The sequence below is a fragment of the Dama dama genome, chromosome Y (assembly GCF_033118175.1).
Source record: "Dama dama isolate Ldn47 chromosome Y, ASM3311817v1, whole genome shotgun sequence".
NCBI lineage: Eukaryota > Metazoa > Chordata > Mammalia > Artiodactyla > Cervidae > Dama > Dama dama.
The window spans coordinates 198,389-270,477 of NC_083715.1; the positions used below are offsets into that span (position 1 = coordinate 198,389).

The following is a 72,089-nucleotide window of genomic DNA, read 5'->3' on the forward strand; positions in this document are numbered from 1 at the left end:
GCTCTTTGTGACCCCCACAGGCTTCAGCTTGTCACGCTTACCTGCTTTCCATCACCAACTCCTGGAGCTTGCTCAGACGCATGTGCATTGAATTTGTGATGCCATGCAGCCATCTCATCCTCTGTCGTTAGTATTCATTTTCATTTGTGTGCATGCATTTGGGCTCAGTCATGTGTGACTCATTGTAACTCCATTAGGCTCTTCTGTCTAAGGGATTCTCCAGGCAAGACTTAAGCAGTACTGGGGCAGGGAGCCATGTCTTTCTCCAGCAGGTCTTTCCGACCCAGATATCAAATCTGCATCTCTTGAGTCTCTGGCATTAGCAGGTCGATTCATAACCATCTGAGCCACCTTAGGGACTTGTTTCTTGACTTGATTGCCCTCTTCTTCTTAAACCTGCTTTATCTTTTCTTTCTTCCCATTTTCTTTCCTTTTCATTATCATGTTGTTCTTTATTTTATTCCTTTAACATTTATTTTCATAACCTATTTTTTGCATTTCTAAGATATCTTATTTTTAAATAAATTCATATTCTTTTCCCTATTTTTACAGAAATATTTAGTTATACTGCATTTCCCCCATGTTTTTGATTTTGTATTTTTGCTAGTCTAATTTTTGGTGTTCATTTCCACTTAGGAGTTGCTTTATTAACTTGATTGCTTTCTTTTAATTTTTTAACTCCTTTTTTAATCGATGATTTTCTTCTTCTTCTTCTTTTTCTTCTTTTTTTGTAAGTATGTCAGCCTTGGGTATTCTTGGCTATTGATTATTGCTTTTGCCACTCATCGTGGAGTTTTGTCCTCTACATTAGGTGGTCTGTGAAATTTTGGTGCTGCAGTAAGGAGTTGGGCATGAACCCCTGAGGTGGGAGATCTGAGTCCAGAACTTTGGGCCACTAGAGAATTTCCAACCCCAACAAACATTAATTAATGAGAGCTCTGCCCAAGGCCTCCATGTCAAAATGAAGGCGAAGCCTCACTCAAAAGCCAGAATGCTTCATTGATGGGTGACTCACACCAAACCTTCAGAAAACCGGGAGCACAGCCTTGCTGACTAGAAAAAGTGCTGCCCAAAGTTATACCAAGCTCACAGACACCCCAAAACACAATACTGGACATGGCACTGCCATTCAGAGAGGCAAATTTAGCTCTTTACACTAGAATACAGGCAGCAATCCGCCAACCAGGACACTTTTACAAGGCAGTGGTCCAACCCCACATTTGGTGGGGGAGACTTCCCAATTAAGAGTAACTATGACATTTCATAGGAGGCCCCGAACACAATAAATTAAACTAGAGAAATTCCGAGGAGGAATTCCCATGTCCATGTCCATGAAGGAACATGGTTAAAGCCCACAATGTGAAACAAAAATATGAGGAAATTAAAAGTCTACCTGAAAAAATATTTCAGAGTAATGTTAGTAAAGATGACCCAAAGTCATGGAAATAAAACAAGGGCACATATCAACAGACTGGAGACATGGATTTAGAAAATACAAGAAGTATTTAACAAGAACCTATTAGAATTAAAGAACAGACAATGATCAATGAAAAACACAATAACTGATATTAAAAAACCTTAGAAGGACCAAGAGCAGACTGTCTGAGGCAGAAGAACCAATAAGTGAACTGGAAGATAGAATGGTGGAAATACCTGAAGCAAAGCAGAATAAAGACAAAATAAATGAGGACAATCTTAAAGACCTTTGGGACAACATTAAATATACCAACACTAAAATTATAGAGATCCCAGAAGAACAAAAGGGGAAGAGTATGTGAAAATATTTGAGTAGATTACAGTAGTAAGGTTAACAGATGAACATTGAACAGAAACTCTGAAGCCCAGAAGGGAATGTCAGGATATACTGAAATTGATGAAATGAGAATTAAAAGAAAAATACAACTAAGATTACTCTATTCAGCAAGGATCTCATTGAGATTCAAAGCAGATATCAAAAACTTTACAGGTAAGCAAAAGTTAAGTGAATCTAAAGGAACTTCTCTAGATAGGACACACAACAGAAAGAGAAAGCCTGGAAACAAGCAAGACAAAAACAAAACAATAAGGTAAATGATAGGATTATACATGCCATTAATTGCATTAAATGCAAATGGACTGACTGCTCCAACCAAAACACATGGATTGGTTGAATGGATACTGGAAAGCAAGACTACTGTATATGCTGTCTACAAGAGACTTGCCTCAGACCTAGGGACACAGGCAGACAGAAAATCAGGGGCTAGAGAAAGGTATTTCATTCAAATCAAAATCCAAAGAAGGCAAGAGCAACAATACTTAAATCAGGTACTTTAGAGTTTAAAGTAAAGACTGCCACAGGGATGTGGAGGGACACAACATAGTGGCCAAGGGATCAATCTGAGAAGCAGATTTAACAGTGGTAAATATATATGCGCCCAAAATATGAACACCTCAATACAGAAGGCAAATGCTAACAATAATTAAATGGAAAATTGACAGTGACACAATAATAGTGGGAATTACATTACCTCCTCTCACATCAATGGACATGTCCAGACAGAAAGTTAATAAGGAAATACAAGCTTTAAATGATTCACTGCACCAGGTGAGCTTAACTGATATCTACAAGGCATTCCATCCACAAATAGTAGATCTCACTTTGTTCTCAAGTGCACATGGGACATTCTACAGAATAGATTATAGCTTGATTTACATATCAAACCTTGGTAAGTTTTTGAAATCATGTCAAGCATCTTTTCTCACCACCATGCTATAAGACTACGTACCAACTACTGGAGGAAAATTATAAAACTTTTCCAGCAAACAAAATCCCAGGTCCAGATGGCTTGACAAGTGAATTCTACCAAAAACTTAGAGAACAGCTACCACCTATCCTACACAAACTCTTCCAGAAAATTGCCGAGGAAGGAAAATTCCAAAACTCATTTTATGAGGCCACAATCACCCTGATATTAAAACCAAAGGTGCCATGAAAAAGAAATCTAAAGGCCAGTATCACTGATTAACTTAGATGCAAAAATCCTCAACACAGTTCTAGCAAACAGAATCCAACAGCACAGGAAATGGATCTTTTATAATGATCAAGTGGGCTTTAAACTGGGGGTGAAAGAATTCTTAAATGCAAATCAGTCTATGTGATACATCATGCTAACAAATTGAAAGACAAAAACCATATGATTATCTCAATAGATGCCGAGAAAGTTTTGACAAAACCATTTATGTTACTTTGTCCAGAACGTAGCCAGAGACGGAACATACCTCAACATAATGAAGGCCACACAGCAAGCATTATTCTCAATGGTGAGAAACTGAAAGCATTTCCTCTAATATCAGGAACAAGACATAGAGGCCCACTCTTGCTGCTGTTATTCAACACAGTTTTGCAAATCCTAGCCTCAGCAATCAGAAAAGAAAGGTAAACAAGATGATTCCAGATTGGAAAAGAAGTAAAATTTTTACTCTTTGCAAATGACTTGATAGCATACACAGAAAATCCTGTAGTTACTGCCAGAAAATTACCATCAATAACCAATGAATATAATCAATGAGTAAAGTTGAGGATAAGAAATTAATGTACAGAGTGTTCCTTCATTCCTATGCACAAATAATGAAAAGCTAGATAAAGAAATTAAGGAAATGATCCCATTCACCATTGCAACGAAAGGTATAAATAACCTAGAAAAGACCCTAGCCAAAGTTCAATATTGGGAAAAGAGTATGTAAAGGCTGTATGTAGGCACCCTGTTTATTCAGTACATCTGCAGAGCACATCATGTGAAATGTCAGACCTGATGAAACACAAGTTGGAATCACAATTGTAGGGAGAAATACCATTAACCTCAGATACTCAGATGACACCAATGTTATGTCAGAAAGTGAAGAGAAACTAAAAAACCTCTTGATGAAAGTGAAAGAGGAGAGTGAAAAAGCTGGCTTAAAACTCAGCATTCAAAAAACTAAGACCATGGCATCCAATCCCATTATTTCATACCAAATAGACAGGGAAAAAGAGGAAACAGTGGCAGATTTTATTTTCATGGGATCCAAAATCACTGTGCCTGTTGACACAGGCATGAAATTAATAGACACTTGCTCCTTGGAAGTAAAGCTATGAGAAACCTAGATAGTATATTAAACAACAGAGGCATTACTTTGTCAACTAAGGTCTGTATGGTCAAAGCTAAGTTTTTCGTTTTTGTTTTTGTTTGTTTGTTTGTTTTCCATTAGTAATGTTTGGATGTGAGAGTTGGGCCAGAAAGAAGGCTGAGTGCCAAAGAATCGATACTTTTGAACTATGGTGTTGGAGAAGACTCTTGATGGCCAATGTACTGCAAGGAGATCAAATCAGTCAATCCTAAAGGAAATCAGTCCTGAATATTCATGGGAAGGACTGACACTAAAGCTGAATTCCAAATACGTTGGTATGTGATGGGAAGAGCTGACTCATGGGAGAACACCCTGGCACTGGGAAAGATTGAGGGCAGGAGGAGAAGAGGGTGATAGAGGATGAGATGGTTCAATGGTATCACTGACTCACTGGGCATAAGTTTGAGCAAAGTGTGTGAGATGGGAAAGAACAGGGAAGCCTGGCATGCTGCAGTCCATGGCATTGCAATGAGTCTGACAAAACTTAGTGACTGAACATCAATAGCAAAAGACAGAACACTGTATGCAGAAAGCTGTAAGACAGCAATAAAAGAAATTAAGGACAACACAAACAGAAAGAAAGGTATACTGTATTCCTGGATTGGAGGAATCAGTATTGTGAAAATGACTATAGGCTCCAAAAAATCTAGAGGTTAAGTGCAAACCCTATCAAGCTGCCAGTGGTGTTTCTGGTAGAACTAGAACCAAAACAAAAATCAAAATTTGGAAAGAGACAAGACCCAGAAGAGCCAAAGCAATCTTTTACATCTATATCCTTAGAGGATAATCTCTTCACAATATTTTGTTAGTTTCTGCCATACATCAACATGAATTAGCTTTGCTGTACAAATGTCCCCTCCCTCTTGAAACTCCAATCCACCTCTCACCTCATCTCCCCCTTCTAAGGTTGTCAGAGAGCCCCAGGTTGACCTGCCTGCATCAAACAGCAATCCCTTACTGATTATCTATTTTAAATGTTTTACTGTATATGTACATATTTCAACTTATCACTTATATAATATTATATAAGTGTCTCACATACAAGAATATGACACAGTTTTTCAAATATTTGAAATATTCCCTCTTCTCTAGGTAGCATGTGGAAATCTGGGCACTGATTTTCACATATATGAAATATCAAATTCTCCCTAAATCAAATATGAGTATCAGTGTGCAAATTATCCTATATAAAAATATGGAATTTCTTCTGTGTCATATATAATAATCTACATGCAGCCATTAAGGTATATGAAATATGGAATTTTACCACTTTACCAACTGAGAATCTGGATGTAAATTTTAATATATATTATAGATTTTCCTCCTGTCAATATGAGAAACTAGGGGCATATTTTCATATATACGAAATTGGGAATTTTCCCTATGTCATCTATGAGAGGCACCTAGTGTATCTTTTCATATATGAAATAGGAAAGCTCCTCTAAGTTATATATGGTAATATGATGGCAGATTTTCATTTGCGTGAAATATATACTTGCCTGCATTTCAAATATGAGTATTTCTGCATACATTATATTTATATGAAATTTGAAACATTCTATGCCACATATGGGATCTGGATGAAGATTATTATTTATATATAAAAGAGATGGAATATGAAAGTCAGGGTGCATATTTCACATATATAACAGAAGGAATATTATCTATGTCCCATATGAGAATCTGACCTAAATTTTTCTGTGTAGGTTATATGAGATATTCTCTATGCCATATATGAAATTTGCATGCAGATATATATATAGCTGAGTGCCGAAGAATTGATGGTTTTGAACTGTGGTGTTGGAGAAGACCCTTGAGAGTCCCTTGGACTGCAAGGAGATCCAACCAGTCCATCCTAAAGGAAATCAGTCCTGAGTGTTCACTGGAGGGGACTGATTGTTGAGGCCGAAACTCCAATAACTCTGGCCACCTGATGAGGAGAGCTGACTCATTTGAAAAGACCCTGATGCTGGGAAAGATTGACGGTAGGAGGAGAAATGGATGACAGGGGATGAGATGGTTGGATGGCATCACCAACACAATAGAAGTGGGTTTGGGCAGACTCCAGGAGTTGGTGATGGACAGAGAGGCCTGGCGTGCTGCGGTTCATGGGGTCGCAAAGAGTCGAACAGGACGCAGCAACTGAACTGAACTGAACGTTAAGAAATATGGAATCTTATATATGCCAAATATGAAAATCTAAGTGCTGATTATAGGTATGAAATGTGGAATTTCCTATATGTCACATAATAGAATCTTGCTTACATATGCAAATCTGGCTGCAGACTCTCAAATAGAGGATATATAGAATTTCCTTGTGTCACTTGTGAAAAACTCAGCACAGAATCTGGGTGAAGATTATAATACCTATAATGTAAAGAATTTTCTCAATAGTATGTGTGAATCTGGGTATAAGTTTTCATATACTTGCAATAATGAATTGTCTATCCCATACATGAGAATCTGGCTATAACATTTTAGTTATTTTTATATGGAATATACTTGAGTTCACATATGAAAACCTGAGCAGAGAATTTTACATATGTGAAATATGGATTTTCGCTATCTTACACACATTATCTGAGTGAGAATTTTCATATACATGAAATTTGAAATACTGTCTGTCACATACAAAGATCTGGGCACAGATTTTCCTATATGTGAAACAGAGATTTTTCTCTAAGTCATATGAAAGAATGTGATGAAAGTTTCACGTATACGTAATGTGGAATTTTATGTCACCTATCAGAACCTGGGTTCGGATGACAGTATATATTGAATTTAGAATTTCCTCTGTCACACATGAGAAATGCGACTCAGACTTTTAAATATAGACAGTATGGACATACTTACATCATACATGGGAATCTGGGCACAGGTGTTCATATATGTAAAATGTGATATTTTATCTCTGTCATATATGAGATTCTGGGTGCAGGTAATCATATATATGAAATACTGAATTTTCCTTGAGACATGTATCAGAATTTGGGTGCAAATTTTCACACATACGATACATGGAATTTTCCTTCTGACACATAAGAGAATCTGCGTACAGATTTTTTTAATATATTAAATATGGAATTTTCTCAATGTCACCCACGGTAATCTGAATGCAGATTTATATTCAAATATATGAAATATGGAATTTTCTCTGTCAGATATGTAAGCCTGGGTAAGACTTTCACATAAGTGAACTATTAAAGTATCTCTGTCACATAGGAATATCTAGACTCTGGATATTCCTATGTATATATGAAAAATGGAAACTTGTCTGTCATATATGAAAGTAAGAGAAAATATTACATACTACTAATATTAATATTATATATTATAGAATATATTATACACAAAATATAGAAATGCCTTTATAATATGTGAAAATCTGGACGCATATTTTCATACATGTAAAAACCTGCACCCAAATTCTCATACGTGACATTTGGAAAATTCAATACGGCACATATATGAAATATAAGTGTACAGATATTCATTCATATGAAACATGGAATTTTCTAAATGTACCGTGAGAGAATCTGGGTGCATATTTTTTCAGTGTTAAATATGAATTTTATCGATGTTATATATGAAACCCTGGCTTCAAATTTTTATAATATATTTATCTGAAATGAGATTTTCTCTATCATCCAGAGAAATTTAGGTGAAGACTTTTGTGTCTAGGAAATACAGAATTTTCTACTTATGATATATGAGGGTATGGATTTTTACACATTTCACATATATAGATTTTCTCTGTTCTGTATATTAAGGGCAGAATGCAGATTTTCATATATATTAATTATGGAAGTGTATCTATATCCCATAGGAGAAGCAGTGTGCAGCTTTTCGTGATTAATAAACATGGAGTCTTCTGTATATAAGAATCTGGGTGCACTGTCTCATGTATGTGAAACATGGAATATTCTTTATATCACATATGAGAATCTGCATCCATATTTTAAGATTTATGGTACAGAGAGTTTTCTTTGTGTAATATTATGATATGCAATCTCCTCTATGTCACATCCGAAAATCTGGGGACAGATATTTAAATACACAATTCACACTGTTTATTCCCTCCTGTATACAAGAATCAGGGTGCAGACTATTATATAGATGAAATATAGGAATTTCTCTATCTTACATATGAAAATCTATTTTCATACATTAGAAACAGGCAATTTTCTCTGGGTTGGATATGAGACTGTGAGTGCAGATTCCCAATATATACTATAACAATTTTTCTATGTCACAAACAAACTTGAACAAAGATTTTTCAGATGTGTACAAAATATGAACCTTTCTCGTCATTCAGGTGAATCTTGGCGTGTGTGTGTGTGTAATTTTCTGTATGTCACACATGCAAATTTGAATGCAGATTTGGAAATATCTGAAAGACGTCACTCTTATTACACTATATATGAGAATCTGGATGGAGATTATCATATATCCAGAGAAAATAAAAGAAAATACACAATTTTCTTTCTCTAAGTCATATATAATAATCTGACTACAGGTCTTCATATATGTAAAATATGGACTTTTCTCTATGTCATATATGAAAAACTAGACAGATTATAATACATATATATGTATTATAATTATACATATATGTATATATAATAAACATATTTGTATATATGTATATATATATATATCTCTGTTCTGGGGGAAGCCACCCAAGGGCTCTGAGCCAGTGATGGTGGACGGCCTTCCTTGACCCCTGAAGGTTACTCTGTAAATGCAGGGCTAAAATAGCGGGCCCCTCTGGTTCCAGTTTACAACCACCTTCAAAGCTGAGACAGCCACTCCACTAGGGCAGAGCGTGCACGGGGTCCCAACCTGAGCCTCAGCACCCACCAAGTGACCACCCGCCCGCTCCCTCAAGGGGGTGATGCTTACGTGGTAAAGCGGTGCACGCTGCACCTTGCCAGAACTACGCGGCCCAGGAAAGCCTGCTTTGGGGCGACGGAAACCACCCGGGCGGGGATCCGAGGGCGCCGGGCTTCGGGGCTTTGTGGCGTCAGCAGGAGCCCGAGGTCGAGGGTCGGGGCCGGAATCAGGTTGGGGACGGGGAGGTTTCGTGGGCGAGCGTTTCGTCAGCAGCCCAGGGATGGGGGCAGGATTCTCCTGCCAGGTAAGGAGCCCCTACAGAGCTGGCCGGAGCTGAGGAGGCGGGGGAAGGAGCGGCAACAGGGCAGGGTGTGGGGTTAGGTAGGCAGGCGGGAACGGGAGGGGTAGACGGTGGTGGGTGCCTTGTTGTCTGCGGAGGGGAAGACGTGTGGGGCGGCAGGGAGCGGATCCCATATTGGGATCGGCGTGAGGACGGAAGGGGCGGCGGGGGTCCGGCACACCTTTGGCGGAGATGGAGGGGGTCTCTGGTCGACCGGAGGCTCCAGGTCTCCCGGGGCTCCGCCCCCCACCCCCACGCCGCCTGGCTGGCCGAACTGAATGTGTTTCTGCTAAGATCTCCAGGACAGGGTCCGGAGGTGCAAGGCTCAGGGCAGTGAGTGGGGTGGGGGCCAGAAAGCTAGTTGAATGAGGCAACGTGTGTGTTAGTCGCTATCTTGTCCGACTCTTCGCGACCACGGGGACTGTAGCCCCGCAGGCTCTCGGATGCTAATTAGAACCCCCCGGAAGTCCCTGAGGCTGCTCTGCAGGTAAGGTGAGTCTGCGCTGACAGTTTCTTTCAATTCAGAAAATAGAATCACAGGATTGTAAAAATATTTCTTTCTCTGACCTTTTCAACTGTGTTGTAACTCTTCTTTCCTGGCTAAATAAGCCTGTGGCCCATCTCATATATCAAGAACAATTCAGACCTAGGAGCGTTTCTGAAATGTAATCATTTCCCAGAGTCCTGGGAGGATATGGGCCTACCTTGTCATCTAACTTCAAATCACCTTAGATCATAATCGTAGGAGAAAATTAGCAACATTATCATGAAGACGTGAAAGTAATAGGTTGTAGTCACTTAGCCATAGGAAGAGAAGAGATTCCCTTCCATCTCTGCAATCCTTGTGGCTATTGCTTGGAATCAGCATCATGTTCTTGTTCTAATTCAATAACAAAATTTTTTCTTTTTTCCTTTCTCTTCTCTGTGAGTGGTTTTCTGGGTTGGGAGCAGATTTTGTTGTACATTTTCCCATTAATGTGCAGCAAACGTTGAGAACTAACAGTGATCAGATTCAGGCTCACATGTCTTTACCAAGAATATTGTGTACAGGTGTAGGTGTGGTTGCAGGTGCTACAGAACCAAAGTTTAAAAGAACTAGCAAGACTGTTAAGCTGCAAAAGAGCTGGAGACCCTTGGGTCACTGTTGAGAATTTGAGACAGGGAGAGTGAGACCCATGACCCAGCATCATCTGTACAGCTTGTGGGAAGCCTGGGGGCAGGTTGTTGGTCCTTTATGAGCTTCTACTACTGGCTGTGGCACCATGCCACCTGCTCAGAAGGACACGTGGACTCAAATGATCCAGGTAACAGCACAGAACATGCATCCTTCAAGAAGCAGCTTCTGCCCCACAAGACTCCTTATTCTCTTTCCAGTGAGGAAGTAAATGGAAACAGCCCAAATGAGAACAAGCAGAGGGAATTTATGCATAGCTCTCTGCAACAAGGGAGATGACCACCTTCCCTTGGCAGCAATTCAGGGTCAGTCCGTGGTATGTAAGAGCTTCGTCTTGGAAAAAGAGAAGGTTTTAGGTGTGCCCTGATAGAGGCTGTGGGTCCGGGAAACTGGAGCAACTGACTAGAAGCGAAGTGTCCTGGCAAGTCTGACTGACAGCAGGTTGGCTTTCTGGGCTGATTAATGTAGAGGGTTTGTTGGCCTCCTGGGCAGTTTTACTATAGACTGAATGTGTGCCCCTAAAATCCATGTGTTGAAATGTAGCCCCTGAGAGGTGGGGCCTTTGGGAGGTTGATTAGGTCAGGAGGGTGGAAGCCTTGTGAATGGGATTAGTGCACCTAGAAAAGAGACTCCCTTCTCCCAGAGACCTCCCTTATCCTTTCTATCAGGTAAGGAGTAGCAAGAAGATGGATGTCGGTAACCCAGGAAGCAGGCCCTCACCAGACACCAGGTCAGTTGATACCTTGCCCTTGGACTTCCATCCTCCAGAACTGTGAGAAATAAAAGTTTGTGGTTCGTGAGTGGCCCTGTCACGATATTTTGTTATAGCAGTCAGAGCAGATTAAGGCAAGACTGCTGCACATTGTGGGTCAGAGGTCTCTTTTTATATGGTCTGGCTACTGTTTGGATGTTCAGTGTCCCACTGGAATGAAGCTGCAGTTAGATCAGGGCTTGTCTGACCCTGGGAGAGCCATTCTTCTCACCTAATGGTTTCTAGAGGACTACTTCGGGACTACATGTGGTGTAGTGGTTTCCTGCCCATCCTGAAGCTGTGCTGGGTGGTTGCCTCACCCTGCCTGTTTGGAGAGCTCAACCTAGCTGCAGACAATCAGCTCAGGCTGCATGCAGTACCTGGATACAGTAGAGGAAGGCTGTGGATCCAAGAGAAAGCAGGATGGGAAGCATAAAAACACAATCTAAAACTAAGGAGTACGTGTGTTAGGGAACCATGGAGTGGAACCACCTGCTGTGACCAGGCAGCACAATGACTGCTTGCATGAGTTATCACACAGCAGGAGGCACAAATAAGGAACACAGAACTAATAAGCTACTGCCAAAAGGAGGGGGTACATACCAGCCTATAACATGTCCTGCCAACCCTCCAGAAACCTTCGTGCTGAGAGACGCTTACACTCCCAAGGACTCTGAGTCAGACCAGATAGGGGCACAAGCAAGAAGAATGGCCAGAGAAAACCCAGAAAGCTAACCCCATCACCATAAAACCTGAGGCTGGGAGCCTCTTGGCAGAGCAGTTCTCCTGGGTTCTCTTACCTCACCATTCTCTCCCTGGGTGCTCCTTTCCAATGAAGTCTTTTGTTTCGTCCGCACATGTGTCTCCTTGGACAACTTGTTTCTGACTGTCAGACAAGAGACCATTTTAGGCCTTGGAAGGATTCCCTCTTCCTGCAACATTTGTGTGCCTGCTCTGTGGCCTTCACAGCCTCACTTCATTTCATGCCCAATGACACAGACTGACAACTTCATTTCTGGCTCTTTTTTCTACTTAGTTTTGTAAAGTTTGAATCATTTCGCTTAGACTTTTTGTTTCCATTTATATTTGCCACTTTTAGTCAGAGGGACAGAAGCAAAAAATTAGAAGTTAGACTTTTTCTTTGAAATCTACAAGGCTAAGTACAAAGAAAATATAAGCTTCCAAATGATGATTTTGATGTGTTTGTAGCATTTATTCTTCTGAAGTATAGGGAAGGAAAATCATTTCCTCTACTAATTTTAGAAAATCATTTCCTCTACTAAACCAATAAAAGACAGAATAACAAGAAAAGCATAAACATTTTATTTAATTTTATTTTTAAAAAATGTATGTGCTTGAGGGCTTCACAGACAAGAACTGTAACCCCCCCCCCCCACCTCCCCCCAAAAAGACTCAAGGGCCTATTTTGTTAACTGAAAAAAATATACAGTGTGACTTTTGTGAATTAAGTTTTATTGGGACAAAATGACTATAGCCTGGGAAACAAGTGTTTCAGACACTTCTGAGGAACTGCTTGGAAGAGGTGGGGGGTGGTCAGTGTATATATGATTTTGGTGAAAGGATGTACATGGAATCAAGCACACATTTTTGCGTTAGGTTGCTGCTAGTCATGAGGAGCAGACGTCTCTGTTAATGACTGTAATGCTTTTCTAGATATAAGATGAAAGAATTGGGCTCATAATCTTCTGCTGAAAATACTGAACTGTCCAAAGGCCTGTTCTGCCCATTTTTCCCAGAGCTCAGAGTGCGTCATTCCTGATCTCCGCACTGAACTCCTTTGGGGGTGTGTGTGTATCAGTGACTATATTGGCAGGTGAATTAATCTTTGTAGAGGCAGATGGCAAATGCTATTTTTTAGTTGGCAAGATTGAGTTTAACAAAGGTGATAAATTGTGGAGAAGTACAAAAGAAAAAGAAAAAAAAAAAGAGTGGGGGGGGGAGCTTCTGAGGTGGCTCAGGTGGTGAAGAATCCACCTGCAATGTGGGAGACCTCGGTCCAGCCCCTAGGTTGGGAAGATCCCCTGGAGAAGGGAACAGCTTCCCACTCCAGTATTCTGGCCTGGAGAATTCCATGGACAGAGGAACCTGGTAGGCTACAGTCCATGGGGTCACAAAGAGTCAGACACAACTGAGTGACTTTCAAAAAAAAAAAAAAAAAGAGCTTGGGCTTCTTATAGTGGTGAATTGTAGGCAGGTAAATAAGTGGGGAAATTAATGATAGGTATAGGGGTTTCCCTGGTGGCTCAGATGATAAAGAATCCGCCTGCAATGCAGGAGACCCTGCTTCCATCCCTGGGTCAGGAAGATCCCCCGGAGAAGGGCATAGCAATCTACTCCAGTATTCTTGCCTAGAGATTCCATGGACAGACCGTGGGGTTGCAAAGTGTCAGACATGTCAGAGCAACTAACACACAAACACATGGGTTATATAGCAAGTTTTGCTTATGCAGACTCATCTCAGTGTTGACTGTCTTTGGTGATCCCCTTTATCTGGTACAGAGGTCGGGGGACACCTGCACAAGAGGGTCTTAGGTCTGCTTTTAGGCAGATAGAGGAAGGGCAGAGAGAGCTCATCCTGTGTCTGCTTTATCTCAACTGACTTCAGCTCAAAATAAGCTTATGGTAATTGGGGCGTCCCTGATAGCTCAGTTGGTAAAGAATCTCCTGCAGGATTGTTTATGCAGGAGACCCCAGTTCTATTCCTGGGTTGGGAAGATCCACTGGAGAAGGGATAGGCTACCCACTCCAGTATTCTAGGGCTTCTCTTGTGGCTCAGCTGGTGAAGAATCCGCCTGCAATGCGGGAGACTTGGGTTCGATCCCTGAGTTGGGATGATCCCCTGGAGAAGGGAAGGGTTACCCACTCCAGTATTCTGGCCTGGAGAATTCCATGGACTATATAGTCCATGGGGTCACAAAGAGTCGGGCGCAACTGAGCGACGTTGACTTTCTTTCAAAATAGCATTGTGTGTAAGCTCTAACAGTTTCTTTTTATAAGGTAAGTGCCTGACTTACACTTGGGTTGCTAAGGTGTCCACTTCAAAGGGGCACTCTGAAGGCTATCTCAAATAAATACACTGCCAGCTACATGACTAGATAAACCAGGACTTGAGTGTGCACTACCTAACTCACCACTGACATGCCTTCTGTGTCCCAAGAAATGTAAGTAAACAACTTTTTTTCTTCAAATTTCCTAATAGTTATTGCTGAAGAACATCTTGCAGAATCATAATAAAACCCACAAGGGTCGGTCCATTTGTAACACTAATTTGCACAGGGTTCTGTGGGAAGCTCGCCAGGCTCAGAGGAGTGCTCCCTAACCCCCAGGCATTTCTAGGCAATAGCATTACTATTGTCAGGCTGAGACTGGCACAAAACAGGCACACATTTTGGGTTTCCCTGGTGGCTCAGCTGGTAAAGAATCCGCCTGCAATGTGGGAGACCTGGGTTTAATCCCTTGGTTGGGAAGATGCCCTGGAGAAGGACATGGCAACCCACTCCAGTATTCTTGGCTGGAGAATCCCCATGGACAGAGGAGCCTGGTGGGCTGCAGTCCATGGGGTCACAAAGAGTTGGACACAACTGAGCAACTAAACCCAAAGGTTGTTGTCAAAGATAAAGCCAGATACTAGTTAAAGGTGGTGAAGACAGATTTCATCCCATACTATTACAGGACAGGAAAGAGACCTTGGTATTGAACTGATCTCAACTCTGAATACAACAAAGACAACTGGGATTTGTAGCCTATGAGTGGAGAGGGGTGGTCAGTGGTTGGAAAGTTACTAAGAGGGAACATCAGTGGGAGAGGGTGTTGACAGAAATAATCTATAATAGGAATAGAAAAGTTTTATTTCAGCCAAACTGAGGATGATAGCCTGGGAGACAGCCTCACAGGTAGCTCTGAGGAAATGCCCTGGAGAAGCATGTTTTTCACCAGAGTTTTATATCTTGTCAGAAGAAAGAACATCAAAAAGATAAGAGGTACATTCATTCAAGGCTTGCAAAAAAAACCCCCACAAAACCCAGACCAGCATGTGCACAGTGAGTCAGTATGGCCTTTGTACCTGGGAAGGGAATCTTATCATCAAAGGATTACTAGTAATGGCATCCTAAAGAAGGCATTTAATCTTTATCTTTTTAGAAAAAAATATTTACTTATTTGACTGTAACAAGTTGTGACAAGTGGGATCCATGTGGAATCTTTCGTTGTGGCGTGTGGGCTCTGGAGCTCACAGGCTCAGTAGTTGCAGCATGCAGGCTTAGTTGCTCTGGGGCATGTTGGATGGGGTCAAATCAATGTCCCCTGCATTGCAAGGTAAATTTTTAACCACTGGACCACCAAGGATGTCCATAATCTTTATCTTTAAAACAGACATGCTTTACATCTGATCCACGCAAATTTTTATTTAATGATTAAAGAAGATGTACAAGGTATGTTTGATAGACCACGAACCAGCTATTTTAGTTAGCATGAAATTCAAGTTATATCATGTGTAAGCCAGAATGATGGTTACCAGACATCGATATTTGAAAATTCCACCCACTAGGGGGGAGTCTTGCTTAACTGGCTGTCTTAGTCTGTTTAGTGCTCTGTAATAGGATACCATAGAGTTCATGGGGTTCTCAAGGCAAGAATACTGAAGTGGTTTGCCATTCCCTTCTCCAGTGGACCACGTTTTGTCAGAACTCTCCACTGTGACCCATCTGTCTTGGGTAGCCCTGCATGGCGTGGCTCATAGTTTCACTGAGTTAGACAAGGCTGTGGTCCATGTGATCAGATGGGTTAGTTTTCTGTGATTGTGGTTTTCAGTCTGTCTGCCCTCTGATGGAGAAGGATAAGAAGCTTATGGAAGCCTCCTGATGGGGGAGACTGACTGAGGGGAAAGCAGAGACATTACTTTGCCAACAAAGGTCCGTCTAGTCAAAGCTATGGTTTTTCCAGTAGTCATGTATGGATGCGAGAGTAGTACTATGAAGAAACCTGAACACCGAAGAGTTGATGCTTTTGAACTGTGGTGTTGGAGAAGACTCTTGAGAGTCCCTTGGACTGCAAGGAGATCCAACCAGTCCATCCTAAAGGAGATCAGTCCTCAGTGTTCGTTGGTAGGGCTGATGCTGAAGCTGAAACTCCAATGCTTTGACCACCTGCTGCGAAGAACGGACTCATTTGAAAAGACCCTGATGCTGGGAAAGATTGAAGGCGGGAGGAGAAGGGGACGACAGAGGATGAGATGGTTGGATGGCATCACTGACTCAGTGGACATGAGTTTGAGTAAACTCTGGGAGTTCGTGATGGACAAGGAGGCCTGGCGTGCTGCGGTCCATGGGGTCGCAATGAGTCGGACGTGACTGAGCGATTGAACTGAACTGAATAGGATACCATAGCGGGACCAGGGACCAAGCTTGCTCAGTCAAGAGCTTTTGTGTTTTATTAAAGTATAAAAAGGAACAAAGAAAGCTCCTGACATAGACATCAGGAGGGGGACAGAGAATGCACACCTCCCCCCCCCCCCCCCCCCCCCCCCGCCCGCTAGTCTTATCAAGGGAGCTATATACTTTATTACAGTAAAGAGTCTTAACAGGATTAGAACTAACAACAGAAAGGTCTTACCAGACCTAAAACATAAGATAACAAGATTAGTCAGAAGATTCTTGTTAAGGATAAACATGTTCTTGAGCAAGGTACATTGTTATATTGACCAAGACAAAGCAGTATAGAAAAAAAAGTTTGTCCTTTTCTCCTCCTCGAGAGCCCCAGACCCCTTTATCCTCCTTGAGAGCCCCAGACTACTTTCTCCTCCTTGGCGACCCTGGACTTCTTATCAACCTACCTAAGAACTGACTCACTCAGTGAGAGAGAGTCACTGAGATAAACAAGACATTTCTCATAGTTTTGGGGGCTGGAAGTGTAAGACCAAAGTGCTGACAGATTTGGTGAGACAGATAAGGTTCATAGACTTGCCTTCTTACTGTGTCCCCACATGGAATCGGGGAGCTCTCTGGGGTTTCTTTTATACAGTCAGTATAAAAGAGCACTCCCTTCCTGACCTAGTCGCCTCCCACAAAGGCCCCACCTTCTCATACCAGCACCTTGGGGGTTAAATTTTAATATATGACTTTTGGGAGGCCATCAAATGGTCTACAGCACTGCCTAACAGGATTTTTGCTCAAGGAAGGTCAAGGATGTACATGTACACCAAAGGTGGGGGATAAAAAACCAGACATCATGGGTTGGGGGCATCATGACCCTTTGCTAAAGGCACTGCCCAGGATGAACACAGAAGCCCATGGCCTGGGCCTTGTTGAGAAGGGTTCAGAGGAGCCTGGCTGGAATTTGGTCAAGAGGAGTCTTTGACATGATTACAGCTGGAACTTGCATTAAGGCTTTGGGGCGCTGCAAGTTGCCCTCTGGTTTGTGGGAGCTGATGGGTATTGGCATGCTTTGCCGTGATGTCCAGAATGACTGGGAGAACTGTCGGCATCCCCGGAAACTTTGAAATTGCTATTTTATGGGATGTAATATTGGAAAAATTGAAATGCATACAGTCTTGCTTTGGGGGTGTCATTCCCTGGAGCTGTTGGGTCTTGGTGTCAGATGGGACCCTGATGTTCTGCCCATCTTGTCAAAGTGGGGTCCTTTATACAGTTATCCTCAAGACAGGCACCCACCTCCTAGTGAATAAGATGTATGGCTGTCCTTGGGGAATAAGGTGGGAATGGGCTTAGGTCAAGTATCTGCAGCCCTGCAACTTCCAGGCCTGGTTCCAGGTTTTCCTTTTAAAATAACAGAGTAATCCTCTCTTTCTTCTATCTCATGTAGCCCTTCAAATATCCGGAGGTATCCATTTTGCTTTTCCCCCCACACCTTGCCCACTGACCCTCTCCAACAGGTTGTCCATTCTTTAGCCTTAACACTGCTGCCACTGTTCTGATTTAGCCTGGTTTCCAGACATTCCACCAACAAGAGAGTTTTTCTCTGTAGTTACCATAGACAGCCTGCTGTACCTGTCAGGAGTTTGTTGTAATAACAAACAGCCCCACATCTGAAGATGCACCCACCATACAAAGGAATTTCTCACATCTACTATATGTGCATCGTGGGCCTTGTAGGGGAAGGGAAAAACATTTTCCACCCATCCTCTTATGCTTTCCCAAGGTCTATGAATTAAACTGACAGCAGACAGATTAGTGAAAGTCGCTCAGTTGTGTCTGACTCTTTGCGACCCCATGGACTGTCCATGGAATTCTCCAGGCCAGAATACTGGAACAGGTAGCCTTTCCTTTCTCCAGGGGATCTTCCCAACCCAGGGATCTAACCCAGGTTTCCTGCATTGCAGGCAGATTCTTTACCAGCTGAGCCACAAGGGAAGCCCAAGAACACTGGAGTGGGTTAATAGAAAAAGGATACTGATTTTTATCACATGTTTCTAAGTCTGTGTGTATGGCCACTTCCTAGAAAGAATGGTGGTTAGACCCTGGGATTATTTACCATTTTTTAAAAAAGGACAATAAACTGTGGAGAAGTGACTAGACTGAGGAAAGGGGATCTGGACTTCTAGGTTTGGAGGAGGGGATTGTGGGAAGGTAACTAAGGAAATGTATGAAAATGAAAGGAAGTTAGTCACTTAGTCATGTCTGACTCTTTGTGACCCCATGAAATATAGACCACCAGGCTCCTCTGTCCATGGAATTCTCCAGGCAAGAATACTGGAGTGGGTAGCCATGTCCTTCTCCAGGGGATCTTCCCGACCCAGGGATCGAACCCAGGTCGCCCACGTTGTGGGCAGACTCTTTACCGACTGAGCCCCGAGGGAAGCCACAGGAAATGTATGGGAGTAACCAATGATAGATAAGGGCTTTTATGCAGACTCCTCTCTGTCCCACCTCAGGTGCTAAGTCCCTCTCCTTTTTTTCTGGTATTGGGGGGGAGGGGGGGTACCTTTACAAATGGAGGTTTTCTTTAAAAATGGGAAACTTCTGCCCTGCTTATAAGCAGAGTGAAGTGAAAGTCACTCAGTCATGCCCGACTCTTTGTGACCCCATGGACTATACAGTCCATGGAACTCTCCAGGCCAGAACACTGGAGTGGGCAGCCTTCCCCTTCTGTAAACAGAGAGAGCAGCTCAAAATCATCAATAGAGCAAAGGAACCGAACCTATTTTGGGGTGGCGTGTCCTGAGCCCCTTTAGCCTCTCTGGGGATTTTACTGCAATGCATCCTCTTTCAGGAGGCCAGCTCATAGCCTCTACCATCTGGAACATTGCCACTGCCAGGATGGGGGTCACCAGCTCTCAAAGCCAGTTATTCCAGAAAGTTCCAGTGGGTGACCCTCTGGCTTAAAAAGCCCTCATTTTTTTTTTTTTTTTTTTTTGAGCCACTGGGACCCAAGACACGGGTCTTTTTAATGACGGCTAGTAGCTTCTGTTTGGGCCTCAGCTAGCTTGGGAAGTGATGACAACCCAGCGGACATCCCAGTCCAGGCAGCCTGAGAACACGGAGCTTGTGTGGACTCTCCTCTGTTGGATTTGTGGGCTCACTGCAACAGCCAGCTCCCAGCAGAGGGGCTGTGCAGTCTCTCCTGGGACAAAGGAGAAGACAGCAAGCCGATACACGACCCTTCAGTCCATGATGGCCCAGAGCTGATTTTATTAGATGCAGAGGATTTTTCTGTTTAGGTATCTGGGGTTACCCATTTCTGGAAGCCTTTCTTCCCAGAAGAGAGCCACTACCACCGTCTGTCCAGTTTGTACTCTCTGTTTCTGGAAAGCAATGAATGTAAGCCAGGGCTTCTTTCTCTGCTTTATTCAGTTTCTACCTGCATTCTCTCTCAAGGGCAGGGCATGTGGGCCACCAGAAAGAGTTCCTGGGGGGTCCATCAGACAAGAAACCTGTATGTCCTCATAAGGAGGGGGACAGGCAAGTGGTGACCTGTTGGAAAACTCTGTTCTGCCTAGATTGCAGTACCCGTTTCCTGGATCCAGGTCCTATGGAGAGGGAAGAGGGGAGAGGTTGCTTAAGGTATAAACTTGTAACCAGTAGATAAATAAGTCTTAGAGATCTATTGCACAGTATAGTGATTATGGTCACCAATTCTGTATTATAAACCTAAAGTTGCTAAGAGATTAGATCTTAATTGTTCCTTCTACAAATAAGCAATGCTGATTATGTGATGTTGATGAGTGGTGTTAATTAAGAGGTGTTAATTAGTGTTATGGTGGTAATTATATTGCAATATATAAATGTATCAAATCAACACATACACCCTACATTCATGCATTGTTCTATGCCAACTATGGGCTTCCCTGGTAGCTCAGCCGGTAAAGAATCTGCCTGCAATACAGGAGACCCTGGTTCGATTCCTGGGTTGGGAAGATCTGCTGGAGAAGGGAATGGCTACCCACTCTAGTATTCTGGCCTGGAGGATTCCATGGACTGTAGAGTTCATGGGGTTGCAAAGAGTCAGACATGACTGAGTGACTTTCACTTTCATATAAACGTATCAAATCAACACATTGTATACCCTACACTCATGCATTGTTATTTGCCAATTATGGGCTTCCCTGGTAGCTCAGCTGGTGAAGAATCCACCTGCAATGCAGGAGACCCCGATTCAGTCCCTGGGCCCCAGGAAGATCTCCTGAGTGGATAGGCTACCCACTTCAGTATTCTTGGGCTTCCCTGGTAGCTGGTAAAGAATCCACCTGCAATGCAGGTGACCTGGGTTCTATCCCTGTGTTGGGAAGATCCCCTGAAGAAGGGAAAGGCTACCCACTCCAGTATTCTGGCCTGGAGAATTTCATGGACCATATAGTACAGGGGGGGTTGCAAAGAGTTGGACATGACTGAGCGATTTTCACTCACTTCACTATGCCAATTTTATGTCAATAGGAGTTTCGAAGATGGTTCTATGAAGTCCCTTTGAAGTAAAAACGAAGTCGCAGGTCTTGACCCTGGGCAGCATGTCATGTGGGGAGCAGGAAGACCTCAGATTTTGGCCCCTCCTCGGTTAAAGGAGGGCCTCATGGTACAAATCATGCCTGCTATTCTGTGACCTCTTGAGGCACAGGTCTTATAAAGGTGCCATGGAGGACAAATGATCCGTGAGAACTCAGAAAGACCTGCTGGCTGAGACAGATCACTGGTGACAGTAAGAGGAGAGTTGATTTTTATTTTAAGCAAATTCATGGTGTTGTCTGATAAATATAAGGAAAAGAAAGAACATCTGGAAAAGCAGACATTGGCCTTTTGTTTAAACATGTACCTGGATCGGTTTTACTCTGGGAAGGAGTTCAGTCATTTCTAGTGATACTTAAATAGTAGACCTAAGACATGTTTCAGAATTTATGTTGCTGATGTTATTTTTTAAAATTTTATTTTCAGAAACCATGGAAATGGTATAAAACTTAATTCCAAAAGGTGGACAGTGAAATTTTGAGTCTCTCTCAACAAAGGTTTTCTCAGTTCCAAGTTTCCATTTTTGAGACTGACTTTCTTGTATATTCTTTAAAAGGTACATATTCAAGCATCTATTATTTTTATCTAAATGATGGCGTATTATGCATACTGTCCTACAACTTGCCTTTACTTGAACCTACCAAGTTACCAGGACATGTAAGAACTATCTGATTCTTCTTAATGACTTCACATTTTCCCCTCTGAAGCTTTGAGATTGTTTCCAATTATTTTATCATGAAGGTGATTTATTTCTCTGCCCGGTAACCTGAGGCAAACAAATAGGACGTTAATAATGAATGTTTGGGCTGATGCAACATTTTTACAGATACTTCTTACATATCCCACATCATGCTGGTATGGGGGCAACAGGCAGAGACCTGATGTACAAAAGAAAACACAAATTAAAAATAAACAACTTAATTCTCTCTATGGAAAGTAACAGGATATGTCCCCCCTTCTTTTTCTTTCATAATTTCTTCCTCTGCCCTTTTCACATCTATCTAAATCTTTTGAGTGGCTAAACTTTCTAGTCTCCTATCTCAGGAATGTTTCCCCAAGCACCTGGAACTCACCTCTGAAATGTAATTGTAAAGAAGGAAAAAACTTTTCCTCTGCCCTCTTAGATTCAGTATCTGAGGCCTGCAAATTAACATGACAAAAGACAGATTAGCAGGGGAAAAGGCATACAAATCGTATTGATGTTAATATTTTTACATGCTTGTGGAGACTCACAGCAAGAAGTGAAAATCCAAGAAATGGTTAGACTCAGAAGCTTATGTATCATTTTACCAAAAGATATTAAATTGTGGGAAGGTGAGTAACAAATGTATGGCAGGTAAATGTCGTTTAATAAGGTTTGTTACCCATCAGGGTGCTAACTTTTCATCTTCATGCCCATAAAGTTCCCTCAGGGAGGGGCTTTCTGGCAGTCCTAATTTCTTAGAAGTTTCTGCTTTTAGTTAGATAAGGGAAGCACTGAGAAGGTGTCTTTCTACATCTATTGATTCTCAGTTGGCATCAGCTCAAAATAATCCATATGCCAAAGTGGCATAGTTTGAGGTGGCATATTTGGACCCTCTTAATAATAATCAATGAATATAATGCCCATTTCCCAATTTCCTTGGAGGAAATGAGCCTAACTATCCCTTGCAAAATGTATCTAAAGTAGTGAATGGGTTGCATCTACTCAGCTCTGTAAAAGAATGAGATTTCTTACAAGCAACGATATGCCAATAAAATGGACAACATGGAAGGAATGGACAAATTCTTAGAAAAGCACAACATTCCAAGACTGAACCAGAAAGAAACAGAAATCACGAACAGACCAATCACAAGTAATAAAATTGAAACTGTGATTTTAAAACTTTCAAACAATCAAAAGTCCAGGACCAGATAGCTTCACAGGTGAATTATATCAAACATTTAGAGAAGAGCTAAGTTAATCTATCCTTCTCAAACACTTCCTCCAAAAATGCAGAGGCAGGAACACTCCCAAATTCATTCTATGAGGTTGCCATCACCAGACAAATATATCAAAAAAGAAACAGAAGCAAATTATAGATCAATATCACTGATGAACACAGACATAAAAGTTCTCAACAAAATACAAGCAAATAAAATCTAACAACACATTAGAAGGATCATACACCACAGCCAAGTGAGATTTTTCTCAGGGATGCAAGAATTCTTCAATATGTGCAAATCAATCAACATGATATACCAAATTAACAAATTGAAGAGTAAAAATATGACCATCTCAATAGATGCCGAAAAAAGTTTTTGACAAAATTCAATACCCATTTGTGATGAAAACTCTCTAGGAAATAGGCATAGAGGGAATCTATATCTCAACATAGTAAAGGCCATATTTGATAAACCCACAGCAAACATCATTCTGAATGGTGAAAAACTGAAAGCATTTCCTCCTACATCAGGAAAAAAGACAAGGATGTCCATTCCCACCACTATTATCCAACATATTAGCAGTTTTGGAAGTCCTAGCCATGGCAAAAAGAGAAGAAAAATAAATAAAAAGGACTCTAAAATGAAAAAGAAGTAAAATTGTCACTGTCTGCAGATGACATGATACTATACATAGAAAATCCTAAAGATGTCACCAGAAAACTACTGTGCTTAGTCAGTCAGTTGTATCAAACTCTTTGTGACCTCATGGACTGCAGCCTGCCAGGTTCCTCTGCCCATGGGGATTCTCCAGGCCAGAATACTGGAGTGGGTTGCCATGCCCCCCTCTAGAGGATCCTCCCAATCCAGCGATCGAACACAGGTCTACCTCATTGCAGGTGGATTCTTTACCATCTGAGCCACCATGGAAGCCCTAAGAAAACTACTAGAGCTAATCAATGAACTTGGTAAAATTACAGGATACAGAATTAATGCAAATCTGGTCCTGGACTTTTGTTTGTTTGGAATTAATGCACAGAAGTCTCTTGCATTCTTCATGACACTTTGGACTATAGCCCACCAAGCTCCTCTGTCTATGAGATTTTAGACTAGAATACTGTGGAGTGTTTGCTATGACCAGTGCCTTCTCTTGGCAAAAATCTGTTACCCTTTGCCCTGCTTCATTTGTACTCCAAGGTCAAACTTGCCTGTTATTCCAGGTATCTCTTGGCTTCCTACTTTTACATTCCTCTGCAAAAAAAGGACATCATTTTAGGTGTTAGTTCTAGAAGGTCTTGTAGGTCTTCATAGACATGTTCAACTTCAGCATTAGTGGTTGGGGTCATAGACTTGGATTACAATGATATTGAATGGTTTGCACTGGAAATGAATCAAGATCATTCTGTCGTTTTTGAGATTGCACTGCATTTCAGACTCTTTTGTTGACTATGAGGGCTACTCCGTTTCTTCTAAGGGATTCTTGCCCCCCGTGGTAGATATAATGGTCATCTGCATTAAATTTGCCCATTCTGGTCCACTGATTCCTAAAATGTTGATGTTCACTCTGGCCATCTGTTTGACTGCTTCCAGTTAACCTTGATTCATGGACCTGAATTCCAGGTTCCTATGTAATATTGTTCTTTATAGTATCGGACTTTACTTTCACCACAAGACACGTCTACAGCTGGGCATCATTTCCACTTTGGTTCGGCCTCTTCATTCCTTCTGGGAACTTTCTCTGCTCTTCTCCAGTAGAAGACACCTACCAACCTAGGGGGTTGGGTTGATCTTTCAGCGTCCTATCTTTTAGCCTTTTCATACTGTTCATGGGGTTCTCAAGGCAAGAATGCTGAAGTGGTTTGCCATTCCCTTTTGCAGTGGAACACGTTTTCTCAGAACTCTCCACCATGATCCATCCATCTTGGGTGACCCTACATGGCATGGCTCATAGTTTCATTGGGCTATAGAAATCTGTGATCCATGTGATCATTTTGGTTAGTTTTCTGTGACTGTGGTTTTCATTCTCTCTGCTCTCTGATGAAGGATAAACTTATCTTGAGGATGAGAGGCTTGTGGAAGCTTCCTGATGGGAGGGACTAGCTGTGAGGAAAACTGGGTGTTGCTCTGGTGGGTGGGGCCGTGCTCATTAAATTTTTAATCCAATTTTCTACTGATGGGGGGTGGGGGCGGGGGGTGGGACCTGAGGCCAAACTATGGTCCGGGTATGGTGGTAATTTTGACCTCAAACAAAAGGACTTATGCCAGCATGCTGCACCCCCAGGACTGCCGCCATCAGTGCCCCGACCCTGTGGCAGGCCACTTTTGACTCACACCTCCACCAGAGACTCCCAGACACTCACAGGCAAGTCTGGCTCAGTCTCTTGTGGGGGTCACTGCTCCTTTCTCCTGAGCCCTGATGTGCACAAGGTTTTGTTGTGCCCCAGAAGAGTCTCTTTCTCTCCCCAGTCTTGTAGAAGTTCTGTAATTAAATCCCGCTAACTTTCAAAGTCAGATTCCCTTGGGATTCTTAGTCCCTTTGCCAGATCCCCAAGTTAAGCTGGAAGTCTGTTGTGGGGCCTGGAAGTTTTGCAACAGTGTGAGAACTTCTTTGGTATAATCGCTCTTCAGTTTGTAGATTACCCACCCGGTAGCTCTAGAGTGAGGCTAATGCACTCCCCTTTAAGAGGACTTACACCATACGCCAGGCCTCCCAGGCTGTTGCTGCCCGGTCCCCATAGCAGGTCACTGCTCCACAGGACATCATCAAACACTCAAAGGCGGGTCTGGCTCAGTCTCTTGTGGGGTCACTGCTCCTTTCACTGGGTCCTGGTGCCCACAAGGTTTTGTTTGTGCCCTCCAAAAATCTCTGGTAGGTATGAGGTTTGATTTTAAATGTGACTGTGCCCCTCCTACTGTCTTGTTGCAGCTTCTCCTTTGTCCTTGGACATAGGGTGTTTTTTTTTTTTTTTTTTTTTTTTAACTCCTTATTGCAAAATTCAGACTTAAATGGAAAAAAGGAGGGAAAAACCACTAGGCCATTCAGGTATGACCTACATAAAATCCCTTATATATATATACATGTTATATATGTATGTATGTATATGTATGTATACATATGCATGTGGATATATATATATGTGCGTGTGTGTGTGTGTATATATATACACACACACAGTGGAAGTGACAAATGGAGTCAAGGGATTAGACCTGGTAGACAGAGCACCTGAAGAACAATGGACAGAGTTCATAACATTGTGCAGGAGGTGGTGATCAAAACAATCCCCAAGAAGGAGAAATGCAAGAAGTCAAAATGGTTGTCTGAGAAGACCTCTCAAATAGCTGAGAAAAGAAGTGCAAAGCAAATGAGAAAAGGAAAGATATACTCATCTGAATACAGAGTTCCAAAGAATAGCAAGGAAAGATAAGAAAGCCTTAAGTAAACAATGCAAATGAACAGAGAAAAACATTAGAATGGGAAAGACTAGAGATCACTTCAAGAAAATTAAAGATACCAAGGGAATATTTAATGCAAAGATGGGCACAACAAAAGAAAGAAATGGTAGGGACCTAACAGAAACAAGGGATTAAGAAGAGGTGGCAAGACTATACAGAAGAGCTATACAAAAAAAAGGTCTTAATGACCCAGACAAGCACAATGGTTTAGGCACTCACCTAGAGCCAGACATCCTGGAGTGTGAAGTCAGGTGGGCCTTAGGAAGCACTACTGCAAACAAGCCTAGTGGAGGTGATGAAATCTCAGCTGAGCTATTTCAAATCCTAAAAGATGATTCTATTAAAGTGCTGCACTCAATATACCAGCAAATAAGGAAAACTCAGCAGTGGTCACAGGACTGGAAAAGGTCAGTTTTCATTCCAATCCCAAAAAACAGCAATGACAAAGAATGTTCAAATTACTGCACAATTGCACTCATTTTACATGCTGACAAGATAATGCTCAAAACCCTTCATGTTAGATTTCAACATAAATTCCAGATGTACAAGTTTGATTTAGAAAAGGCAGAGGAGCCAGAGATCAGATTAGCAACATCTGTTGGATCATAGAAAAAGCAAGGGAATTCCAGAAAGACATCTACTTCTGCTTCACTGACGATGCTAAAGCCTTTGACTCTCTGGATGACGACAAACTGTGGAAAATTCTTAGAGAGATGGGGATACCAGACCACCTTACCCGCCTTCTGAGAAACCTGTATGCAGGTCAAGAAGCAACACTTGGAACTGGACATGGAACAACAAACTGGTTCCAAATTGGGAAAGGAGTACGTCAAGACTGTATATTGTCACACTGCTTATTTCACTTCTATGTAGAGTACATCATTCAAAATGCCAGGCGGGATGAAGCACAAGCTGGAATCAAGATGGCCAGGAGAAATATCAATAACCTCAAACATACAGATGATACCACACTAATGGCAGAGAACAAAGAGGAACTAAAGAGCCCCTTGATGAAAGTGAAAGGGGAGAGTGAAAAAACTGACTTAAAATTCAGCATTCAGTAAACTAAGGTCATGGTATCTGGTCCTACCACTTCAGGGCAAATAGATGGGGGAAAACAGAAACAATGACAGATTTTACTTTCTTGGGCTCAAATCACTGTGAATGGTGACTGCAGCCACAAAAGTAAAATACACTTGCTCTTTGGAAGAAAAGCTATGACTAACCTAGACAGCATACTAAAAAGCAGAATCACCACTTTGCCAACAAAATCTGTCTAGTCAAATCTATGTTTTTCCCAGTAGTCATGTATGGATGTAATAGTTGGACCATAAAGAAGGCTGAGCACTTTAGAATTGATGCTTTCTAACTGTTGTGCTAAAGACTCTTGAGAGTCCCTTGGACACCAAGGAGATCAAACCAAGTCAATCCTAAAGGAAATCAACACTGAATATTCATTGGAAAGACTGATGCTGAAGCTTCAGTCCTTTTGGCCAGCTGATACAAAGAGGTGACTCACTGGAAAAGACCCAGATGCTGGGAAAGATTGAGGGCAGGAGGAGAAGGGGAAGATACAGGATGAGATAGTTGGATGGCATCATCAACTCAATGGACATGAGTTTGAGACAGTGAAAGATAGGGAAGCCTGGCATGCTGCAGTCCATGGGGTGGCAAAGCGTTGGACACCACTGAACAACTGAACAACAGCATCATACTGGACTGGGTTACCATTTCCTCTTTCAGAGAATCTTCCTGACCCAGGGTTCAAACCTGCATCTCCTGCATTGGGAGGCAGATTCTTTATCTACTGAGCCATTGGGGATGCCATTCTTACACTAACAATGAAAGACCAGAAGGAAAAATTAAGGAAAAAATTCCAATTACCACTGCAACCAGATGAATAAAATTCCTGGGAATAAACCTACCTTAAGAGGCAAAAGGTCTGTACTCAGAAAACTATAAAATACTGATGAAATACATCAGAGATGACACAAATACATGGAGACATAGTCCATGTTCTTGGAATGAAAGAATCAATATTGTGAAAATGACCATACTACCCAAAGCAATCTACATATTCAGTGCAATCTCTATCAAATTATCAGTGGCATTTTCCAGATAATTAGAACAACAAAAAAAAAACTCTGTACAACTTATATGGAAACACAAAAGACCCTGAATAGAAAAAGCAATCTTGAGAAAGAAAAACTGGGCTAGAGGAATCAGGCTCCCAGACTTCAGACTATAAAACAAAGCTACAGTAATCAAGACAGTAGGATATGGGCACAAAAATAAAAATATAAATCAATGGAACAGGATAGGAAGCCTGGAGATAAACCCACACACCTGTGTCACCTAATCTATGCATCTATGCACTGTTGTCACCTAGCTAGACCTATGATTGTTACACAAGAATATACAATGGAGAAAAGACAGCCTCTTCAATAAGTGGTGCTGGGGAAACTAGACAGCTACATGTAAATGAAATTAGAACACTTCCTTCTACCATACATGAAAATAAACTCAGAATGGATTAAAGACATAAATATAAGGCCAGACACTCTAAAACTTTTAGAGGAAAACATAGGACATTCTTTGACATAAATTACAGCAATATCTTTTTTGACCCACTTCCTAGAGTAATGAAAATAATCAATTGTGATCTAATTAACGGAAGCTTTTACATAGCAAAGGAAACCACGAAAAAGATGAAAAGACAACTCTCAAATGGGAGAAAAAATTGCAAATGAAGCAACTGACAAAGGATTAATCGCCAAAACATACAAGCAGCTCATGCATTTCAGTATCGGGGGTGGGGGGGAAAGAATTTTAAAATGGGGAGGAAGAACTAAACAAACATTTCTCCAAAGACGACGTAGATGGATAACAAACACATGAAAAAGATGCTCAACATCTCTCATTGTTAGAGAAATGCAAATCAAAACTCTACGAGGGGCTTCCCTGGTGGCTCAGTGGCAAAGAATCTGCCTGCCAGTGCATGAGGCGCGAGTTCAATCCCTCTTCCAGGAGGATCCCACATGCAACTAAGCCTCTGCAACACATTAGTGAGCCTGTGCTCTATATCCTGGGAGCTGCAACTACTGAAGCCCACGTACCCTTAAGCCTGTGCTCTGCAGCAACAGAAAAGTGAAATGAGAAGCAGCTAGAGAGTAGCCCCCTCCGGCCACAAATTAGAGAAAAGCCTGTGCAGCCATGAAGAACCTATGCAGCCAAAATAAACAAACAAATTTATAAAAATTTACTTGAGGAAGCGATACCAAAAATCAGGTTGATTATCTTCTTTGCAACTGATGATGGAGAAGCTCTATACAGTTGGCAAAAACAAGACCGGGAGATTACTGTGGCTCACATCATCAGCTTCTTATTGCAAAGATGAGGCTTAAATTGAAGAAAGTAGGGGAACTACTAGGCCATTCAGGTATGACCTAAATAAAATCCCTTGTGATTATATCTGGTAGAGTGCCTGAAGAAATATGGAGGTTCATAACACTGTACAGTAGGCATTGACCAAAAAACCATCCCAAAGAAAAAGAAGGTGAAATGCTTGTCTCAGCAGGCTTTACAAATAACTGAGAAAAGAAGAAAAGTGAAAGACAAAGGAGAAAGGGAAAGATAGACCCCACTCAATACAGAATTCCAGAGAACAGCAAGGAGAGATAAGAAAGTCTTCTTAAGTAAACAATGCAAAGAAATAGAGAAAAACAATAGAATGGGAAAGACCAGAAATCTCTTCAAGAAAATTGGAGATATTAAGGGACTATTTCAAGCAAGGATAAACATAATAAACGACAGAAATTTTAAGGACCTAACAGAAGCAGGAAATATCAAGAGGTGGTGAGAATACACAGAGCTATGTATAAAAAGTCTTAATAACCACGATGGTGGGGTCACTCATGTAGAGCCAGACATCCTGGAATGTGAAGTCAAGTGGGCCTTAGGAAGAATTACTATGAACAAAGCTAGTGAAGGTGATGGAATTCCAGCTAAGCTATTTAAAATCCTAAAAGATAAGATGCTGTTAAACTGCTACACACAATATGTCAGCAAATTTCGAAAACTCAGCAGTGGCCACAGGACTGGAAAAGGTTAGTTTTCATTCCAATCCCAAAGATGGGCAACGCCAAAGAATGTTCAAACTACCATGAAATTGTGCTCATTTCCCATGCTAGCAAGGTTATGCTCAAAATCCTTTAACCTAAGGTTCAGCAGTACTTGAACCAAGAAGTTCCAGACGTGCAAGCGGGGTTTTGAAGAGGGAGAGGAACCAGAGATAAAACTGCCAGTATTTATTGGATCATAGAGAAAGCAATGGAATTCCAGAAAATCATCAACTTCTCCTTCATTGACTATGCTAAATCCTTCCACTGTGTAGATCACAAGGAAAAAAAAAAAAAAATTCTTAATAAGATGGGAATACCAGACCATCTTTCTTGTCTTACTTCTTGAGAAGCCTGTATGTAGACAAAGCAGCAGCATGGAACATGCTGGACATGGAACAACTGACTGGTTCAAAATTGGGAAAGGATTATAATAAGGCTGTATATTGTCACCCTGCTTATTTAACTTATATGCAGAGTACATTATGCAAAATGCTGTCCTAGATGAATCACAAGCTGGAATCAGAATTGCTGGGAGAAATATCAACCACCTCAGATATGCACATGAGACCATTCTGATGGCAGAAAGTGAAGAGAAACTAAAGAACCTCTTGATGAGAGTGAAAGAAGAAATAGCTGGCTTAAACCTCAGCATTCAAAACCAAAGATCATAGCATCTTGTCCCGTCACTTTGTGGAAAACAGAAGGGGAAAAATTGCAAACAGTGACAGACTTTCTTTTCTTGGGCTCCAAAATCACCACAAATGGTGACTGTTGCCATGAAATTAAAAAGACCCTTGCTCCTTGGAAGGAAAGCCATGACAAACCTAGACAGTGTATTAGAAAGCAGAGACATCACTCTGTTGACAAAGGTCTGTATAGTCAAAGCTATGGTTTTACTAGTAGTCATGTATGGATTTGAGAGTTGGACCATAAGGCAGGCTAAGGGCTGAAGAATTGATACTTTCAAGTTATGGTCCTGGAGAAGACTCTTGAGAGTCCCTTAGACAGCAAAGGAGATGAAACCGGTCAATCCTAAAGGAAATCAATCCTGAATATTCATTGGAAGGCCTGATGCTGAAGCTCCAACACTTGGGCCACCTGACTGAAGAGCTGACTCATTAGAAAAGACCCCGATGCTGTGAAAGATTGAAGGCAAAAGGAGAAGAGGGTGGCAGAGGATGAGACGGTTGGATAGCATCACTGATTCAATTGAAATGAATTTGAGTAAACTCTAGGAGAGAGTGAAGGACAGGGAAGCCTGGCATGCTGCTGTCCATACCCTTGTAAAGGGGTATGTCCCTTGTAAAGGGACAGACACGACTTAGTGATTGAACAACAACATCATAAGGTATCAACTCACATGGTGAGAATCGCATAAGCAAAAAAAAATCTATAAACAATAAATGCTGGAGAGACTGTAGAGAGAAGGGAACCCTCTTATACTGTTGGGATACAGCTACTGTGGAGAATAGTCTGGAGGTTCCGTAAGAAACTAAAAAAATACTACCACATTTATGCAGAGAAAATCAGAATTCAAAAAAATGTGTGCAACCCAAATGTTCATTGCAGCACTGTTTACAGTAGCCAGCACATGACAGTAACATAAACATCCATCAAAAGAGTAATGGATAAAGAAGATGTAATACATATATACAGTGGAATAGTACTCAGCTATACTCCAACAGGTTCAGGTGTGCATGTAGTCAGAGTGGACTCTTAGCATCATCACTGTCCTCTTTTCTAACAAGGTCCTCTAGGCAATGGCCGCCAAGGCTTGCTGTACTAAAGTTAATATGCAGTTGAGTCCTTTATTTTCTGTTCAGTTCAGTTCTGTCGCTCAGTCATGTCCAACTCTTTGCGACCCCATGGACTGCAGCATGCCAGTCTACGCTCATCAAGAAGAGGCTTCCCAGGCCAGTAACAACGATGATCAATATGAAGGCCAATATGTATGTCAGTAACAATAGTTAAATACAAATTTTGGGTACAACTCTGCACTGGGTGATTTAAGAGAAAATAAAACAAAGATCTTCATGCCTGCACACTCTGGATAAAGTGAACATATAGTTTAAGATAAAGTTTAAGGATAAAGTTTAGGATAACATTCAAGATGTAATGACTTCATATGTTGCTTCTTGACCTGCATACAGATTTCTCAGGAGGCAGGTAAGGTGGTCTTGTAGTCCCATCTCTTTAAGAATTTTCCACAGTTTGTTGTGATCTGCACAGTCAAATACTTTGGCATAATCAGTAAAGCAGTAGTAGATGTATTTCTGGAACTCTCTTGCTTTTTCGATGACCCAGCAGATGTTGGCAATTTAATCTCTGTTTCCTCTGCCTTTTCTAAATCCAGCTTGAACATCTGGAACTTCATGGCTCCTGTACTGCTAAAGCCTGGCTTGGGGAATTTTGAGCATTACTTTGCCAGCATTGAGGTGAGTGCAATTACGTGGTAGTTTTAACTTTTTGGCATTGCCTTTGTGATTGGAATGAAAACTGACCCTTTCCAGTCCTGTGGCCATTGCTGAGTTTTCCAAATTTGCTGGCATATTGAGTGCAGCACTTTCACAGCATCATCTTTTAGGATTTGAAATAGCGCATCACCTCCACTAGCTTTGGTTGATGTTTCCTAAGGCCCACTTGACTTTGCATTTCAGGGTGTCTGGGTCTAGGTTAGTGATCACATCATCGTGGTTATCTGGGTCATGAAGATCTTTTTTGTATAGTTCTTCTGTGTATTCTTGCCACCTCTCTTCTTAATATCTTCTTCTGTTAGGTTTATCCATACCATTTCTGTCCTTTATTGAGCCCATCTTTGCATGAAATGTTCCCTTGGTATCTCTAATTTTCTTGAAGAGATCTCTAGTCTTTCCCATTCTATTGTTTTCCTCTATTTCTTTGCATTGATCACTGAGGAAGACTTTCTCTCTCCCTGTTATTCTTTGGAACTCTGCATTCAGATGGGCATAGCTTTCCTTTTCTCCTTTGTCTTTAGCTTCTCTTCTTTTCTCAGCTATTTGTAAGGCCTCCTCACACAACCATTTTACCTTGTTGCATTTCTTTTTCTTGAGGATGGTCTTGATCACTGCCTTTTGTACAATGTCATGAACCTCCATCCGTAGTTCATCAGGCACACTATCGGATCCAGTTCCTTGAATCTATTTGTCACTTTTACTGCATAATTGTAAGGGATATTATTTAGGTTATACCTGAATGGTCTAGTGATTTCTCCTACTTTCTTCAATGTATGTGAATTTTGCAATAAGGAGTTCATGATCTGAGCCACAGTCAGCTCCCAGGTCTTGTTTTTGCTGACTGTATAGAGCTTCTCCATCTTTGCCTGCAAAGAATACACTCAATCTGATTTCAGTACTGACCATCTGGTGATGTCTCTTGTGTTGTTGGAAGAGGGTGTTTGGTATGACCAGGGCATTCTCTTAGCAAAACTCTCAGCCTTTGCCCTGCTTCATTTTGTACTCCAAGGCCAAATTTGCCTGTTACTCCAGGTATTTCTTGACTTCCTACTTTTGCATTCCAGTCCCCTATAATGAAAAGGACCAAAAATAGAGAAAATGACATCTTTTTTGGATGTTAGTTCAAGAAGGTCTTCTAGGTCTTCTTCATAGAACCAGTCAACTTCAGCTTCTTCAGCATTAGTGGTTGGAGCATAGAATTGGATTACTGTGACACTGAATGGTTTGCCTTGGAAGTGAACTGAGATCATTCATTTTTAAGACTGCACCCAACAACCGCATTTTGAACTCTTTTGTTGACTATGAGGGCTACTCCATTTCTTCTAAGGGATTCTTGCCCACAGTAGTAGATACGATGTCATTGGAATTAAATTCGCCCATTCCAGTCCATTTTATTTTGTGGATTCCTAAAATGTCGATATTCACTCTTGCCATCTCCTGTTTGACCACTTTCAATTTACCTTGATCCGTGGACCTAATATTCCAGGCTCCTATGAAGTATTGTTCTTCACAGCATCGGACTTTACTTCCATCACCCGTCACATCCAGAACTGAGCGTTGTTTTCACTTAGGCTCCATGTCTTCATTGTTTCTGGAGTTATTCCTCCACTCTTCTCCAGTAGCATATTGGGCACCTAGTGACCTGGGGCATTCATCTGTCAGTGTCCTATCTTTTTGCCTTTTCATACTGTTCATGGGGTTCTCAAGGTAAGAATGCTGAAGTGGTTTGCCATTCCCTTCCCTCACGGACCATGTTTTGTTAGAACTCTCCACCATGACCCGCCCGTCTTGGGTGGCCCTATGTGGCTTGGCTCATAATTTCATTGAGTTAGACAAGGCTGTGGTCCATGTGATCAGTTTGAGTAGTTTTCTGTGATTGTAGTTTTCATTCAGTCTGCCCTCTGATAGATAAGAAGTTTATGGAAGCTTCCTAATGGCAGAAACTGACTCGGGGGGGAAACTGGGTCTTGTTCTGATGGGCGGGGCCATGTTCAGTAAGTCTAGTCCAACTTTGTTGATGGGTGGGGCTGTATTCCCTCCCTGTTGTTTGACCTGAGAGCAAACTTGGTCTGTTGTTTGACCTGAGAGCAAACTTGGTAGGGGTAATGAAGATAACGGTGATCTCCTTCAAATGTCTTGGGCACACACTGTTGTACTCAGTGTCCCTGACCCTGCAGCAGGCCATTGTAAACCTGTACCTCCACCAGACTCCTGGACACTGACAGGCAAGTCTGGGTCAGTCTCTTGTGGGGTGTATTTTCTGCAGTTGTGAATTATTAGAGTAAACCAATTTAGTCATGATATGCCACCCTAAGGGCAGGATTCTATTTCGTAGAATTCTTGGTTGCAAACCCCGACTTAAACTGGTTTAAAATCATGGCACATTTATATCCTTACCAGGGCTCTGATCAGGCAGGTCCTTATGAACAATGACATCATAATATTAGAGCATCACCAAATAATATTAGAGTATCACTGCTCTTTACTGAAAAGACAATAAGCAGGCCTGGTTGGTGGAAAGGAAAATTTGCTTTATTTCAGATGCCGGTCACTAGGGTTGGGGGAGGGCAGATATCGTGGAAACTAGTGAGGCAGAAGCTTTTTTTTAGACAAAAGTGGAGGACAGCGACATATAGAAACAGCAGTCAGTTCCGACAGTTATCTTTAAATTGGTCACCGGTCGTCTGCCAAACGTCATCTTGGTAATTTCAGGTACAGTTACTCTTCAGATCCAGGGTCCATTTGTTCCCATTTCTTTGAGGCCAGCTCTTGGAATGGTGGCAGCTTATGTCATGGGTACAGTCTGGTCATCATGTAATTAATTTTTCACCCTAGCATTTTAGTATCTATAAGACAGCTCATAGGATATGGCTCAGAATATTACCTATACCCTTGAGAAAGAACTAGAGTTCCTTGACTATACTTACTGACTACATTGTCATTATTTGGTCTCCTTGTTTTCCTTTGTTTCCACAGTTCCCACTCCTCAAATTACACTTACTTGACTACAGTTTTCCACAGACAAAAGACAAGTAAATGACATGGGGTGGGGGTGGGGGCGGGCAAGTACCACAGGGTGCTGCTGTTTCAATAATCCCTAGCACCAGCCTGGAATTATTGGTCACAGCTTTTACTGTCGTGAAATTAAAAAAATCAGAATAAAACAGGCACCAAAATAGCAGAGTTGGGAGATGAAAAACAACGAAAGCTGATGCTAACTTGCAATACATATCTCCTTTTAAATAACCCTAAGTCTGCAACCTTCCTTTTCTGTGCTTTGTGAAGTATTTATCTTGCAAGCAATAGATTTAATTCATAGAAAGCAGCAAACCCAGACTGGATCTGCATGTCACCTGGTGACCTGGAATGAAGCAGACATATCTGGAATTGAAGCTTTTCCGATACACACAGACCAGGCCTGTTCGAAGTTTATCACCAAGCCTTTGGTGGTGACATACTGCAGATTATGTCCACAAGGAATGAACTGTGATTAGAGGTTTGAAACTTTCAAGGCCATCTCCAGGAAGGAGACAGCAGCTGGAGATTGCATTCAATCACCAATGACTCAATCAACCGTGCCTGTGTAATGAGGCTTCCATGACAACCCCTGTAGGACTGGAGTTTCCAGGTTGGTTAGCAAGAACTCATACACATGCCTGGAGGGTGGTGCACCATAACTCCATGGGAGCACAAGATCCTGCATTTGGGACCCAAGTACCCATCTCTTGTCTATTTATAGCCTTTAATTTTTTTATAATTAAGCCAGAAATCTAGTAAGTAAAAAAAAAAATCAACATTGGTTATTTCTCTTAGCTACATACAGGCTTCATCATTTCAACCATACACATGCCAAAAGTGTAGCCCAAACAAGTATAGTAGGGAATGGATTTTATCCCCTTTGCACGAAGAGAAAATCTAGCAAGCTTTTAATCAACTTAATAAAGAGCCTCAGTGGAGAAACTTTGAATCACCACCAATGGAAGAGAAAATTATTTTCCCCCTAAAATCCACGCTCCCATCATCTCCACAGAGCTCCACTACTGCAAGTATGGTTAACCACCCTGTGTTTCAACAAGCTCACTCAATGGGGATGGAAAACTCATTACCACGTGCTGCCACCAAGTTACCAGCTGTTCCTCATTCGTGTCCGACTCTTTGCAACCCCATGATCTGCAGAAGGCCAGGCTTCCCTGTCCTCAACTCCCGGAGCTCACTCAAACTCATATTCATTAATTCTATGACATCATCCCCCCAGCTCATTCTCTGTTGTCCCCTTCTCCTGCCATCAATCTTTCCCAGTTACCAAGGTCTTTGCTCAGCTATTAGTTCTCCGCATCAGGTGTATTGGCTAATTAACTTCCGTAGAAAAGCTTTCTTCTTGAAAGGGGAATACTTGGTACTACCCATGATTTCACTGAGGCTTCCCTGATGGCTCAGACAGTCAAGAGGCTGCCTGCACTGCAGGAGACCTCGGTTCAATCCCAGTGTCACCAAGAGCCCTTGGAGAAGGGACTAGCAACCTGGTCCAGTACACTTGCTTGGAGAACTCCAGGGACGGAGGAGCCTAGCTTGGCAGAGCAGGACACAACTGAGTGACTAATACGCACGCTCGCGCGTGCGCACACGCACACACCCCCACCCACACACCGGAAAAAGCCATGTGGATGCTTATAATCAGTCAGGCCTCTTAACTCAAGAGGACCTAACTCGTCTGTGTGCAGCACTCTTTTTGAGCAGCTAGTGGCTCTGAAAAGAGCCTTTGGGGTCAAAATTATCAATGACGTGCACAAAAGAATCTAGGCACGCTCTCCACGAATTCGCCGTGCCAGCTGAATATCCTTAGGCATGATGGTGACACGCTTAGCATGGATGGCACATAGATTGGTGTCTTCAAAGAGACTGACTAGATACGACTCACAAGCCTCCTGCAGTGCCATCACAGCGCAACTCTGGAAGCGCAGATCGGTTTTTAAATCCTGCGCAATCTCCCGCACCAGGCGCTGAAACGGCAACTTCTCAATCAGAAGTTCGGTAGACTTCTGGTAGCGGCGGATCTCGCGCAGTGCTGCGGTTCCAGGCCGATAGCGATGTGGCTTCTTCACGCCACCGGTGGCTGGGGCACTCTGGCCAGCAACTTTGGTAGCTAGCTGCTTACGATGTGCCTTGCCACCAGTGGACTTGCGGGCAGTTTGCTCCGTTCGGGCCATGTCGCTGTCGCGTCCACCACCTAGACGAAAGCAGCTGTTGGAGCCTTCCCCGTCCCCCTCCGACCGAGGTGCCAGGCCGCGAAGCCTGACCTCCTTTATAGAGGGTGTAGCCTTCCCATTGGCCAATTGCTGGGGGGGCGTGAGGGCAGGCTAGGCTCTGATTGGTCCACGGAGGCATACAACATGGGCGCCTGCCCCTTATTTTCGGCATGCCAGGGCTTGGCCTCACAGGCTGGCGTCTTGGAGCTCGCAGGGTTGCTCGGAGACCAAGTGGGTCTGAGTTGGATCAGGGTGGGCATCAGGTCTGGGTTCAGGTGGGCGTCATTGCGTGTGATGCATCTCCGTGTACCGCTCCCTTGTTTTTCTTCAGCATTCTCTTCCTCCCCTATGGGCTGAGGGAAGAAAGTTCTAGAAGCTTACACTCTGCATTTGGCCTGTAGGTAGTGACAATTTGAATTTTCTTGATGGTTAAAGGAATTCCCTCAATCGTTGTGCCCTGCAGTGAACCATCTTCGCCAAATGACACTGATGACACTCAAGATGGGGGTGGGGAGGTGGGGAGGTGGGGGCGGGGGGTGGGGGCGGGGTGGGGAGTGGGCGAAGCAGAAAGAACAGGAAGTAGAGGACCTAAGGGAGGACCTCTGGCAGGAAACTGCCCCCCCCCCCCACAAAGATATACCCTCTTCCCTGATTGGCTTTGGGCAGATGCTATTTGCATTCCTTTCCCTGATTGGTGGCAGGTAGAAGCCCTATTTTGCATAAAGCTGAAAACAAAAGGAGGAGTCAGCACGGATCTAAAGGAAAAACCAAGCAGGATCTGGACCTTTCCAGGGTTGGTCCTCCCGCCTGTCTTGACAGTGTATTATCTGTTATATTTTTAATAAAGTTTTGTTTGCCTGAGCTCTTAGTGGGCCATAACTAGCATGCTATTTCAAACTGTCGCTATACCAGAGGAAAGCTGAGATAATCCTAAGTGCTTGAGCTGTAGTTAATTTGGTGTTTCAAATCTCTTATGTTGGGAACCTGCTGAGAGAAATAAACCAGCCTGACAGTTCTGAACAAGATGCTTATCTGCTCAGCTTTGTTTCAGTATCCTATCTCTGAGCCCTAACCTGGGAACTGGCTGGGCTCAAGAGTGAAGCCTTCCCTGACCTACCGTCCCATCAACTGCCCTGGCATTCCACGTTCTCATACTGGATTCTTCCTAGTCTTGCTCACTTCTCAGTATAAAAAGATCCTTCACTGCCTAAACCTGTGAGAGGCTTATAGACCTTAAGGACATAGCTGAAGGATTGTTTTAAACTAGACACTTGAAAAACAGCTGATGCGAGAGCATTCTGATGTCACCTTACTGAAAATGGGAGTTAAAAGTCCCGCGTGAAAAATGCCTGCCCTATGCAAGAAAGTCTTGTCATCGAGGACGAAATATTAAGACCAAAGAGGATTCTGCAGAAACTGACCTTATTAAGATAATTCCTGCCTTCTTGTAGCCTCCCAGGTATAATTTAGTCATTTTCCCATAATTGCCTTTGTTCCATCTAACACAAAAGCATTTCGGTTTTGTCTGTGGGTATTCATTTCCTTATGAGGGCTCCTGAGTCATGGTGGAACTTTCATGCTTTTCTCTTATTAATTCATCTTCTGTTAACAGAGCCCCAGCTAAGAAGTAAGATGGGTAGAAGAAAGAATTTTCCTTTGCTATTGCAATAGCCCTTTCCCCTCCCTTGCAATAATCTTTTCAAATGAAAATCTCTGCTTACTATATCTGGATTTTTTTTTTTTTTTTTTTTTCATTTGACAGTGATTGTTGCACAGAGTCCTGCCACCCTCAAGTCAGGAGTGGTTGGCTCGGAGAGAGGCAGAAGGACCAGAGGGACCATCCTAAGCAAGCCCTGGTGTGCATGATGTGGGTCTGACTAGGGACAGACTCTTCATCTGACTCTTCATCTGATTAACACACTGGTTAATCTCCTCAAAGCCATCACTCATTTGGAATAGGCAGTGTCAGAATCTCTGCATGTTCCCAGGGTTAAAGGGAATGATGACGGATGGGTGGATGATGGTAGTTTGGTAAAGCTCAGACTATTTAAAAATATTTTTAATGCATAAAGTGGAATGCCTCAGAATGTTTTTCAATGTGTAAAATTTTTTAAAAATACAAAGAATCAATTATATTGAAGTTAGCAAAATGCAAACTATCAAAATATAAATTTGTCACATCATTATAAGTGTGTATTTTTATCAATGATTAAACAGCTTCTACTTGGGGGAGACTTACAACTACTGTCATTTCAAAGTAGTTATGAACATTAAAGATATTTAGAAATCTCTTGTCACGGCTGTACCATGATATGATTCCATACGCTACCCTCTATTTAGCATACCAATTTTATAGTGATTTTCCTAGAGTTTGAAATGCAGGTTTATAGCCAATCTCAGTCCACTTTCAAATGACACTATTTCACTTCATGGGCTAGTGCAGGTAACTTATAAATAGGAATAACAGAATATTACCATTTCCTCCCTTCCATCTCTAACATTGCTGTCATTATCACCCAATCTATTGTGGCCATTATTATTTGAACAGTTATCAGTTATTAAGAATAGATAAATAATTTTTTTGAGCTGTGTCAAATATGATATATATCAAAGAGTATACTGTCAAAGTTTTCCTCTGAGAGCTTTATAGTTTCTGGCCTTACATTTGAATCTTTAATCCATCTTGAGTTTATTTTTGTGTATAGTGTTAGAAAGTGTTCTATTTTCATTGTTTTACATGTAGCTGCCCAGTTTTCCCAGCACCACTTATTGAAGAGGCTGTCTTTTCTCCATTGTACATTCTTGCCTCCTTTGTCAAAGATAAGATGCCCATAGGTGCTTGGGTTTATCTCTGGGCTTTCTATCTTGTTCCATTGCTCTGCATCTTTAGTTTTGCAGCAATACCATACTGTCTTAATGACTGTAGCTTTGTAGTATAATCTGAAGTCAGGAAGGTTGATTCCTCCAGCTCCATTCTTCTTTTTCAGGACTGCTTTGTCTATTTGGGGTCTTTGATTTTCTCCTTCACTTCTGATGAATTGTTTTGTTGGATACTAATTTCTAGGTTAGTGATTTTTTTTTTTAATATAATAATTTGTATATATGTCATGCCACACTTTCTTTCATGATTTCTGATGAGAAGTCTTAACTTTATCTGTAGTTAGTGTTGCCCCATCCCCACACCACCGCCCACAACCCCCCCCCCCCCACCCTGCCCTGGTTCTTTCAAGGTGTTTTCATCTTTGATTTTCTGTAATAGAATGTAATGTGCCTCAGCGTAGATTTCTTTTTTTACTGGTGGTCTCTGAACCCCCTGGATCTGTGGTTTAGTCTCCATCATTTTGGAAAATTCTCAACCATTATTCAAATAGTTCTTCTACTCTCTCTTCTCTTTCTGCTATTCTAATTACAGGTATGCTACAGCTTTTGTAATTATCCCAGTCCTAGAATATTCTATTTTCTATTCATTGTTATTATTCCTTTTTCATTTTGGATTTCAGTTGGGAGATTTCTATTGACATTTCTTCAAGCTCATGGATTCTTTTCGAGACTGTAGAAAGTTGGCTAATGAGCCCATCAAAGGCAGTCTTCATTTGTTACAGTGTTTTCAATTTCTCACATTCCCTTTTGATACTTTCTTAGCATTTGCCCTCTACTTTATCCATTAGAGCCCTTAACATCTTAGTGACAGTTTAAAAATTCTGGTCTGAAAGATAATTCCAACACTTGTGTCCTATCCGAGTCTGGTTCTATGCTTATTTAAATCAATTTGGACTGTTGGGTTTTGTTTTTTTGTTTTTGTATTTTTTTTGCTGGGAAAGACTGAAAGACTAGCAAATCTCTTCAAGAAAATGAGAGATACCAAGGGAACATTTCATGCCAAGATGGGCACAATAAAGGAGAGAAATGGTATGGACCTAAGAGAATCAGAAGATACTAAGAAAAGGTGGCAAGAATACACAAAAAGTGAAAGTGAAGTCATTCAGTTGGGTCCGCCTCTTTGCAACCCCATGGACTGTAGCCTATCAGGCTTCTCCATCCACAGAATTTTCCAGGCAAGTGTACTTACTTGAGTGGGTTGCCATTTCCTTCTCCAGGGGATATTCTTGACCCAGGGATTGAACCTGGGTCTCCTGCATTGCAGGGAGACACTTTGCCATCTGAGCCACCAGGGAAGCCCAGAATACAAAGAACTATACAAAAAAGATCTTCATGACCCAGGTAACCACGATGATGTGAATCCCTCACCTTTAGCCAGACATCATGGAGTGCAAAGTCAAGTGGGCCTTAGGAAACATCACTGACAAAGCTAGTGGAGGTGATGGAATTTGGCCCAAACTGCTGACCCACATGCTCTCTAGGACATTTGGGGGCAGATCGGATACCCTGCAGGAGTGACCTGGAAGGACATGACCCAGAGGGCTGCATGTGGCTGGGAGTGAGCTGAGGACAGGGCAGCAGGAAGCAGAGGGGTCCTGGAGACCCATGGGCAGCACTGACAGGAGGGCCTGTTGGGTCCAAAGTTGAGAGAGGAGAGAAGCACCAAGACCTGGTGTCCCTGGAGACCTCTGCAGGAGGCAGTAGAACCCAGCTGACCAGGAACTGGGAGGGAGGGAAACAGGCAGAGAAAGGGATGCAGTTTTAAGCTTTTGCTGGGCATGCATTGGAGAAAATCAAAGCTTCATGAGGCTCTGTGAGCAACGCATAGAAATAACACCCTAGCTGGAGGTAGGGAAACTGTGGAGGGGGAGGCTTGGGCAGATTCTGGTGACCAGGGATGGGGCAGCCATGTAACAGGACGATGTAGGAGAACGGCTCAGCTCAGCCCAGATCTGATGGCACTAGGAACTGGGTGACCCAGTACTTCAAGTGCTAATTCCAAGTTCCTCTGCTCTCCCTAGTCTAGGGGAGCTCAGAAACTTTAGGGAGAGGGGAGGAATCCATTTGCTGTTTCACTTGGAAGATTCTTTAATTTGTTGGTGAATGTATGGACACTGATACTGCCGGGAGGAAAGACTAGCTGTGCAGCAGAGGCGGGTACAGGCCACACCTAGACAGGTGACATCTCACCTATTAGACTTGGGCCAGGCTAAGCTGAGAGTTCCAGAAACTAGGAACACTTTATCTGCAGTGAGCATGGATGCTTCTGAGGCCACCCAGACTGCATTCTTCTTCTGGGATCTCCCTCCCACTTCATCTTTCTTAATAAAGTGCCCACCCCTATTAGGGATATGGGGAGAATAACCAAGATAATTCTGGTGAAGAGAATGCATGATATGTGTCAGTTGGCTGGGAAGAGGGCTTGAAACTCGGAGGCGGGCAGAAGGAAAACGCTGTGGCTACCCAAAGGACTCCATGCCCCTCTCCCCACGTGGTCTCTGAGGGATTCTACTGTGCAGGCAGGCCAGCCCACACTCCACCTACTGGATGAAAGTGATGGAGACACAAACTCCTCTTCTTTTTAGTGCATACCCTTCTATTAAGGTCACGTGTCTTTTTAAATCAAGGTGAAGTTCACATAAACATAAACCATTCTAAAGTGAGCGAGTCAGTGACATATAGGCATTCACAATCACCTCTTTCCATCTCTGAAATATTTTCATTACCCCAAAAATGAACAATACTCCATATTCCTCTAATACCCAACAACTAACTAGCAACAACTAATCTACTGCCCTTATGAATCTGTCTGTTCTGTATGCTATCATATAAATGGGATCACACAATATGTGACTTTTAGTGTCCAGCTTTTTTAACTTAGCACAACATTTTTCAAGTTCATCCATGGACATGTCATTCCTTTTTATGACTGAATAGTATTCCACTGTATGGATAGACCACATTTTGTCTATCCATTCATCCCTTATGGACATTTGGGCTGTTTCTATCTTTGGGATGCTGCTGTGAATGTGAGAGGGGTGTCTAGGTAGCCGAGTCCTTGTATGTATCTGGGGGATAGAATGGCTAGGCCATACGCTGTTTTCTTCTTTAAGCATGAGTCTGATGAGCTTTCTCTACCCAAGGCAGGCAGCTCTGCATATTGCATGTTTCTAAACCTGATAACGCTGACAGATGATCAGACCAGAGCTCCCCAACAGAACTTTCTGTAATAATGGAGACCTTCTATATCTGTTCTGTCCAGGGTGGTAGCCACTAGCCATGTGTGGCTAGGATGACTGAGAAACTGCACCTTTGTATTTACTTTTCATTAGCTGAAAATTAATCAGAGCATGTGGCTGTATAAACTCGGGCTGCCTCTTGGAGCATCTCGCACCTCATGCTTCCCTGTTAACACTCCACTTGAGGAACTGAAAATCTGGAGCACAGTCATGACACTTGGAAGACCTGTGCTCTCCCTGTTCCTGAGAAATCGTTCTTCCTTAAATAACACTGAAGGGAGTGAAGACGTAAAATGACCTACATGGACAGCAACACAAAAATAAAAGTTCAAAGTAGAATTGAAGGCTGTCACAGAAAACACAATGTACAGATCTCAAGAAGACTCTATAATCTCCTGCATAATCCTTGCAGTTTGTTTCATTGAAATGGGTCCCATTAGGCAATGTTGACTGCTACTATCTACCTACATTGCAGAGGAGTTGGGTGTTGTTTCTATCCACACTGATAGTTCTTATCAATTTTTGGTGCAAACAGTTGCATGTTGCTAGGATCTTTTCTAAAGACTAGCAAATATGTGGTTAGTTCCAGATAGTGTCTAGGGAACTCCGGTTTGAGTACATCTAATTTTGTAAGATAAATATTTATAACATTCCTAACTTGTTTCAGTGGCCTGTATTTATTATAATGAAACAAAAAAAATTAATGGAACCAGTAAGGATGACAGCAAGAGTAACATTTACTAAACTCATACTGTGCTAGAGATTTTTAAACATGGGGATTACTATGGATTTACTCATTTAATCCCTCAATCCCATGAAGTAAGTGCTATTAAAATCTTCACTTCTCAGTAGACTTTGCAGAAGTACATCCAGGACACTCCACCCCTTATTTATAACAGCATGTGGAATACATGAACAATCATCTTTTGAAATATCCACATAGATATTACTTAATCTGGTCCTAACACTGTTCATTTTAGATTTACTGAATTCACAGAAATAATTTTGTCAAATTCAGTGTACTGATTATTTTGACTCTGGCTATTAGTTTAAGGGGCTCTCTTATTAATGTTTAACCAACCCAAATATAGTAATTTAAACTCACTTAAATAATTAATCTACAATGAGTTTGCCTTTAAAAATGTGCACCTGTTTTCAAAATGTAAACTGATACATTTCAAATGCTGAAAATGCATCTAACAAGACATACCCTTCCCAAGACCTTAGAATTCGCAATACAATAGACAATTCTGATCTCACGTTCTCTAAAAATCTAACTCACGCATTTATACCTTTTAAGATGGAAATCACGCTTATCTATCACAACCTCAAATGACAGATTTTCTTTTAAGATTAAACACTTTCGATACCAGTTCAATCTATGCATTTCTCCTGGGATAAGAAAACAGTCCGTACTTGGCGTCTGAATGTCGCAGTAATGACTTTCCGGAGTCAAAAGTAGCTTGTCACCGATAATAACAAATTCGTAAGGATGAGTGGGATTAAAACTCCATGACGTTGGGGGTGAGATTCAAGAGAAAATGTCAGACGATTACCTGCAGCAAATGAACACACAGCCCACTGTGGATGTTGGGCAGGACACCGCCCTGCGCGATGGTCACGCGGCCCAGCAGCTTGTTGAGCTCTTCGTCGTTACCGATGGCTAACTGCAGATGGCGTGGGATAATACGCGTTTTCTTGTTGTCGCGCGCCACGTTGCCCACCAGCTGTAGGATCTCAGCTGTCAGGTACTCCAACACTGCTGCCAGATGAACAGGCGCGCCAGCACCCACACGCTCGGAATAGTTACCTTTGCGGAGCAGCCGATGCACTCGGCCCACAGGAAACTGCAAGCCTGCGCGCGAGGAGCGCGACTTCGCTTTCGCGCGCGCTTTACCGCCCTGCTTGCCTCGGCCGGACATCTGCCAGTCATGCACGATGACCAGACAAAGGCAACAAACAGAACACCAACAAACCCACTGTAATCAGAGAGTCCTTATATATGGTCTTAAGCTAGTGCAGCCGGCGCCGCCGGATTGGGTAGTGATGGTGACCACAGAAAAGGAAGTCACCATTTCCCCCTAATTTGCATCTGCCTTTTCCAGTGATGACGTTGCGCATTGCTTGATCCTATCAGAAGTCAGAAATTCTAGATCCCTCATTTGAATACAGGACGTATAAGTTAAGTTGCTCTGTAAAGAGGCTTCTTTTTTATTTGGAAAGATCCGCCGTCATGCCTGATCCGTCCAAATCAGCTCCCGCACCCAAGAAGGGCTCCAAGAAAGCTGTTACTAAAGCACAGAAGGATGGTAAAAAGCGTAAGCGCAGCAGCAAAGAGAGTTATTATAGCTACGTGTATAAGGTGTAGAAGCAAGTGCACCCGGACACTGGTTATCTCTTCCAAGGCTATGGGCATCATGAACTCGTTCGTGAAGACATCTTCGAGCGCATCGCTAGCGAGCCCTCCCGTTTGGTGCACTACAACAAGCGTTCTACCATCACGTCCCGGGAGGTGCAGACGGCTGTGCGCCTGCTGTTGCCCGGCGAGTTGGCCAAATACGCTGTTTCCGAAGGTACCAAAGCCAGTCACTGAATATACCAGCTCTAAATGAGGTGCATCTCGGTGCCCGGAAACCCAAAGGCTCTTTTCAGAGCCACTCACAAGATTGAGAAAGGGTGTCGAACACGTGAAGGGTTTGTTATGTTAAAGCATCCCTTGTCTACTTCGTGGCGGCTCCGAGGTTACTAGGGGCTACTAGGAGCGCGCGCGGATTCCTCCCCCACCCCCTGCCCCATAGACGTGTGCGCGCGTGTGTATGTGAGCAGAATGCGAAAGTGTACCTGTATTTCACCAGAGGTCGGGGGTGGGCTGGCGAGGAAAAATAACAGTGCGGGAAACAATGAAAAGGCTGCGTGTCCACCACTGCTTCCACTCAAAGCTAGCGACGCGTCACTAAACAAAATAGGAACCTTGAGTTCAAGCGCCTTTAGGGTCTGGAGAGTGCCATTTCCGACGCTTGCGGGCATGGTACGATTTTGTGTGCGCATGATGTTCGCCTGTGGGTGGGTGGCACGGGTCGTCATCACCCCCACACCCGCATCTCCCGCTTCCGCAGAGGGACTGTATGCCATTCGAATACCTCCGTGTTTATTAATGAGGGTGTTGTACAGCTTTGGCGCTGGCGCCTGGCGGTGCATCTCCGCCCAGACCAGATATCTTTATCCTAAGGCAATGAACATTTATGGGAGGATGTTTGCATGTCTGGATTCTTCAAAGGCGGAATGTTTGAAACCGAAAGGAAAATGGAAGCATGGTGGGACACAGCTCTCTGTGCTCGAGAACTGGATGTAGTAAGCCCACACCGGCTGCAGGTACCTAGGGCGGGACTGGGGAGAGGAGGGCAATTTAAGAGAAAATTAACCTTTTTCTCAGCAAATGTAAACTTCCACTTCAGCCCCATTATTCTCAGTGATGCACTGGTGATGCAGAATTTTCCCTTTGAGTTCATGGCATTCATTTGGAAAATGTCATCTTGGTTCAGAGAAAGTGCTTTAGCGTGAAGAGTTCACTCTGAGGAAGATATCACCTACCTTTTTTGCCTGTTTTTTCTTATTTGTAAGAAGGGGATTCCGAAGAATCACTTTCTCGAGCTGTTTTGAGAATTAGATGTGTTGAAAGGTCGTGCCATCTCGGGGAAGGAACTGACTGTTCAATTAAAGGCTAACAACCAGGCTTTTGCAAATCATGTCCAAAGGAAGAAGGCTGCATGCTTGATTCGGTTGGTAGGGCTGGGCTGGGGGGAAAACATGCCCACCGCCACCGTGTCCTCAACCACAGCGGCTGGACAAATGCCCGCCTCATTCTTTTTTCTACATTGGCCCACTGTAAAAGAATTTCTAAAACTCCACACATTTTAAAGTTGGCGTCCAAAATACTTTATGGCTGGTTAGTAGTTGCAAGAATGCAAATCCCAAGACAGGACGTTTTACAAAACAAAATGGCCTCACATCAGTTTTTTGTAAAGGTTTCTATTGAAATAGCTATTCAATACCACAATCAGTTTATAGAATACACTATTAAATTATTCGTTAACACAGAGCTAGTTTAGGTAATTCTTTTTTCACCTCAAACTCATTTTCAGTCAACTTCAGATTCAGCATTTCATCCTAATGTAAGATATGTCTATTTAATGTTGTTTCAGCTATCTTCTTTATACACAAAAATGGAAATTGAGATTAAAAAACTTGTTGGTGAGCAGAAATGTTTAAAAATCATCTGCACAACACACAATTGTTTAAATATAAAAAAGTTTTGACAGGTATATATAAAACTGAAAATAGAACTTTAGTGAAAACTGCCTCAGTTAAAGATCTGGATAGTTGGGTCGGCCTCCCATACCCTCCTTTCCTTTCTGCCTGAGTGAGTTTGTGCACTCCTGGGCACATAGTATTGTTATAGTTAACAGTGATAGCTGTACTATCATGCTACTATCAGGCGAACATCATGCGCACACAAAATTGTACCATGCCCGCAAGCGTCGGAAATGGCACTCTCCAGACCCTAAAGGCGCTTGAACTCAAGGTTCCTATTTTGTTTAGTGACGCGTCGCTAGCTTTGAGTGGAAGCAGTGGTGGACACGCAGCCTTTTCATTGTTTCCCGCACTGTTATTTTTCCCCGCCAGCCCATCCCCATTGTAGCTCCTCCAATCCTCTGAGGAGCAGCAGATGGAGCTTGATGAAGAAATGGAGAATGAAATTTGCAGAGTATGGGATATGTCAATGGATGAGAATGTGGCTTTGTTTCTCCAAGAATTTAATGCTCCTGACATATGTATGGGAGTATTGGCCAAATCCAAATGTCCTCGATTAAGAGAAATATGTGTGGGAATTTTAGGTAATATGGCCCATTTCCAGGAGATATGTGTGTCCATCAGCAGTGATAAAAATCTTGACCAAGTATTCAGACCCTCCTACTCTGCTGGTAACAAGCAGGTTGTTCCTTACTTGCCTTTCCCAGACAGAAGTGGCCGGTGTCTGGGTTGAAAGAATCTGAGAAAATCCAGCTATTTATGCTAGCATTTGCTTCATCATGTCAAGTTCAACAAATGACTTGATGGTAAAGGTTGTGGACAAGCTGTTTGATCTGGATGAGAAGCTAATGTTGGAATGGATTAGAAGTGGGGCTGTTCAGGCTCTGCACCAACCCCAGGAAGATTCTCAACAGCAGCCAGTGTTTCGAATTGTGCCCTGTGTACTTGAAGCTGCCAAACAAGTAAGTACACTCTGAAAATCCAGAAGGGCTCGATGTTTACACGCATGTCTTACAGCTGCTCACCACAGTAGATGGCAATTGTACAGTGCCTTGACACTGGGAAAGACACTTGGAATATACTTTTTGACCAGTGTGCCATGAATTCTGCCAGTCTGATGATCCACCCATCATACTGCAAGAACAAAAAAACAGTGCTGGCCTCTTGTTTTTTCAGTGTTGTCTGTCATCTATGCTTTACAGACTGAACAGGAGTACCTAAAGACAGGAAAAGTGGATCTTCCTCTAAGTGACAGCCTGATTTGTGTCTTACAAAATATGGAACATTGTCAGAAGGACGCAGAGAACTCAACAGAGCCTAACACAGAAGAAACTAAAGGTCTGATTTAACCCAAGATGGTTTCCACTTGAAAATCTTGAAGGATATTTCCTGTAAATTTCTTTCTAGTATTTTCCAAGTATTAACAAAGGAGAAAGGTAACTCAGAGATTAAAGGAGGGCAAGTTAAGCAAACAGAAGTGTTCCTGTGCATTTGAGACTCTTCTTCCTTTCTGTAGCCCTGTGGTGGAAGATTTTCTTAAAATCCTCCGTGAAGCTGATAAGACCATTGCTGGTAACCTGGAGGAAAAGTTCCCAAGTTTGAAGTTTCAGACTTAAAAAATATTAGAATCCCTCTGCCCAAGAAATGGACTTGCTGACTGTTGAAACTAACAAATAGGAAATACTAGACCATAATTGTTTGGTATTAGAGTCATGCTCTTTTCCAACCTTATCTCATTTTTGTTTGGCATTGGAATAGTCTCACTGCCATCAAACATCATCTCCCTCCCCTGTTTTTTTTTTTTTTTTGGTATTGGTTGTGCAGTATTTGTCTTCTTCAGATAAAATTATCATCGAGGTCTTTTTAAGAATATTTGAGGGGTTGCTGAAGACTTTCTTCAGAACTATTTTTTCTTCATAACTCTTAACTGGATTTTTACTCCGAATTTTATATTCATATCTACTACAAGTGCATTCAGCTGCACTAGTAGAAAACCCTACTAGAGTAGCTTAATCTGTTAGCTTGTATATATTTTATGCAATAAGAAGTCCAGAGGTGGGCAGTCCAGCCCTGAGAAGGTGGCTCAGGGACACTGACTCCTTTTACTTCTGTGTGGTCTGCCAGGTAGACCTTTGTGTTCATTTTTATTGTCTTTTGGTTAAAGGGACTATAATCTCTGGTCCTTCCACATCCAGGGAAGAAGAAAGAGAAAGAGGCCAAGGGGCTTTCTCTTAGCAAGTCTTTTACTTTTTATTTGGAAAGGACAGCCCTCCCTGGCCAGAACCATGTCTTATGTCTGTCCCTAACTGCAGGTATTTGAAATCAAGTACTTTTTTTCTTTCTGGCCTCTACAGGAGAGAAAGGCAAGAGAGAAAGCAGATACGAGTGGCTTTTGAGTACACCCAGTTCATGCTGTTTGCCACAATATGCAAACCTTTCTGTCCATTTTAAATGTATTGATGCCATGTTGGTTGTTAGTAGCAATCAAAAGTAATTACCAGTTTAGTTTTATTACAGTCCAGGTTTTTTCCCAATGTTTTACATGTGAAAATGGAAATGCTAACATTCTGATGAAAGAACATTAACAAAATTCTCTGGTTTAATTTCAGAAAATGATTTGCTTGAGTGAATTCAGATTTTTAAAATTAACATTGAGGAAGCTTCATAACATCTGGTTGTTCACAAACTGCTATACGTGATTTTCCTCTCACACTCTTATCATTCAATATAGTGCTTCCTAATGAAATGTATTCAGAGGATCAACCAGGTACACTTACAGGAAGTAGCCAGTTTGTATTATTTCAGTTGCTGAAAGTGGACTTTTAGTAGATTTTCAGAAAATATCAGTTACGAATGAAAAAGCCAGGTTTTTAAGCCTCTCTTCTGGTATAGTCTCTTCTCAGTATATTGCAGAGTCTTTTATGCTTTAAAGCATTGGTCTTGCCTCACATTTTGTATTCTTTCCATGAGTGACTTTTGCTGATAAAATACAGGGCTGCCCTGTGCTGTTCATAAGAAATATGTACTTTCCAGTTTTGGGGTAGTTTTAGTGTTGAAAGTGCCCTTCCAAAAAGAATTGAACTATAAAATTAAAATCTTATGGGTTACAGTCTTAAAAAAAAAAACACAAAATCTACAAAATTCAGTTCTCTACTTTGAAATAGGGGCCTGTTGACTGGGTCCAAGCCCTCAGCCTCCTACCAAATTAGATTTGGAGTCAATATCTTAATGAAAACTTACAGTCATATGAAACTAGTTTCACAGATCCACATGATTCTTTACTTTAATGAGCTTAAACCACAGGTAGGTCTAACAAAATGAAAATTGTCTAAAGCAGAAACTGTGATAGAAATTGCTAGCAGTGGCAACAGCACTGTTAGTATCAAAAGTAAAATGAACATTTTACAATAATTTGCAAAGATAGTTCTAGAAAAAATACAACTTTCTGTGAATAATGCAAAACACCAATTAATTTCTTAGTACTTTTTATACTAGCACAGGGAATTAGCTTGAAATTAAGAAGGCTGCCCCTATTTGCTGAATAGTCCAGTGGAGGCTGCACACACAGCCCCAGGTGCAGAATGGACCTGACTTCGCCCTCTCCTAGGAAGAGAATCTGTTAAGGAAGAGGCAAGGCATATGGAATCTCTGCTACAGAGATTCTATGATTAAGAAAATTGAGAAAAAATGTATACAGAAACTATGTTTATCATATTGTTACAACAAAGAAATAGTCTCTTACACTAAGTTGAAAGTTAAACTAGACCAGTTAACCAAATACTTGAGAATACACAGAGGTGAGGAAAACTGGGACTCAGCACAATGGACTCATTCTCCAGAGAATAATGACAATTTCAAAATCTCTGAAATAACAAAGGTAAATGCTTAAATTAAGGATCTGAAAGGAACTGGAGGAATTTTGCAGGTACACAATCTGAAAGGCATCCACGTGACTCCCTTTTTCATCTCAGAAATTTGACGTCAGTTTTGTTAATTATTACGGAGTAAGTACTTTGGAGGCGGAAGAGCTGCCTCTTTAGTAAGAAATTACAAATGCAAAATAGAATTTACCGTGAAAGAGGTTAAATATTGATTAAAGGGTCGCAGTCAGTGGAAATGACGTGTGTGATGTCCCTGAGGGAGGGATCAGATGACCATTGTCCCCCTGAGGGAACACAGCTGTGAATCCAAATCTCACATAGCATTTTGGCTCTTGGAGATTGGGTTGTTCTGTGAAGGTGTTTTTCATGGTTGGGGAATCACCAGTACTATGAGACATTTTTTAGATCGAGAACAGCATGGGCCTGTAAGGCTTTGCATGCCTTGTTATTAAATGTGTCATACAGGCAACATTTATTTTACATACAATTTACTGAAGTTTTTTAAAAAGTACTACATTTGTTTTATTGAAAAGCCTCTTCAAAGGAGCATAAAGAAGTTACAACAGACATCACAGAATTACAAACGGTCATGAGATTACTATGAGTAATTATACACCAATAAAATTAAAAACCTAGAAGAAACGAACAAATTTCTAGAAATGTACAATCTTCCAAGACTGAGCCAGGTGGAAATAAAAAGTATAAACTAACACCAGGATTGAAGCTGGGTAATAATAATAATCCTGGACTGAACAGGTTCACAGGTGAATTCTACCAAACATTTAGAGAAGAGTTAACACCTGTCCATCTCAAATGATTCAAAAAATTTGCAGAGTAAAAAATGCTTCTGAACTCATTCTGAGACCAGCATCACCCTGATACTAAAACTAGACAAAGATACCACAGCAATAGAAAATTACAGGCCAATATCACTGATGGCTTGAAATAAAAAACTAGTTTAACATCATCAAAATCATAGGGAATGAGGCTGTAACTAGGGGGCCATGTGAATTGGGGGGATGGGGGGGGTTGAAAGCACATCACAGCTGTCCCTAATCTTATTAACTATGAAAGGAATATGGTGGCTCAGTGGTAAAGAATAGCCTGCCAATGCGGGGTTCTTCTCCCAAAGGATATGTCTCCTCAGGCAAGGGCAACAAAAGAAAAAATATTAAATGAGACTATCTCAAACTAAAAAACTTTTGAATAGTGAAGGAAACTATCAACAACACAATGTAAAGAATGCCTACTGAATGGGAGATGTTTGTAAATGATATATCTGCAAGGAATTAACAGCCAAAGTATACAAAACTCATATGACTCAACATAAAACCCCCAAACAATATAGAACCACCCAATTATTGTAAAAAATGGGCAAAGGATCTGAATAGATGTTTTTCCAAAGAAGACATACAGATGGCCAACAGACACCTGAAAAGATGAATCACAGATAAATGAGTCACAGATATGAAAGGTACAGCATGGGAAATTATAGTCAGCCAACAATTATATGGGCTCCCCTGGTAGCTCAAACGGTAAAGAATCTGCCTGCAATGGGGGAGACCTGGGTTCAGTCCCTGGGTTGGGAAGATCCCTTGGAGGAAGGCATGGCAACCAACTCCAGGGTACTTGCCTGGAGAATCCTCATGGACGAAGGAACTCGGCAAGCTACAGTCCATGGGGTTGCAAAGAGTCAGACTCGACTAAGCCACTAAGCACACCCAATAATTATATTTTTGTATGCTGATGGATGACAACTAGATTATCATGGTGATAATTTTCAAATCTTTAGAAATATGGAAACACTATGTTGTGTATCAGGAATTAACATAGTGTTGTAGCTATTTTACACTTCAAACACAAGCAAACTCATAGAAAAAGAGATCAGATTTGTGGTTACCAGAGGCAGGGGTGGAGAGGGAATGGGGAATTGGGTGAAGGCAGTCAAAAGCTACAACTTCCAGTTCCGTTTAATGTATACAATGGTATATGTTAATTATAACTCAATAACACCAGGGAGGGGAAAAAAAAACAAGTACACCCCCAACTCAAACCGTTTATGAAGCGAATGTCTAAAAGGTATATATGTTTTTCGGATAAAAAACCAACCTATTTTGAGGGATTTTAGCTGTCTTGAGCGTCTAGACCATTACCTGTGCTCCCGCACTTTCGATATTTTTAAACCGGAACAGCGTTAGTACTTATAAGTAGCTGCTGAAACTCAAAGCTGCTTAAATGCTTGGGGAAAGAAGCTCATGAGCTTTGCGGTGGCAAAGCCCGGAAGGACTCCCCCGAAAGTCACAGCCTGGTCTGTGCTTCAACACTCAAGAGCCTCACCAAGTGTCATGTCCAGCACACCCCTGCGTGACTCACGAGGGAGTATGAATAGAGTGGGAGGTTGGCACTCAGCCTTGTTGTAGGTGACCCCCCTTAACCTGCAAAAGCACTTGCCACTCGCAGACAGAAGGACCTGGACCAGGTTCAAGAACTCAGGCGTCAGGGCTGCACCCTCTCAGGCTTCTGACTGGGGCTGAGGCTAACACAGCCGGTCTTTTTGGTGAATATACCACCCCCCCCCCTTTTTTCCCTCCATTTATTTTTATTAGTTGGAGGCTAATTACTTTACAATATTGTAGTGGTTTTTGCCATACATTGACATGAATCAGCCATGGATTTACATGTGTTCCCCATCCTGAAACCCCCTCCCACCTCCCACCTCCCACCTCCCACCTCCCTCCCTGTCCCATCCCTCTGGGTCATCCCAGTGCACCAGCCTCGAGCACTTGTCTCATGATTGCCCTTTTAAAAAGGCTTAGCTTGATTTCCGGAGCGCACTCCCATCTCCTCCATAATCCTGACTGAACAGCATTTCATAACCACGCCAGGAAGCAAGCTCTTTTATGAGCACTGAGGTGGCTGTGAAAGGAGCCTTGGAATTTCAGAGCACTGCGGCCCACCTATTTGGAGCTCGCGTCCGTGACAGTCTCGGTATTTTCTGGCAGGGCACACTGTGCAGATGTGCAGCAGTGCAGATGTGCACATTCTGTGCCTCACCTTACGTGTTCGTAAGAGCACTTGTACTCCAGCACTCTTGCCTGGAAAATCCCATGGACGGAGGAGCCTGGTAGCCTGCAATCCAAGGGGTCGCTAAGAGTCGGAGACGACTGAGCGACTTCACTTTCACTTTTCACTTTCATGCACTGGAGAAGGAAATGGCAACCCAGTCCAGTGTTCTTGCCTGGACAGCCTCAGGGATGGGGGTCGCACAGAGTCGGATATGACTGAAGCGACTTAGCAGCAGCAGCAAGAGCACTTGTAGTGCACCGAGGCCGCGCTGAGGCGGGAGCGCAAAAGTGCCCTTGACCAACGAGTTCAAGATATCCATGGCCTTGAGAGAGATACCTGTGCTGGGGAGCATCTGCTTCAGCACCTTATACGCGTCGATATATTAGCTCTGCGTGTGGCTGCGCTTATTTTTTCGCTTATCCCAAGCCTCCCCAGACAGCGTTCTCAGAGCGGTTCTTGGGTGGAGCCTCTGCAATGGAAGCCAGGCGGAGCCAGCCCTGCAGCGGGCGGCGGCGATGACTATTTATTTTCACCATATTCAAATGAGGGCTCCAACATCCTAGAATCGGACTGGACGGTCGGTCCCGCTCGGCCTGGTTACAAAGAATTTATGTAAATAGTAGATTCCAGCTCTTCTTTCCTATTGGACAATAGGTCAACCAATCCGAAGGCCATGAGTGGAGTCAGGTTCGGTTCAGTTCAGTTCAGTTGTGTTTGACTGTTTGCGACCCGATGGGCTGCAGCTAGCCAGGCCTCCGGAGTCAGGTTGCGGATTTCTGTTCAAACCCTTTGTTGTAACTGGAGCTGGGTCTTTGTTTAGTTACCATGTCTGTACCGGACAAAAAAATGAAGAAGGTAATAAAAACCCGCTCTAATCCCGCGTCTCCGATTTTCCTGGATAGGAGACAAAACACAAGGGGACATTTCTTGGCACGGTAAGATTGTGCTTATTTAGCAGAGGGGAATAGCAGCTTCCAACCACCATTCCAATCATTTGTTTCCTATCATTTTTTTTACCCCCGAAGGCCGAAGACATAATTCCTTTCAGAATTCAAGAGTAAATGCGAACGGTTCTTTCAGAAGTACAGAAAACAGTACTGAAAACAGACTACGGTACTTACATAGGATGCAACAAAGCAGATTTATAACTGGAGGGAGGAAATGAATGGGTTTCACAGGAAACATTAGTCCTTTATATTGTTGTTATTATTAATACTAACTAAACAAACCCATTTGAAGTGACAGCTGTATGCTAAGTGTATATGTATGACCTCATGTAGCCTCCTAATAACCCCAAAGGTTAGATACTTTTATATTGTTCTGTAATTACCCATCAAAATGGAGGTTATGGCACCATTAAAGGGTAAATTGAGATACATTAAAATTTTAAAGAGTTTGTTTGAGCAGAAATGATTCAAATTGGGTAGCATCCAGTCTAGCCCTTAGAGAGGAGCTGTACAAAATGAAAGACTTCTACAGCCAGAAGGAAGCAGGAACAAGGAAGATATGCTAGGCCAAAAAGCAGCTTGCTTACTCTAAGGGTACTCTATCTCTTCAGGAGATAGTAGGGCTCTAATTAGGCAGATTACCTAACTGGTGTTGATCAGGCAATTCCTGATTGGCTGATTTAAGATTCTATTTTTAGGAAAGCCAAAACAGTAATTAAATCAAGTCTTGGTTTGGTGATATGGGGCTTAGCATAAGAGACTCCATTTGGGGCCTATCTTATTTTTAATTGAAGTCATCAGTCCCTAAGTTGACTCCTATTAAATTAATTCTTTTTTTTTAAATTAATTCTTATATACAGAAGATTAAGCCCCCCTCCCCCCCTATTCTGTTGACTCCCAAGATAGAAGGGCTTATGAATTCACATTTCTCAGTTGTGCCACATAATGCCTGGAGAAGACCATTAGAAACGCAAATGCTTGGGCCCCACCTGAAGTGTATTGAGCCTGAATCTGCATTTTAAGCAGATTCCTACGCACATCAGTTTCCCAGCGCTGGTGTGGAGGTCGTTTACCAGGCAACTTTAGCCCTTAGGTGCATTATCCAAACAGACAAGGAAGCTTAACAGCACCCGAAAAAGACAGAGTGACTCACTGAGTTCAGAGCAGTTAGCAAGGTGCTTTCAAGATATGAGTTCGAAGAAACCCAAATGGGATAATATTTGTCTTAGAAAGTTTAGGTATTAAGAAAGTGGAGGAGAGATGCCAGGGGGCCACTCTTCAGATAGCCGGTGCTTAACTCTCTGTCTGGGGCTAATAATTTACCGTCTCTGCCCCTCTATTTCCTCATCTGTGAAGTGACGCTTTGGATGCCTCCTTAACGGGACTGCTGTGAGTGAATGTGTGTCAGGAAGATGGCAGGATGTGGTTATGTATTTAGTGCTCAAGTCCTGTTGGTTCCGTTTCATCCTGTCCTTCTCAGAAGAGATCCAGCCACAGCCAGAGATGCATGCCTCACCTGAGCTCCCTCTGTGCCAGGGGAACTACATCATGTAAATATGGAGCATAAGCCTTTCTCTTGTCTGCTAGAACATGGACTAAGCTGTAAACTCCAGGGCAAGAGATGTGTCCTTCACTTCTAAATCTCCAAGGTGGAACATGGAGCTTGGCACATGGTGGAGATTCAACCAGTGTTTGTTGAAGGAATAAGTCTGTGAGCTGAGGCAGTGTTCCCTACCTGCAAGTCTGTGAGCTGACCTGATTTGGATGTGCTCAGTGTTAACTATTTTGTGTGTTTATTTAAAAAATCTATAGTTTACTTAAACATTTCTAGAGAGCTCACTGTTATCAAGTGGTAGTGAAAATGAAAGTGTTGCTCAGTCCTGTCTGGCTCTTTGCAACCCCGTGGACTATAGCCCCCAGGCTCCTCTGTCCATGGATTTCTCCAGGCAAGAGTACCGGAGTGGGTAGCCATTCCCTTCTCCAGGGGGTCTTCCAACCCAGGGATGGAACCTGCATCTCCTGTGTCTCCCACATTGCAGGCAGATTCTTTACTGTCTGAGCCACCAGGGAATCCACTTAATGAATACTTAATTCAACTTAGTGCTCACAACAATGGTGTTTTTAGTAGAACTAGAACCAAAACAGAAATCAAAATTTGGAAACAGACAAGACCCAGAAGAGCCAAAGCAATCTTTTACATATATATCCTTAGAGGATAGTCTCTTCACAATATTTTGTTAGTTTCTGCCATACATCAACATGAATTAGCTTTGCTGTACAAGTGTCCCCTCCCTCTTGAAACTCCAATCCACCGGTCACCTCATCTCCCCCTTCTATAAGGTTGTCAGAGAGCCCCAGGTTGACCTGCCTGCATCAAAGAGCAATCTCTTACTGATTATCTATTTTAAATGTTTTACTGTATATGTTTCAATGTTACTCTTTCAACTAACCACTTTTTTCTTCCCCCACTGTGTCCAAAATCCATTCTCTACTTCTGCATCTGCATTGGTGCACTGCAAATGGGTTCGTCTGTACAATCTTTCTAGATTCCATATATATGTGTTAACATTCAATTTTTGTTTTGCTCTTTCTGAATTACTTCACTCTATAAAATAGACTCCAGGGTTATCCACCTCATTAGCACTGATTCAAATGCATTTCTCTTTGGGTCTGAATAGTATCCCATGGTATATATTTACCACAATTTCTTTTATCCACTCATCTCTCCATGAACTGCTTGGTTTCTTTCTTGCCCTAGCTATTGCAAGTAGTGCTGTAATGAATACTGGGGTACATGTTTTTTCAATTATGGTTTTCTCAGGCATCTTCTATATGCCAAGTAATGATATCTTGGAGTACGTTATAGCTTTCCTTGGTGGATCATGTGGTAAAGCATCTGTCTGCAAACCAGGAGACCCTGGATTCTACCCCTGGGTTAGGAAGAGCTCCTGGAGAAGAGAATGGCCAACTTTTCCAGTATTCTTGCTTGGAATATTATATGGACAGACTGACAGACTACAATCCAAGAGGTCACAAAGAGTCAGACACAACTGAGTGACTAATGCTTTCATTTTCTGGTAGTTTTCTTCCTAGGGTTTTTGTTTTCCTCTTCTTTTTTTTTCTTTTGTAAGAATCTCCGTACTGTTCCCCATAGTGCCTGTGTCAATTTACATTCTCACTGACAGTGCAAGAGTGTTCCTTTTCCTCCACATCCTCTCCAGCACTTCACTTGTCGCTTGTGGAATTTTTATAATGGCCCTTCTGACTGGAGTGAGATGATATCTCACTGTAGTTTTGATTTGCATTTCTTTAACGATGAGCGATGTTGAGCATCTTTTCATGTGTTTGTTAGCCATCTGTATGTCTTTTTTGAGAAGCATCCATTTAGGCCTTTTGCCTACTGTTTTTTGAAAAAATTGGGTCTTTTTTTTTTTTTTTTTTTTTCTGGTATTGAGTTGTATAAGTTGCTTGCATCTTTTGGAACTTAATCCTTAGTTGCTTCATTTGCACTTATTTTCTCCCATTCTGTGGGTTGTCTTTTCACCTTCTTACAGTTTCCTTCGGTGTGCAAAACCTTTTAAGCTTAAATAGGTCCCATTTGTTTATTTTAAAATTTCCATTATTCTAGCAAGTGGTTCTCAGAAGATATTGCTATGATTTATGTAAATGAGTTTTCCGCCTAAGTTATCCTCTTAGAGGATAACTTTATAGTTTTAGAGTTTCAGGGCTTACATTTAAATCTTTACTCCCTTTTGATTTTACCTTTGTGTATGATGTCAGGAGGAGTTCCACTTTCATTCTTCTAAATGTACTGCTCCAGTTTTCCCAGCACCATTGATTGAAGAGGCTTTCTTGTCTCCATTGTATGAAAGAATGGTGTCTCCTTTGTCAAGGATAAGGTGCCCTTATGTGCATGGGTGTATTTCTAGGCTTTTTATCTTGTTCCCTTGGCCTACAATTCTCTCTTGTGCCAAAACCATACTGTCTTGATAACAGTGACTTTGTAGTACAGTCTGCAGTCAGGAAGATCAACATCTACACCTCCATTTTAGTTCCTCAGGATTGCTTTAGCTATTCATGGCTTTTTGTATTTCCAAACAAAATGTGACTTCTTTTGCTCTTCTGTGAAAAATACCATTGGTAGTTTGATAGGAATGCATTGGTCCATAGAATGCCTTGGATAATAGAGTTATTTCGCCAATATTGATTCTTCCTATCCAAGAACTTGATGTATCTCTTCACATATTAATGTTTGATTACTTTGATCAGTATCATACTGTTTTTTGCATACCGGTCTTTGGTCTTTTTAAGTAGGTTTATGTGTAGATATTTTATTCATTTTGTTCCATTGGTCAGTGGAATTGCTTCCTTCATTTCTGTTTCTGATTTGTCTTTGTTAATTTATAGAAATGAGAGAAATTTCTCAATATTACTTTTATATCATGCAAATTTCTGTATTCCATAACTAGCTCCAGTGAATTTCTAATGTGAACAGGATTTTCTAAGAATGGTAGTATGCCATGTGTAAACATTGAGAGACTGACTACTTCTTTTTCAGTCTAGATGGTTTAGTTTATTTTTCTTCTCTGATTGCTGTGGTTAGGACTTCTAAAACTATGTTGAGTAATAGTGGTAAAGTGTTGTGGTTGTGAGCCATGAATTTGTGACCTCTGGAGGAGAGGATTTCAGCCCAGGGCTATAAATGAGGCTTGACCATTTGGAGTTTCTGTGTAACAAAATTGGATTAAAGTACAAAAGAGATACAGAATGATTCTGACATAGACATCAGAAGGAGGCAGAAAGAATGCCTGCTTGCTAGCTTTGAGCAAGGCATTTTATGTCTGTTCAGTTCAGTTCAGTTCAGTTGCTCTGTCGTGTCCGACTCTTTGCGACCCCATGAACTGCAGCACGCCAGGCCTCCCTGTCAATCACCAACTCCTGGAGTCTACTTAAACTCATGTCCGTTGAGTCAGTGATGCTATCCAAGCAGCTCATCCTCTATCATTCCCTTCTCCTCCTGCCCTCAATCTTTCCCACCATCAGGGTCTTTTCAAATGAGTCAGCTCTTCACAGCAGGTGACCAAAGTGTTGGAGTTCAGGTTCAGCATCAGTCCTTCCAGTGAGCACCCAGGACTGATCCCCTTTAGGTAGGATGGACTGGTTGGATCTCCTTGCATTCTAAGGGACTCTCAAGAGTCTTCCCCAACACCACAGTTCAAAAGCATCAATTCTTCTCCTCTCAGCTTCCTTTATAGTCCAATCCTCACATCCATTCATGACTACTAGAAGAACCATCGCCTTCGACTTGATGACATGGATCTTTGTTGACAAAGTAATGTCTCTGCTTTTTAATATGCTGTCTAGGTTGGTGATGACTTTCCTTCCAAGGGGTTCAGTTCAGTTCAGTTCAGTCACTCAGTTGTGTCCGACTCTTTGCCACCCCATGAACTGCAGCACGCCAGGCCTCCCAGTCCATCACCAACTCTCACAGTTAAGTGTCTTTTAATTTCATGGCTGCAGACACCATCTGCCGTGATTTTGGAGCACCGAAAAATAAAGTCAGCCATTGTTTCCCCACCTATCTGCCATGACATGATGGGACCGGCTGCCGTGGTCTTAGTTTTCTGAATGTTGACTGTGAGCCAGCTTTTTCACTCTTCTCTTTCACTTTCATCAAGAGGCTGTTTAGTTCTTCTTCACTTTGTGCCATAAGCGTGGTACCATCTGCATATCTGAGGCTATTGGTATTTCTCCCAGCAATCTTGATTCCAGCTTGTGTTTCTTCCAGCCCAGCATTTCTCATGATGTACTCTGCATATAAGTTAAACAAGCAGCCTGACAGTACACAGCCTTGATGTATTCCTTTTCCTTGTAGACTTAGGTGGACCCAATTTGAAGAAAGGCAGATTTCAAAGCAAGTGCATAGGTGCATTAACATAGCTTAAAACAGACCTCTGCATAAGACAAACACGTTGGTTAGCTCAAGGTTTGAGAAAAGTTAAGTTCAGGCAGAACCAGGTGTCAACAACACAAAATTAAAGCCTCTTTTAATTTTGTGTAGAGAAGGTGGGAAAATGTCTGCCATTTGCAGCTTGTTTCCTTCTGCCATTTGGGCACCTCTGACCTTCCTGCTTGTTAACCCTCTCAGTTGCAAGTGTGACCGTCATTGTCTTGTTCCTGATATTAGAGGAAATATTTTCAGTATTTCAGCACTTAGAATAATATTTTCTCTTGGTTTGTCATACATGGATTTTATTATATAGCGGTAAGTTTCTTCTCTGCCTACCTTCTGGAGAGTTTTTATCATAGGTGGGTGTTGAAATTTGTAGAAAACCTTTCCTGCACATATATGGTTTTTATCTTTCAATTTGTTGATGTGGTATGTTACATTATTTGATTTATACATATTACAGAATCATTGTCTCCCTGGGATAAAGCCCAACTGATCATGGTCTATGATCCTTTTTATATGTTTTCAGATTCTGTTTGTTAGGATTTTTTGAGGATTTTTGCCTCAGTGTCAATAAGGAAATCGGAGAAGGCAATGGCACCCCACTCCAGTAGTCTTGCCTGGAAAATCCCATGGATGGAGGAGCCTGGTAGGCTGCAGTCCATGGAGTCATGAAGAGTCGGACAAGACTGAGCGACTTCATTTTCACTTTTCACTTTCATGCATTGGAGAAGGAAATGGCAACCCACTCCAGTGTTCTTGCCTGGAGAATCCCAGGGACGGGGGAGCCTGGTGGGCTGCCGTCTGTGGGGTCGCACAGCGTCAGACATGACTGAAGCGACTTAGCAGCAGCAGCAGCAATAAGGAAGTGGCCTGCAATTTCCTGTTTTGTGTGTGGCATCTCTGGATTTGATAATCTGGAGGATTGTGGCCTCACCAATGACTGTGGGGATTTTCCCTCCTCTGCAGTTTTCTGGAAGATTTTGATTAGGCTAGATATTAGCTCTTCTCTAAATTTTTGGTAGAATTTACCCAAGAATTCATCTGGGCCTAGGATTTTGTTGTTGGAAAATTTTTTTGTTATAGTTTCTATTTGAAGTTTGTGATTGATATGTCGTATTTTCTATAGTTCTTCCTGGTTCAGTCTTGGAACTTATACTTTTCCAATAATTTGTTCATTTCTTTGAAGAAATTTTGTTGGCATTTTATTGGTATGTGGCTTCTGGCAGTATTCTCTTATGATGATTTTTATTTTCTTTATTTCTGTGTTGTCTGTTATAACTTTTACTTCTTCATTTCTAATTTAATTGGTTTAGGTTCCCTCCCCCCCCCCCTTTTTTTTTTTTTTTTGCTCCATGATCAGTCTGGCTAATGATGTGTCAGTATCATTTATCTTCTCTAGGAATCAGCTTTTAGTTTTATTGATCTTAGCTATTGTCTCCTTTTCTTTTTCATTTATTTCTGCTCTTATGTTTATGTTTTTTTTCCCTTCTACTAACTTTGGAATTCTTTTTTCCCTAGTTGCTTTAGGCATAAGGTTAGCTTTTTTATTTGACGTTTCTCTTGTTTCTTTAAGTAGGATTGTATTGCTGTAAACGTCCCTCTTAGCAGTGTTTTTAGTGCATCCTGTTGGTTTTGAGTTGCTGTGTTTCCACTGTCATTTATTTCTAGGTATATTGCGATTTCCTTTTTTATTTCTTCACTGATTTTTTGCTTATTGAGAAGCATATTATTTAACCTCTATATGTCACTGTTTTTATTGTTTTCCCCCTCTAATCTTAAAGTTTTGTGTTCACAAAGTTCAAAAACTGAAGTGATTTCAGTTTTTAAAAATGTATCAAGGCTAGATTTGTGGTCTGTCCTGGAGAATGTTCCTTGTGCACTTGAGAGAAGGCAGCAGTCTAATGTTTTTAAATGAAATGACCTGCGGATATAAATTAGACCTAGTTGGCCCAATATATCATTTAAAGCTCATGTTTCCTTCTTAGTTTCCTGTCTGATGTTCTGTCAGAAACATGCAAAAGGGAAAAGTGAAAGTGAAAGTCGCTTAGTTGGTCATGTTCGACCCTTTGCAACCCCAGGAAGTGTAACCTGCCAGGCCCTTCTGCCCGTGGAATTCCCCAGGCCAGAATCCTGGAGTGGGTAGCAGTTCCCTTCTCCAGGGGGTCTTCCCAACACAGAATTTTCCCAACCCAGGCATTGAACCCAAGTCTCCTACATTGCAGACAGATATTTTACTATCTAGCCACCAGGTCGATTCATGTGAGTGAGGTATTAATGGCTCCCACTTTTATTGTATTACTGCTGGTTTCCCCTTTCATAGCTGTCATCATATGCTTATATAGTGAGCATATTGAAGTAGTCCTGTCTCTGGTGCATATATATTTATAATTGTTGCATCTTCTTTGATTAATCCCTTTGTTATGCCATGCCCTTTTTTCTCCTTCTAATGGTCTTTATTTTAAAGTCCATGTTATCTCTGTAATACTGATACTCCCAGTTTCTTTTGATTTCCTTTTGCATGAAATATATTTTTCCTATCCCTCACTTTCCGTCTATATGTGTCTCTAGGTCTGAGATGTCTCCTTGTAGACAGCATATATAGGAGTCTTGTTTTTGTATCCGTTCAGCCAATCTGGATATTTTGGTCGCAGCATCCAGTCCACTTACATTAAAGCTAATTATTGATATGTATGATTGTATTGCATTTATTGCTTTGGGTTTGTTTTAATAAGTCTTTTTCTTCTCTTGTGTTTCCTGTCTAGAGAACATCCTTTAGCATTTGTTGTAAAGCTGACTTGTTGCTGCTGTAGTCTCTTAACTTCTACTTGTCTGTGAAGCTTTTGACTTCTTCAAACCTGCATGAGATTGTGGCTGGGTACGGTAATCTTGGTTGAAGGTGTTTTTACTTTCATCAGTTTAAGTCTATCTTGACCCTCCCTTGTCCAGCAAAGTTTGTCTTGAAAGATCAGCTGATAGCCTTATGGGGATCCCATTGTTTGTTATTTGTTGGTTTTGTCTTACTTTTTAAAGTACTTTTTTGTTTAATTTTTGTTAGTATGATTAATTTATGTCATTGCATGTTTCTCCCTTGGTTTATCCTGTATGGGTCTCTGTGGGATTCCTGGAATGGAAATCCATTCTCTCATTTCCGGGAAGTTTTCTCCTCTTATCTTCCAATATTTTCTCCTGTCCTTTCGTTTTTTTCTTCTTCTTCTGTGACCAGCATGTTTCAAGTGTTTTAATGTTTGATGTTGTTCCAAGGCTTCTGAGGCTGTCCACATTTCTTCTTAGTCTTTTGTCTTTATTCTTTTCTGCTTCAGTAAAATCCACCATTCTATTTCCAGCTCACTTACTTATTTTTCTGCCTTATATAGTCTGCTGTTGGTTCTTTCTAGTGTATTTTTAGTCTTTTATTGTGTTGCTTATTGTAGATTGTTTATTCTTTTACTTTTTTTCCATTCTCATTAAACATTTTTTGCATCTTCTTGGTCCATGCCACCAGTCTATTTATCTGTGTCTCTGTATTATTTTAAAAATGTTGAATTATCTATACTATTACTACAGTGAATTCTTTTTCAGGTAGGTGGCCTATTTCCTCTTCATTTGTTTGGTCTTGCAGGATTTTACTGCATTCCTTCATCTGCAGCATGTTTCGCTGTCTTTTAAGTCTATTCAAATTTCTGTGTCTGGCGTCTCCCTTCTGCAGGCTGGACAGTTTGAGTTCCTCCTAATTGTGGAATCTACCTCCATGAGTGAGGTTGGACCAGAGTCATGAGAAGGTATCCTGACTGGGGGATTTGTGCCAGTCTTCTGGTGATGGAGCTGGATCTTATCTCTCTGAAGGGTAGTGCCATGTCCAGTAGCATGCTTTGTGTTATCTGTGGGTCTAGTATGAATTTGTCTGTCTGCTAATGTGAAGTCTTGTACTCTGGTTTTGCTGAAGGATTGACTTTGGAACATCTGGTACAGGAGCTTTCTGGCCTCTGGGTCAGGCTTTTTCCTAGGGTTGAGGTGGAGGCCTTTGAACGACCTCATTGATTAACATTCCATGGGCTCAGGTATTGTCTGCTGTTTCAAAGTCCTGGATTGAATCTCCCACCGTAGGAGCCCAGGCCTGATCACTTACTGTAGCACCAGTACCTCACAACTCATCCAGCACAGAAAACAAAACCCCGAGACAACGACCCTTGCCCTCAACAACCCAGATCGTCCAGAGAAAGGAGAAAAGTCCTCCGATATTTCTAGGGGGGTGTCTGGACCTGTTGTGAGCTGTGTGAGATTTGCTCAGTCTCCGATCTGGCTTTAGTACAGCTTGTACCTGCTCTGAAAATCCACAGTTAGCCCTGACATCCACAGTGTCAGGCCAGCTGTTGGTATGTAATCAGATTAAATTGCAATCTACAAGCATCTTCGCTTCAGGAGATAACCCCTTTCTCTTCTTTAGCCACATCACCCCTGGTGTTCCTCTCTGGTTTGGGCCACCTCTGCTTGTAGGCCAGTGTCTTTTCCCTGCCCAAACATGAGAGGGCAAAATCCAAAACTAAATGAGACTCACTTACCTACTCTGCCTGTGGAGAAGGCGAGGCATGACATCCACAGTTGGGGTGTACTCAGGAGTGCCTGTGGTGGTAGAGGCCTTCGGGATATTGTTATGGCCTGAGTTGGGTCATGTGCTCTCCCAGAGGAACTGTCCCCAGATTGTGGGTTCCTAGGAAGAAATCATCTGTTTAGGCTCTTAGCAAGGAGTGAGTAGTTAACAGCGTCTGCTCACTCTCTTGTGGTAGCTGCCTTCTCCAGGGTTGGAACCACATTGGTGGTATTCTGTCCACTGCCTCAGATCCTATCCTTGGCATTGTCAGTGGCTGGTGACTACATTTACCCCTCTGGGATCATAAACTGCTGTCATGTCTCATTCTGCTGCTGGTGGTCCAATCAGTTTCTCCAGTTTTGGAGGCCATCAGCAAGCAGTCAGCTGCTGCCTGTGAGTGCCAAGTTAGAGAGTGTCCTGGTGACAGTGACATTTTACCACTACGTGAAGCCCAGTCTTTTACTTGGACTCCCTCTCCAGTGTCACTCTACTCCCCACAGTGTAACTTTATGGCAGCCAACTCTGATCCTCTCCCTGGGGTCTGACACATGTATGTAAGCCTCAGCACCCTGCCTACACCTCTGACGTGGGCAGCCATGTGTGAGCTCTTTCCTGGCTGAGGAATGCTGCTCACAATAATCTTTGTTGGGAACTCTCTCCATTTTGCCTCTGAGCACCTGTTTTTTGCAATGCTCTCTAAGATTCTGAAGCTCCCCTTTGTAGAAGCAGCAGTGTTAGTCACTCAGTGACATCGAACTCTTCACAACCCCATGTACTGTAGCTTACCAGACCCCTCTGTCCATGGGATTCTCCAGCAAGAATACTGGAGATGACTGCCATTCCTTTCTCCAGAGGATCTGTACTGGTCTCGAGATTCTGAAGCTCCCCTTTGAGAAAGTGTAAACAAATGGAGCCACAACAGAGAACAATATGGGGATTCCTTGAAAAGCTAGGAATAAAACTAATAAGCTGTGGTTTTGCTAAGTAACTTCAGTCGTGCTCAAGTCACTTCAGTCTTTGCCGCCCTATGGACTTCAGCCTGCTACGTTCCTCTCTCAGTGGGATTCTCCAGGCAAGAACACTGGAGTGGGTTGCCATGCCTTCCTCCAGGGAATTTTCCCAATCCAGGGGCTGAACTGATATCTCTTATATCTCAAAAACTGACAGACAGGTTCTTTACCACTAGTGCTACCTGGAAGCCCCTCAAACTGCCATGCAGTGCTGTGCTTAGTCATTCAGTGGTATTTGACTCTTTGTGATGAACTGTAGCCCACAAGACTCCTCTATCCATGCTGATTCCCAAGACAATACAGAAGTGGGTTGCCATGCTTCCTCCAGGGGATCTTTCCAACCCGTGGATCAAACCCAGGTCTCCCACATTGCGGAAGGATTCTTTACCACCTGAGCCACCAGGGAAGCACAAGAATACTGGAGTTGGTAGCCTATTACTTTCTCCAGGGGATCTTCCTGACCGAGGAATTGAACCACAGTCTCCTGCATTTCAGACAGATGTTCTACCAGCTCAGCGACCGGTTAAAACTATCACCAGACCTACAATCCCACTACTCGGCATATACTCTGAGAAAATAGATTGCAAAAAGACACGTGTACCCAGTGTTCATCACAGCACTAGTTGTCGTATCTAGGATATGGAAGCAACACATATGTCCATTGAGAGATGAATAAATAAAGAAGATGTGGTTGATTTCAATTTTGAGTGACTAAAATTGAAAAGTGAAAGTGTTACTCGCTCAGTCTTGACCGACTCTCTGTAACCCCATGTTGACCACCAGGCTCCTCTGTTCATGGAATTCTCTAGGCAAAAATGCTGGAGTGGGTTGCCTTTTCCTTCTCCAGGGAATCTTGCCAACACAAGGATAAAATTCAGGTCTGCTGCATTTCAGGCAGTTCTTGACAGACTGAGCAGCCAGAAAGCAACACAGGTGTGCATTGATAGATGAATGGAGAAAGAAATTATGGTTGTTGTCACCTTTCAGACACTAAGTTGTGTCCTCAACTGCAATCTCTAAAAGGACAGAATGATCTGTGTTTGTTTCCAAGGCAAACCATTCCATATCACGGTAACCCAAGTCTATGGCCCAACCAGTAACACTGAAGAAGCTGAAGTTGAACGGTTCTATGAAGACCTACAAGACATTTTAGAACTAACACCCAAAAAAAGATGTCCTTTTCCCTATTGGGGACTGGAATGCAAAGTAGGAAGTCAAGAAACACCTGGAGTAACAGGCAAATTTGGCCTTGGAGTACAGAATGAAGCAGGGCAAAGGGTAATAGAGTTTTGCCAAGAGAATGCATGTGTGATAGCAAACACCCTGTTCCAACAACACAAGAGAAGACTCTACACATGGACATCACCAGACGGCCAACACCGAAATCAGATCGATTATATTTTTTGCAGCCAGAAATGAAGAAGCTCTATACTGTCAGCAAAAACAAGACTGGGAGCTGACTGTGGCTCAGATCGTGAACTGCTAATTACCAAACTTCATACTTAGATTGAAGAAAGTGGGGAAAACCATTGACCACTCAGGTATAACCTAAATCAAATCCCTTATGATTATACAGTGGAAGTGAGAAATCGATATAAGGGACTAGATCTGATGGACAGAGTGCCTGATGAACTATGGATGGAAGTTCATGACATTGCCTAGGAGAAAGGAAACAAGACTATCCCCAAGAAAAAGAAATGCAGTAAAAGCAAAATAGCTTTCTGAGAAGGCCTTACAAATAGCTGTGGAAAGAAGAGACGTGAAAAGCAAAGGAGAAATAGAAAGATATACCCATTTCAGTGCAAAGAAATAGAGAAATATAATAGAATGGGCAAGACACAGTTCAGTCCAGTTCAGTCACTCAGTTGTGTCCGCCTCTTTGCGACCTCGTGAACCACAGCACTCCAGGCCTCCCTGTCCATCACCAGCTCCCGGGGACCACCCAAACCCATGTCCATTGAGACGGTGATGCCACCTGACCATCTCATCCTCTGTCGTCCCCTTATCCTCCTGCCCTAAATCTTTCCCAGCATCAGGGTCTTTTCAAATGAGTCCGCTCTTCCCATCAGGTGGCCAAAGTAGGGATCTCTTCTGGAGAGATCTCTAGTAGAGATAACTTCAAGAAAATTAGAGCTATCAAGGGAACAGTTCATGCAACAATGGGCTCAATAAAGGACAGAAATGCTATGGACCTATCAGAAGCAGAAGATGTTAGGAAGAGGTGGCAAGAATACACAGAAGAGCTGTAGAAAGAAGATCTTCATGATCCAGATAATCACGATGGTGTGATCACTCACCTAGAGCCAGACATCCTGGAATGTGAAGACAAGTGGGCCTTAGGAAGCATGCCTACGGACAAAGCTAGTGGAGGTGATGGAATTCCAGTTGAGTTATTTCAAATCCTAAAAGATGATGCTGTGAAAGTGATGCAACTAATAGGCCAGCAAATTTGGAAGGCTGAGCTGTGGCCAATGGACTGGAAAAGATCAGTTTTCATTCCAGTCCCAAAGAAGGGCAATTCCAAAGAATGCTCACACGACTGCAAAATTGCACTCATCTCACACACTAAGACAGTAATGCTCAAAATTCTCCAACCCAGGCTTCAGCAATAGGTGAACCGTGAGCTTCCAGTTGCTCATGCTGACTTTAGGAAAGGCAAAAGAAGCAGAGGTCAAATTGCCAACATCCAATGGAACATCAAAAAAGCAAGAGAGTTCCTGGACAACATCTATTTCTGCTTTATTGACTGTGCCAAAACTTTGACCGTGTGGATCACAATAAATTTTGGAAAATCTTGAAAGACATGGGAATACCAGACCACCTGACCTGCCTATTGAGAAATCAGTATGCAGGTCAGAAAGCAACGCTTAGAACTGAATGTGGAACAACAGACTGGTTCCAAATAGGAAAAGGAGTACATCAAGGCTGTATATTGTCATCTTGCTTATTTAATTTATATGCAGAGTACATCATGAGAAATGCTGGGCTGGATGAAGCACAAGCTGGAATCAAGATTGCCTGGAGAAATATCAATAACCTCAGCTATGCAGATGACACCACCCTTATGGCAGAAAGTGAAGAAGAACTAAGGAGCCTCTTGATGAACGTGCAAGAGGAGAGTGAAAAAGTTGGCTTAAAGCTCAAAATTCATAAAACTAAGATCATGGCATCTGGTCCCATCACTTTATGGCCAATAGATGGGGAAACAGTGGGAACGGTGGCTGACTTTATTTTTCTGGGCTCCAAAATCACTGCGGATGGTGATTGCAGCCATGAAATTGAAATACACTTACTCCTTGGAAGGAAAGTTATGACCAAGCTAGACAGCATGTTAAAAAGCAGAGACATTGCTTTGCCAACAAAGGTCCATCTAGTCAAGGGTTTGGTTTTTCCCGTAGTCATGTATGAATGTGAGACCTGGACTATCAAGAAAGCTGAGTCCAGAAGCATTGATGCTTTTGAACTGTGGTGTTGGAGAAGATACTTGAGAGTCCCTTGGACTGCAAGGAGATCAAACCAGTCCATCCTAAAGGAGATCAGTCCTGGGTGTTCGTTGGAAGGACTGCTGTTGAAGTTGAAACCCCAGTGCTTTGGTAACCTGATGCGAAGAGCTGACTCATATTTCAAAAGACCCCGATGCTGGGAGGGATCGTGGGCAGGAGGAAAAGGGGGCGACAGAGGATGAGATGGTTGATGACATCACTGACTCGATGGACATGGGCTTGGGTGGACTCAGGGAGTTGGTGATGGATAAGGCGGCCTGGAGTGCTGCAGTTCATGGGATCGCAAAGAGTCGGACA

The 72,089-nt window shown here is 42.2% G+C and overlaps 2 protein-coding genes and 2 pseudogenes across 2 annotated transcripts; 2 read left to right on the plus strand and 2 right to left on the minus strand.

The window, feature by feature from the left end:
- Positions 1-37,964: 37,964 nt before the first annotated feature.
- On the minus strand, positions 37,965-38,375 carry LOC133053506 (histone H3.1-like). The gene has a single exon (XM_061138090.1). It carries the CDS (start codon positions 38,373-38,375, stop codon positions 37,965-37,967), a length of 411 nt encoding a protein of 136 aa, XP_060994073.1.
- A 225-nt stretch (positions 38,376-38,600) lies between these two features.
- On the minus strand, positions 38,601-46,455 carry LOC133053524 (histone H2A type 1-H-like). Its single transcript, XM_061138102.1, has 4 exons — positions 46,109-46,455; positions 44,286-44,312; positions 43,485-43,634; positions 38,601-38,679 (listed from the first exon to the last, which is right to left on the minus strand). The coding sequence occupies exons 1-4, from the start codon at positions 46,453-46,455 to the stop codon at positions 38,601-38,603; spliced, it is 603 nt and encodes a 200-aa protein (XP_060994085.1).
- Positions 46,456-46,766: 311 nt separating this feature from the next.
- Positions 46,767-47,145, plus strand: LOC133053501 (histone H2B type 3-B-like; annotated as a pseudogene).
- A 670-nt stretch (positions 47,146-47,815) lies between these two features.
- Positions 47,816-50,460, plus strand: LOC133053525 (protein SAAL1-like; annotated as a pseudogene).
- The last annotated feature ends 21,629 nt before the right edge of the window (positions 50,461-72,089 follow it).

Coding starts and splice junctions, on each gene's coding strand:
- LOC133053524 (XM_061138102.1), bottom strand. CDS start 46,455: ATGTCCGGCCGAGGCAAGCAGGGCGGTAAAGCGCGCGCGAAAGCGAAG. Junction 44,313..46,108: donor CCCAACATCCACAGTGGGCT/GTGTGTTCATTT, acceptor CATTCACAGCAG/CATCCCAAAGATAGAAACAG. Junction 43,635..44,285: donor AAGATAGAAACAGCCCAAAT/GTCCATAAGGGA, acceptor TATCCCTAATAG/GGGTGGGCACTTTATTAAGA.
- LOC133053506 (XM_061138090.1), bottom strand. CDS start 38,375: ATGGCCCGAACGGAGCAAACTGCCCGCAAGTCCACTGGTGGCAAGGCA.